Raw genomic sequence first — 72,089 nt, forward strand, 5'->3', positions numbered from 1 at the left:
GGATGTGCGGATACTATAAACCACCTGTGATTCCCATACCTTCCAACTTTTTGAGATGGCAATGAGGGACACCTATCAGCAAAAGTATACAGACATAGGACACACCCCTTGCCACGCCCCCTTAAAGGAGAATTGTACAGAAAAAACAAGATTGGTTAAACCCAAAAGTGCTTTTTTTACCACTATTATTCCTTTATTTTGGCTTTTTGAATTTACAGATATAATAATTAAAAAAATCAGATGAAAGGTTTAGCACTGGGAAACATTTTTTGATAGATAAAAAGTGCATTTTATATACAACTATATAGATCAGACCAAAATGAGGGACAAATGAGGAGGAATGAGGGACATTGCTCCAAATCAGGGACAGTCCCTCGAAATCAGGGAACAGTTGGGAGCTATGGATTCCTACTGCAAGAATCAGCTGATTCTTTCTGCAGACATCAGCTTTCCAGACCCTATAGGACAAGAGCCTTATGTCGCGTACACACGAGCGGCTTTTCCGTCTGAAAAAAATTGGATGGTTTTTCCGACGGAATTACGGGCAAGCTTGCCTTGCATACACACGGTCACACAAAAGTTCGCTGAACTTTCGACCGTCAAGAACGCGGTGACGTACAACACTATGATGATCCGAGAAAATGTAGTTCAATGCTTCCAAGCATGCGTCAAATTGTTTCCGAGCATGCATAGGAATTTTGCACGTCGGAATTTGCACAGACGATCGCATTTTCGGATAGGAACTTTTTCCGACCGAAAAATTGAGAACCTGCTCTCAATCTTTTGCTGGCGGGAATTCCGCCAGCAAAAGTCCGATGGAGCCTACACACAGTCGCATTTTCCGACCAAAAGCTCTCTTCTGTCTTTTGCTGGCCGAATTTCCGATCGTGTGTACACGACATAAGCCTTATCTTTGAGCTTCTAAACCATTGATTTAATTTCAGAGTTGCACCTTCCAAATTTCAGGCTCACTAACTTTGGTAAGTTCCCAGGTATGTCTATAACACTCTTCATAACACACTCATAAAAATATGGATCAGCAAATAAGTAAAACTGTTAAAAAAGGAAGAAAGCAAACGATAGAGAATAATAGAAAAAAAAATGATCTACTATATCCACATTTACAATTATTATGCTACTCCTTTAGCAACCATTGTGTTTCCACAATAAATACTGACCAGTAATACTGTAACAGAATATCACACATTGAAGGTTTGAGCCTGGGTGCTCCCAGATGAAATTACACAAGGAAACCCAATACAGAAAGGTCTAATAAAAGCAGAACTGAGAACGGATTGATGCTTAGAAAAGAACCGAAAAGAATCAGATCCAATTCTCCCTTCTTCCAGTCAGTGTTACTGATATCCTGACCTCAAGTGACATTCAGATTTAAAAATGAAAGTGCTCAAAATATCTCCATAACTTCAAAGAGCCTCCATCCTTGGGCAAGTCTTCAAAAATGAATATCACATGAATTTTCTCCAATAAGCTCTAGTAAAATCATTTTTGGAGGATACAGTACTAGTCAAATACTTTTCCTCTATTGAAGAGTGTCTTTTGTCCTTCTGGCTGTTGATTACTATACAAATTCTCCATTTAGTGATGCCAAATATTACACACAGTATTTCTGGAGCTATAAGAATGAAGAATTGCGGTTGTGATTTTGAAGGATCTTGTTGTTCGTTTTCCCTTTCCTCTCCCCTCATCCATTTACAAAACTCATTGTATTCTTTTCACAGAATGCAAGATGGTCTGTGAATGGATGAAGGGGGAGGATGGTTTAATGAATGGCAGGATCTCTTTGTCCATTTACAGAATGCCTAGTAAAAATAGCCAAAGTATTTGAGAAAATGAATGTTGAATTCAATTTTAAAGACTTGCCCAAAGATGGAGTTATCCCTTAAAAAATTTGGGGGATACTATTTGGAGCACTTTCATTTTCATATCTTATGGTCACATGAGGTCAGGATATCGGTAATGCCGCGTACACACGAGCAGAATTTCATCGTAAGCTTTTCATCGTATATTCTGACCGTGTGTATGCCCCATCGGACTTTTTCCTTCGAAAGTTCAGACGGACTTTGATAGAGAACATGTTCTATATTTTTTCCGACGGAACAAATTACTATCAGAAAAACTGCTCGTCTGTACACTGTTCCGACTCACCAAAAATGATGCATGCTCTGAAGCAAGTACGAGACGGAAGCTATAGGCTACTGGCTATTGAACTTCCGTTTTCTAGTCCCGTCGTACGTGTTGTACGTCGCCGCGTTCTGGGCGGTCGGAATTTGGTGTGACCGTGTGTATGCAAGACAGCTTGAGCGGAATTCCGTCAGAACCTTCAGTGTTTATTCCGACGGCAAAACCGGTCGTGTGTACAGGGCATAACACTAACTTTGCTGTCAGCCTAATGCATTAGGGAAGGGCATGGGGCACAGACTTCACATATTAGCTAGGAAAATAGGTAAATTTGTTAATTGGTATTTTTAACTACTGTATTTAACCACTTCAGCCCCCGAATATTTTACCCCCTTCCTGACCAGAGCACTTTTTGCGATTCGGCACTGCGTCGCTTTAACTGACAATTGCGCGGTCGTGCGACGATGCACCCAAACAAAATTGACGCACTTTTTGAATTTTGAAAAAAAATGTTTTGCTATAATAAAAATCCCCCAAAAATATATAAAAAAACATTTTTTTTCCTCAGTTTAGGCAGATATGTATTCTTCTACATATTTTTGGTAGAAAAAAAAAATCGCAAAAAGTGTATATTGATTGGTTTGCGCACAAGTTATAGCATCTTCGAAATAGGGGATAGTTTTATGGCATTTTTATTATTAATTTTTTTTAGTAGTAATTATTATTATTATTATACACGATTTATATAGCGCCAACAGTTTACACAGTGCTTTACAATGTAGAGGGGGGACAATGGCGTAGTAATGGCAGCGATCTGCGATTTTTATCAAGACTGTGACATTATGGCAGACACATCGGATACTTTTGACACTATTTTGGGACCATTGTCATTTATACAGCGATCAGTGCTATAAAAATGCACTGATTACTGTGTAAATGACACTGGCAGGGAATGGGTTAAACACTAGGGGGCGATTAAGGGGTTAGTGGTGCCCTAGGGGGTGATTCTAACTGTGGGGGGGGCTACAACTCACATGACAGCAATCACTGCTCCTGATGACAGGGAGCAGTGATCTCTGTCATGTCACAAGGCAGAGCGGGGAAATCCTTGTTTACATAGGCACCTCCCCGTTCTGCGACTCCGTGACACGATCGCCAGGAGACCGGCGGACATCGAGTCGGGTACGGTCAGGCTGTACACGGCGGGCGCGCACCCGCTAACCCCGCCAATTAAAGGGGACGTACAGGTAGGCCCATTTGCCCACCGCTGCCATTGTGCCGCCGTATATTGGCGTGCAGCGGTCGGCAAGTGGTTAAAAAAGGAAAAGAATTTTAAAAACTGAACCGTTACTAGATACGGTCTATAAGGGAAATGGTTAGTATATATCACTAAATCCTGAAAATGGAAGGAGATTTTTATTTATTTTTTTACAGAAAGTTTTATTTAACAACTTCAGCCCCAGAAGGATTTACCCACTTCCTGACCAGGCAATTTTTTGCGTTACGGCACTGCATCACATTAACTGACAATTGCGCGGTCGTGAAACGCTGTATCCCAAAAAAAATTGATGTCCTTTTTTTCCCACAAATAGAGATTTCTTTTGGTGGTATTTGATCACCTCTGCAGTTTTTATTTTGCGCTATAAACAAAGAAAAAGCGACAATTTTGAACAAAATGTTTTACTTTCTGCTATAAAACATTTAAAAAAAAAATGGAAAAAAACAAATGTATTCTTCAGTTTAGCCCGATATGTATTCTGCTACATATTATTGGTAAGAAAAACACCAATAAGAGTATATTGATTGGTTTGCACTAAAGTCACCGCATCTTCCATATTGGGGATAGATTTATGGCATTTTTATTATTATTATTATTTTTTTTTTTTACTACTAATGGTGGCGATCAGTGATTTTAGCGAGACATTGCGCCGGACAGATTGGACACGTAACTGAGATTTTTGACACTTTTTGGGAACCAGTGACATTATTACAGTAATCAGTGCTAAAAATATGCACTGACACTGGCAGGGAGAGGGGTTAACATCAGGGGCGATCAAGGGGTTAAATGTGTTCCCTTCAGGTATTTTCTAACTGTATGGGGGACTGTGTGACTGGGGAAACACACAGATCTTTCTTCCTGCTTAGCAGAAAGACAGGATCTTTGTGATCTTGTTTACACAGGCAGATCCCCGTTCTGTCACTACAGGGAATGATTGTACACTAATTGGCTCCCCCGCTGGCCAATGGGAGTGTGCGCGCGCCCACAAAAGCGAGTTCCCGTGCCAAAAGTACACCTACAGCGTTTTGTGGGATTGTGCCACATTGCTGCAGTATAATGACGGCGGCTGGTCGGCAAGTTGTTAATTCAAACAGAAAGGGAAGTCGCTACATTTATTTTGGACAGACAGGCACAATAGATGCAAAAAAGAGAGAGAAAGGAATTTAGGATTTTGGGGAGACAGGCACAAAAAAAAATGAGGGGAGTAAGACACAATGAAAACAAAAAAATAGAGGGAAAGGATTTCCATTGTTTGACAGAGACAAGGACAATGAAAGAAAAATAGAAGAAAAGAAGCTATTTTTTTTTTTTGACGGCATCAATTATAAAAAGGGGCAAAGACAAATAAAAAAGAAGAGCAAAACAATAAAAAGAGGAAAAGGTGAAGAAAGATTTTGTTTAGTGAGAAGAAACCAGAAGAGATTAGGGAAAATTGTACATTAAAACCATTTATTTCTTGGGAACCCAGGTAGAAAGAACTCTACTGTTCAGTTCCAGGGTCTAAATACCCGCCACAGTTACTACAAAAGTCTCCCACCTTAACAGCTGGAACTTTAGCTTATATTATACTGTAGGTAGGAGATCCATAGGTGGATGGGTACACTCAGAACTCCAAGGTGAATCAAACTTTTGATAAGGGACCCTACCACTCAGTGGCAGCTGGTGCTCAAAATTCTTGGAAGGGGGGCAAACAAACTGAAAAATTAAACTGTTAGTAATGCAGGCCTGGTCTGTACATCTGCTGTGCCCATTATGAGGGGTTAATTTTGTTTATTGAAAAATCTTACAAACAACTTATATACAATAAAACCATAATAAATAAATAAGACATATTTACAAAATAATTGAATATGACTATACAAAACAAGAACATAATAAATGGTGCAAACCAAATTGCTCACAACACAATCCCTACAAGAGAGCCAGACTAAGGAACATCACCGTCACCATGCATGTAGCCTTTTATCAAAAATATATTTGATCTTGAAAATCTAGGGGAGTAAAACAAGAATACAAAGAAAAGCCGCACACCCCGAGATCAACAGGCAGCAGCTACAGAGTCCTGATATTCCTCCATACCCTTATCCAGGCCTCCTGCTGCCACCTGCCTTTCTCAAGACCCTGAATCTTCCCAACCTCACCCAGAATGTCCTGCACCACCACTTCGACAGGGAGGATTTTACTCCATAAGGATACCTGATACCGTGCACTCCACTAGACTAAAAAAAGTGTTTCCAAATCATAATCCCGACGAGTCTGGAATGCCCCATACACAAACTCTGCATAACTCATATGGGGGAGGTAGGGTATACTCAGAGCCCTCCCCACCCTCTTGTAAGCCTCTATATTAAAAGGGCACTGAAGTAGAAGGTGATCCATGGACTCTACCACTCCTCCACACTCCACTCCTGGGCAGCCCCAATCACTCATGGAAAGAAACTTCAAGTTGCCCTTCACATATAGTTTTCCATGAAAGGCAAGCCAAGCCTGATCCCTAAACTTCATTGGGATTCTCTCCAAATTAATCAATTGCAAACCCACCCCCAAAACCAGGCTTGGGCAATCCCTCAAGGCCAGTGGCTCGCAAAAAGCAGAGCTCATGATCCGCTTCGCAAGAAGTTTCCTTGGAAGAGATCTGATTTCTCCTGCTGTTACTTGCCACTGCCGAAGCATTTTCAAACACAGGGCAACATAAGCCGGGAGCTTATCATGCCTGACCCTCAGGCTTTTCACTAGCCCACCATTTTCCCAGTCTCGCAGAAAGAGCCTAAACCAGGACTGGAAAATACCAACCCACCCAGGCGGTCTCTCTGCCAACACCAAGATTATACTTCACAAACATCAGAGAGAAAAAGACTACAGGGTTGATCTTCCCTAGACCACCCTCCCACCTAGGAAGGTAAGTCACATTCCTTTTGACAAGGTTCATTCTGTTCCCCCATAACACCTGGAAGAAACAACTATAGACCCCGGTATACAGAGAAACTTGCAAAATGCAAACAAAACTGACATACAGAAAAATCGGAATCAGGTATGTCTTGATCAGATCAAACTTTTCCCTCAAGGAAAGCTGCCAACCTTTCCAGCTTGCCACCTTGGCATCGGCATTCTCCAGCCTGTTCATCCAATTTGCATGACCATAGTCACCTGGGCCGAAATCAATGCCTAGAACTCAAATTCTCCGGGACGTCATCCGGGAGAACAAAGCTCTCATCTTCCACTGCCATCAAGAAAGCTTCACACTTGTCCTGATTGATCTTTGAACCTGATGCCTCTGCATACTGCCTTATCACTGAGACCACACCTGCGCCTCCCCAGTCCCAGAGATAAAAACAGAAACATAATCAGCATAGGCCACAACCTTCAAAGGAGGCTCACCAGCAATGCCCAAAGGTACCCCACACAACTGTCCACTCTCTAGCCTTCTAATGAAGGGGTCGATTGCAAACACATATAGCAGAGGACTCAGTGGACACCCCTGACGCACACCCGAGCCGACCGCAAAGGGCTGCCCGACCCAACCATTAACCAGAGGAAAGCTTTCAGCCCCTTTGTACAAAATCTTGAGCCAATCAATGAAACCCCCCTCCAGGCCATATTTGTCAAGAAAGAGCCACTAGTACGCATGATTAACCCGATCAAAGCTCTACAACGCTCCAAGTCCTCCCGGACAGCTAACACCGATGAGAAAGTGCTTCTATCTTGGACCGAACAGTGCTGGTGGCGGGATAACAAACTGCCTGCAACTGGTGATAATTGCCAGAAGAAAATCTTTGCCAGTATCTTTCTATCGACATTAAGAAGGCTAATGGGGCGCCAATTCACAATCATCGAAGGATCTTTACCCTTTGACAGAAGGATCACTGCAGATTGCCTCATGGAGGGAGGGAGAGAACCCTCATTCAAACAGCCATTAAAAACCTCCGCAAGGTAGGGAGCCAGGATTGTCTTAAAACATTTATAAAATTCGGCTGTCAAACCATCTGGCCCTGGCGTTTTCTTGATGGCCAGTTTATCAATAGCCTGGATTACCTCATCTGCAGTGATTTCATCTGTCAAATTCATCAAAGGAACATTACTTCCCAGTCCCGGTGTAGAGCCCAAAAAACCCAACATCCTTGTCCGATCAAGGTTCCTTCCTCCCAGGAGATTGGCATAGTATGACCTGACAACCTCCAGGATCCCTGACCTAGACTTCGTCAGAGAGCCCGTACTGTCCCTCAGGCCATTGACCGTCTTAACTGCTATGTTCTGTTTACAATTCTGGTAAGGGTCAGGTTAATGGTATTTCCCGTAATCCCTCTCCTGAACCAAAGAGGTGTGCCGGTCATATTGATGTCTCCTAAGGAGGAGCTTCACCTCAGAGATCGCCCCAGAATCTCCTCCATTCGAAACAAGGCGGTCAAGTTTCCTCCGCAAACGCTGGTAGGTGATATACTTATCTTGCTGCTTCTTTCTTCCTATGGCCTTGAAAAGCCCAACAGTCCACTGTTTAACAAGCTCCCACCATTCTGACTTACTGCTGCAAAAGTCTAGGATTGTTACCTGTGCTTGAAAAAAATCCACAAAGGATTGTCTTACTCTCTCGTCTTCCAGGAGGGCCGAATTCAATCTCCAGATACCCCTCCCCCTAGGTGGCATGTCTGGGGCATTCAGAGTCACAGATAGAATACAGTGATCAGAAAACTCCACTGCCCGACAAACAGGCACCGAAAAAACAGAGTCTCCCTTTAAAAAAAAACCTATCTATCCTACTCTGACTACTACTTCGCTGAAAAGTGAACCCCGTGCTGTCTGGGCAGCGCTTAATGTGCACATCTACCAGACCTGCTTCCCTAACTATCGCATTGAGAAAAAGGGTGTCATAGCCCAGCTTATCTCTGAAACCTCTCCTGTCTTTAGACCTAGTAATGGTATTGAAATCACCTCCAAAGATAACCTGCTGGGCTGTAAAAAGAAAAGGCTTAATCTTTGTAAAGAGGCATTTCCTGTCCCACTTCGTCTGGGGACCATAGATGTTAATCAGGCGCAAGTCCTGCCCCTTCACAGACCATGCATCTCCCTATCTCTACCTCAATTACCCGCCGGCACATTACCATACCAGTAAAAAGGACTGCAACCCCGCTGTAAGGCTCAGCTGAAGAGACCAAAATGAGGGACCACGTCTCCACTCCTTCTTTGCCAGATATATATCGGCCAGACTACTCAGATGGGTCTCTTGCAAAAACAAAATGTCAGCATCAAACTCGCTGAGCAAATATAAGGCCATATGATGAGCACTTACTGATCTTAAGCTGGCAACATTTATGGTTGCCACTTTTAACGGAGTGGGAACTGCCATTAGGGTAGTTGAGGCAGCCGTTTCTTAGCCTGACTACTCCCTCTTCCTTGAGAACCAGCGCGCTTCGTTGCACCCTGGCACTCATCCTCCATAGAGGATGCAGAACTCAATGAGTCCCATTCATCCTCATCATCTGACAGGACCTTAAACTTATTTTCCAAAGGCAAAACCTTAGGACTTAAGGTAACTGTACCTCTTTTTTTTTCTTCCTTTTGCCCATCCTCTTTTTATCTTCCAACCACTCTATATCATCCTTGGACAAACCAGAGTCAACAGCCTCCCCACACCTATCCTCCCCATTCACCCCCCCACTCTCCCTTCCCTTATCCACCACCAGGCCAGCCTCTCCACCATCCTCCCCACTCCTCTGCACCCCACGATCCCTAACAGGAACCCTGCAGCGTCGAGGGAGGGGGACTGGCACCGCACCAGACGTACCAGCCCCAGCACCTCTCGCTGCCTCTGCAATTTTAGAAGACACAGAAGGATTGGACACATTCTCAGTAACTGAAACCTTACATACAGACTGGGAAGACACTGGCACACTAGGTAAATGCACAGACTGGGGCACCACAGACTGGGGAGACAGACACATTGGGTGTTAGCACAGACTCAGATGGATTCACAGGCACCCCAGCTGCTGAGCTCTGAGCATCCTCCATGTCCAGGCGGGAGAACTCTCTCATGAGCTCAGGCTTGTTGTGCATTGCCTCAGGACACTGACTGTAAGGATGTCCCACCGCATTGCACAGATTGCACCTTATAATATTACAGTCCTTCACCAAATGTTCTATACCCTGACACAGAGAGCACTTCATTACTGGACAGGAGGATGCAAGATGCCCTTTATCTCAACATTTGTTGCAGAGCTTTGGCTGGCCTGGATAGAAGATGGTCAGCCTGTCCCTCCCCAGGAAAGCTGAGGATGACAGATGCTGGACGACATTGTCAACGACCTTTAATTTTAACTGCACAAACCATCCCCCCGTCCATATTCCCCGATCGTCCACAATCTTTTTTAGGGATCTCAGGACGTCTCCATACCTCCTCAACCATACAGTTAAATCCCCTTGTGGTATGGATTCATTGCGGACCAAAATTGTGACCATTTTAATGAGGGGCTGGCGTGATATAAGCTTTGGGATTAGCCCTTTCCAGTCCGGCAGGCCCCTACACACGTGTTCATACTTCAACCAAAATATGTCCAAAGACTCCGGACGGATAAAGGACAAATCATACTCATAGGAACCTGCCGGACTGATCAGGGCGAAGATATCTGTGGGTGTAAACCCCATCTGCAGGATTTTATCCACCACTGCCCTCCTATGTGGTGGGATTCCACCGCCCTCCCATTTTAACTGAACAACATTCCTCCTTTTAAACAGGGAGGAAGATAAAACATTCCCATGTTCCTTCCCTGCTTGCTCTCCCCTCCCAGATCCTGTAGCAGCAACACCAGCATAAGTTTTTCTTACACCAGCAGCATTTGCAGTCTTGTCCTTAGACACATTCAAACCTGCTGGCAGAGAGTCTGAATCAGCTGTGATAGCAGTCTTCTGATTAGCAGAGGCAGGACCCTTCCCCTCCCCCTGCTCTGAACACACAGCTTCACTCCTGGGATCAATCAAAGTCTTAAATGCTGCAGACTCTTGGAGAGTTGTAGCACTACTGCACCCAGCATCTCCTCCACCATTTAGAGGAACAGCCGCTGTGCCTGGTCCAGGCAAAGTCACTGTATTGTCCATGGACCTATCTGCAGACTGAAGCTGACAGTTATTATCATGTTGTTTTATGTTGGACATTGTCTATGGGTCTGGGCTGACTGCCTGTAGCACTGTAACCCTCAGTAATAAAGTTCGCACCACCATCCTGCACACACATTGTACCTGCTTGCTGTGTTGTCACCTCTGCGATTTCATGGCTGACGGTGGGATCAGACTTCCGCTCAGCTGCTGCAGACTTTATGGTGGATCTTGTTCTCTCCACAGGTCTCTCTTCCATAGGGTAAGGAACGGTGTCCATCTCCTCATCACCATCCTGAGAAGCAGCATGCGGAGGGGATTCCAGTTTAGTGATGAACTCCAGCATGCCAGAACCTTCAACCTCCTGCTCAGATGTTCCACATTGCTGGGGAGGGAGGGGGACAGAGGCCTCCGCCAATGAGGGCTCAGCAGATGTCTGAGGTGTTGAAGAGCTGGGCTCATCCTCCGGGTCCACTTTCTCACTCTCTGCTGACTCTGTCGGTACCTGCATCTCCTCGCTGAGTGGGTCACCTTCCATGCAGGGAGCGGCTCCTCTTCTCATGCAATTAAATCGCTCCTCATTCCTATATTTTTCTTTAAATATACCACTATTCTCCTTCAGAGAACTCACCAGTTCCTTCTGCTTCCTCACAGCTTGTTCCAAGTCCTTCAACTCAGGCCTCAGAGCCGGTCTCTTCTTACTGTATAGTTTGGCACAAATTGCCGGTGGCACCTGATGCAAGGACAGACTCTGCCGGGGGCACCTGATGCAAGGGCAGACTCTGCCGGGGGCACCTGATGCAAGGACATACTCTGCAGGGGGCACCTGATGCAAGGACAGACTCTGCCGGGGGCACCTGATGCAAGGACAGACTCTGCCGGGGGCACCTGATGCAAGGACAGACTCTGCCGGGGGAACCTGATGCAAGGACAGACTCTGCCAGGTGTACCTGATGCAAGGACAGACTCTGCTGGTGGCAGGCGACGTGGCTAGTGATACGCTCAGGGATCCCACTGATTCGACATTATGGTGAGTTGAATGATTTTGTTTTATATTACAATGTAATAATAGAAATAATGCACTTCAATCATCCTGACACCATAACAACCATGGTGCCGGGATGATTGAAGCGTTAACACTTGGTGTTTGGAGTATCTTTATCTGCTGATTGTTAAACTTTCTAGAATACACATATTTCTATTGTGTAGGATCTGGGGCTGCTGTCCCGTCATTCCCCTCTCCCCCTTTCCTTCTCCCCCTTTCCCTCTCCATCCCTCATTCATCTCAGACTCTAACCACACCCTCTTGAGGCACGCCCATTTAAGCCACACCCACTTTTTACATAAGCCACGCCCAATTTTTCGCTGCAGCGCGCTTCGCGCGCCGCACTTGTATATTTGTGCTAGGCCACGCCTACAAATGAATGCCCTGCCCCCTAATTATTGTACGGCTCCACCTACAGCCAAAAAAGTGTCCCACGTATTTTTTTTGCAATGTTGGCAACTATGCACACCTCACTGTCAAAGAGCAGAATGGCAGTTTCCCACCATCCCTGTGCTGAGTTCCTGGGTCTGTGCACCTGCTATGCCCATTATGAGGGGTTCCTACCATCCCTGTAATGAGTTCCCGGGTCTGTGTACCTGCTGTGCCCATTTTGAGGGGTTCCCACCAATCCTGTGCTGAGTTCCTGTGTCTGTACACCTGCTGTGCCCTGTGGTGGCTGGTGTTCAAAAAATGTGGAGGCTGCTATTGGTCATCCGTTATTTATGAAAAATGCTAGTTGCCTGGCTGTTGTTGATCCAAAACCTTCAATAGAGTCAGTGACTCTGGATTTACTTGGATTTTTCTTTCTGCATACTTATTTCTGGTCAGTGTCAGAGAGAGACAGGCTCCTAGCATTTTCTGAGGTTTATAAGAAATTACCAAAGTATTTTCCCAGTACAGGTTTCCTTGTTGGTGGTGACACACTGTATGATATGCCTCTTTAGAGTGATAACATTTGTGTCTTGCAGCTTTACATTTCCAGGGTAAAGCAGGAATAGTTGTTTGCCTGAGACCTTATTGACATCTGTATTGGGCAGTAGCCAGTGAATGGATGACATAAAACATTGCATATCACAAAGGATACCTGACATGACTGCTGACTGCTGAGGCTTAGGTCCCACTTAACATAACACAAAGGGATCAAATCCCCAACCACCCTTGCCCTTTACCCCATTAAATAAGACACTTACAACCATTAGGTTGGAAAGGGCGAGGCCACAGCTTTATTAAATCGACTCTTCCGAAAGACCCAGAATTCCCTGGGGCACACGATTTCCTGAGCTCAGAGCCATCCTATCCCACATGTCCCAACCAGTCGTTCCCCTTGTCATGCACCTAGTCATGCCCCCATCAGTCAAGGCTCTCTTCCCCCAGGGTGGGGCTCAAGAGGCCTTCATATTCACTCTGTAGTTGCCAGCCTGCCTCTGCTGGTGAGGAGGACATATTTTATTTTCACAATTTCACACTTGTAGGTTCTTCTACTGTATGTTACCAGTAGTCTGTACATGAAACATAAAGTTACCAACCAGGGGAAGAGGATGGTAGAGGCACACTCATCATCCTTCTAGCATCAGTGCACACTCCAGCTCATACACCTCTATTTGCCTGGTATACATTAACAGATAACAAAGCTTTATCTCTCCTTGCCCACAGGGCCATCTTTAATATTGATTGGACCCTGGGAAAAACTTTTCTTGGGGCCCCCCCATGCAGTTTCGCTCTCCGCCTGCTCTGAGACATACAATAAATAGCAGCTAGACTCAAAATCAGTTTACTGAATCAGATCAGACAGCTGTTGTGATTGGTTGCCAGAGGTTACAGTGTATCATCATTACCACTCACTGACTGGTTGCTAGAGGTTACAGCACACATTACGGCTCACTGCTTAGTTGCTAGAGGTTACAGCACATGATTTCTGCTTGTTGATTGGTTGCTAGAGATTACTGTGGATATGACCTCAGGGGAGCATGATATACATATCAATGCCGCTGGCCGCTGCTATTTACATATAAATGGCACCACTATTTACATATGAATGCCGGTAATTTACATGTAAACACAGGGTCTGCAGGTGAGTCGTCTGTACACAACAATAGGGCAGAGCTAGGCAGCATTAGTAGCAGCATTTCACACTGAGATATTGGGACACAGCACAGGACTAAAACCTCAAGGGATGAGGGAATTTAAATCAGGATATTTGGCAAGTATGAGGCAGCTGCTTTGGGCCCCACAACAATGACAGGGCCCAGGGCAGCTGCACCTTTTGCCCTGCCTTAAAAACGGCCCTGCTTGCCCATCAGATAACAAGGTCTCATTTATTCCAGTACTCAAGGCTTCCTGTTTTTTTACATCAAGGTTAGTGAGTTTCAACATCCTGTGGCAGGGTTGTGATTCCATCCCAGAGATGAATGACAGCGATAACCCGCCACTCCCCCTGCGCGGGAGACAATCGGTGGCAATAACAAGCCACACCCCTCCCCCCACCCAGCAGTGGGAGGCATACGGCGGTGATAACCCGCCATGGGAGACAAACAGTGGCGATTAACCGCCACTTCCCCCGCCAGGGTGGGAGACACTAGACACTGACAATGAGCCATATGAGCCATGACAATACTTACTGCCTTACCTTATTATGGAGTAAGGTGAAGGCAAAACCGGGGCCGCTCCGGCGAGCACATAGTGGGACATTCTTCTCCCAGCCGCACAGGAACAGGAAGTGTGTCCTGAGATACGATTGGCCAGGGAGTTCTCCCTGGTCAATAGGGGCTTCCTGATTGGCTGGGAGAAGAATGAGGAAGGCAATAGCGTATATTCAGGGCCCAGTGCCTTGCGTACTGAGCCCACCGTTTTTTGAAGCCTATTAGAGCCTCAGGCTCTAATCACATGCTTAAGAAAAAAAAACCCATTGAAATCCATGCGTCTGTCACTCTGCGTGTAGATTAGGGGGCCAGACGCATAGATGGGGGACGGCGCCCCTGCACCCCTTATGGAGCGGCCGCCACTGCTCCCACCATAGTACTCATGAAGTGGTGACCATTTATTTTAGTTTTTACCTGCAGTACTTAACAAACCTAAACAATATTTTTGGATGGACTGTTTTTTAATTAAGTCAAGTTCTAGGAACCACTTCTCATTGTTCTAACACTGGCAGAGCAGTAATTCCTGTTTCTCTGGTCTAAAGGCTCTCTCCGTATAATTACTTCAGGCCTGTATTTATTGTAATAGAAACATATGTTGCATTTCCCCTTTCAGCTCTGATAAAACTTCTGGACAAACTGCATCTGGCTTTTATTGCGACTGCAGACTTTTCCCATCGGAGGAATAAAGGGACAGAACAAAAAATCCTGTAAAGTGAGACTGTGAACGGTGAAGTCTGGAATCTCTGCTGTCAGTGTGGCTGGGAACGTTACAAGGAGATACGGTCACTTCTTATGGTATTATTTTCCATATATATATATATATATATATATATATATATATAGCAAGTGGGACAGGGTATTGGCAATAAACAGTTAACTCTGCACATGACAGGGACACACTGGACCAGTCCAAGCAGGTTTGTTCTGCACCTTTATTCTGTAAGGCATCAACAAACTTTCTCATCAACTAAACTGGAGAAATTTCCTGACTAACAGGGTGCCCCCTATTGGGTTACCCAAAACAAGCAGGCAGCACATGTGCCTTTTTAGTGTCCTATTACCGCTCATCCTTTTCACGGCGCAGCAGGATCATAAAGCAGAATGCAAGAGAGAGAGCAGCATCAGTCAGCTCACATTTATAAAGGTCAGTGTACAGTTGAGACTAGTAAGTCTGGCTGCCTGTAAAGACCCCTTTCACACTGAGGCACTTTTCAGGCGTTTTAGTGCCAAAAATAGCACATGAAAAGGGCTTCCTATTCATCTCAATGGATGCTTTCACACTAGGGTAGTGCGCTGGTGGGGCATTGAGAAAAGTTCTGCAAGCAGCATTTTTGGAGCATGTTTGAGGCACTTTAAAAAGCACTTCAAAAATGCCCATCTCCATTAAAATGAATGGGAAGCACTGTAAAAGCACCTGGAAAGCTCCCTAAAGCTTTGAGAAGGTCACACGACCGCAGTGCAGTGTAGGATACTGGGATATCAGAGAAGGAAAGCAGACAAGACAGCATGGAGGCAGACAACCAGCAGGGAATGCAGGAAATGGAGGCCAGAGCAGAGGTTGCTGACTAGGAATGAGCTTCGTGTTCGAGTCGAACCCATGTTCGACTCGAACATCGGCTGTTCGATCGTTCGCCGAATTGCGAACGATATGGGCCGTTCGCGCCAAATTCGTGTGGCGCGTCACGGCCCATAATTCACTGCGGCATTGCAGTGCATTGCTTGCTGATGATTGGCCAAGCATGCACTATGACCCGCATGCTTGGCCAATCACAGCGCCGCCTTAACAGAGAGCCATAATTGGCCAAAGCCAAGGAGGCTTTGGCCAATTATGGCTCAGGGGATTTAGTACACGCCCCACACTATATAAGGCCGCCTGCACGGCAGCCCTGTGCAGTGTGTTCCGGTGTGCTTAGAGAGAGAGAGAGAGACAGTGTCATTTCATTTGAGTTAGCTAGATTAGGCAGGACAGTCAGTCAGTTAGCTGCACTTAAAGTGTATTGTGTATATATATGCATCCCAGGTGTTGCATATATATATATATATACACTGTATTCAGTTTAGCTAGATCCGTTCCTGTTATCTTCTAGACTATTTACATTTAGTGCAGTGCGTCCTGCTCACAGTGTTCAGCTAGATCCGTTCCTGTTATATTCCTACTGACAGGCAGGCTTGTCTTGTTACAGTATTTTGAAGAAAATTACTGGTGTTCTTTTGATCCTATTAGTACCACAGTCAGGCAGCTAGACTATTTACATTTAGTGCAGTGCGTCCTGCTCACAGTGTTCAGCTAGATCCGTTCCTGTTATCTTCTTACTGACAGGCATGCTTGTCTTGTTACAGTATTTTAAAGAAAATTACTGGTGTTCTTTTGATCCTATTAGTACCACAGTCAGGCAGCTAGACTATTTACAGTTAGTGCAGTGCGTCCTGCCCACAGTGTTCTGCTAAACCTACAAGTAAGTGGGGTGCGTCCTGCTCACAGTGTTCAGCTAAACCTACAAGTTAGTGGGGTGCGTCCACCTCACAGTGTTCAGCTAAACCTACAAGCTAGTGGGGTGTGTCCTGCTCACAGTGTTCAGCTAGATCCGTTTCTGTTATCTTCTTACTAACAGGCAGGCTTGTCTTGTTACAGTAAATACAGCTACCTGAAGAAAATTGCTGGTGTTCTTTTGATCCTATTAGTACCACAGTCAGGCAGCTAGACTATTTACAGTTAGTGCAGTGCATCCTGCTCACAGTGTTCTGCTAAACCTACAAGTTAGTGGGGTGCGTCCTGCTCACAGTGTTCAGCTAAACCTACAAGTTAGTGGGGTGCGTCCACCTCACAGTGTTCAGCTAAACCTACAAGCTAGTGGGGTGCGTCCTGCTCACAGTGTTCAGCTAGATCCGTTTCTATTATCTTCTTACTGACAGGCAGGCTTGTCTTGTTACAGTAAATACAGCTACCTGAAGAAAATTGCTGGTGTTCTTTTGATCCTATTAGTACCACAGTCAGGCAGCTAGACTATTTACAGTTAGTGCAGTGCGTCCTGCTCACAGTGTTCTGCTAAACCTACAAGTTAGTGGGGTGCGTCCTGCTCACAGTGTTCAGCTAAACCTACAAGTTAGTGGGGTGCGTCCACCTCACAGTGTTCAGCTAAACCTACAAGCTAGTGGGGTGCGTCCTGCTCACAGTGTTCAGCTAGATCCGTTCCTGTTATCTTCTTACTGACAGGCAGGCTTGTCTTGTTACAGTAAATACAGCTACCTGAAGAAAATTGCTGGTGTTCTTTTGATCCTATTAGTACCACAGTCAGGCAGCTAGACTATTTACAGTTAGTGCAGTGCGTCCTGCTCACAGTGTTCTGCTAAACCTACAAGTTAGTGGGGTGCGTCCTGCTCACAGTGTTCAGCTAAACCTACAAGTTAGTGGGGTGCGTCCACCTCACAGTGTTCAGCTAAACCTACAAGCTAGTGGGGTGCGTCCTGCTCACAGTGTTCAGCTAGATCCGTTCCTGTTATCTTCTTACTGACAGGCAGGCTTGTCTTGTTACAGTATTTTAAAGAAAATTGCTGGTGTTCTTTTGATCCTATTAGTACCACAGTCAGGCAGCTAGACTATTTACAGTTAGTGCAGTGCGTCCTGCTCACAGTGTTCTGCTAAACCTACAAGTTAGTGGGGTGCGCCCTGCTCACAGTGTTCAGCTAAACCTACAAGTTAGTGGGGTGCGTCCACCTCACAGTGTTCAGCTAAAGCTACCTGTAGAAGGTTGGTGGTGTTCTCATACTACAGGCAGGCAGTTGATTTTGCTAGCTGCAGTATCAGTACATATATATATATTAGGGGTGCAACGGATCAAAAATCTCACGGATCGGATCGATCCTCGGATCAGAGTCACGGATCGGATCGATCCTCGGATCAGCATAAAAAAAAAAACAAAAAAAAAAAAAAAACACACAAATCTTGTTACACCCACCGGAGTTTTAGATTTAAAAGCCATTTTCAACACAAAACCGAGCTTATATGCATAAATACAGTATTTGTGCATATAAGCTCAGTTTTGTGTTGTAAATGGCTTTTAAATTTAAAACTCCGGTGGGTGTAACAAGATGTCCGCTTGCCCCCTTCTCACTCTATCATTATTGTACTGTGCAGGAGTGTGGGGTGTAGCAAGATGGCGGCGACGAAATGTCACTTCCTGTCGAGACAGCGGCCACTTCCGGGTGTACCAAGATGGCCGCCGCTCCGGAGCTAGGCCGAAGCCGGGGCAGTTCGTTGGCAAGCGTATCTAAAAGACCCACACCAAAGAACAAAGAGGACCTCTGCTTGCTCCTCATCAGCTGAGATTTCCAACCCCACTAGACCTTCAGTCCTCTCTGAGACCTGCACTGAGAGGAATGAAGGTGTAGAATTAGGTGTGTCACAGCCACGTACTTGTGGGCAATCTGATTTTGGTACACCGACGTCAGATTGTACCAGGCAAATTTCCCTGCCCCAGCTGCTGCACCGCCGAAAGAAGTTTGCTCCCAGCCATCCACATGCCCAACGGTTGAATGCTAGCTTGGCAAAATTGCTAGCACTTCAACTGCTGCCTTTTCAGTTGGTAGACTCTGCCCCCTTCCGTGAGTTTGTGGAATGTGCGGTTCCTCAGTGGCAGGTACCCAAACGCCAGTTTTTCTCACGGAAGGCAATTCCGGCTCTCTACCAGCATGTGGAAGGCAATGTCCATGCCTCGCTGGACAGGGCGGTCAGCGGTAAGGTGCATATTACCGCTGACTCATGGTCCAGCAGGCATGGACAGGGACGTTACCTAAGTTTCACGGCACATTGGGTGACTCTGCTGGCAGCTGGGAAGGATGCAGGACAAGGTGCAGTAGTGTTGGAGGTTGTTCCGCCACCACGCCTCCAAAATGCTAATGATTGTGACACACCTCTCTCCTCCACCCCCTCCTCTTCTTCTTCCTCCATGGCCTCTTCCTCGGAACCAGCGGTGCTCCGTAGTCGTTCAAGGGGCTACGCAAGTACGCAGGCCAAAAGATGCCATGCGGTGCTTGAGCTGGTGTGCTTGGGGGACAGGAGCCACACTGGGGCAGAGGTTCTGTCAGCTCTGCAGGGGCAGGTTCAGAGGTGGTTGACGCCACGCCAACTTAAGGCAGGAATGGTGGTTTGCGACAATGGCACCAACCTCCTCTCTGCCCTCCGACAGGGACAAATGACCCATGTGCCCTGTTTGGCTCACGTCCTTAACTTGGTGGTGCAGCGGTTCTTGGGCAGGTACCCGGGCTTACAGGATGTCCTGAGGCAGGCCAGGAAAGTCTGTGTGCATTTCCGCCGGTCATATAATGCCAGTGCTCGGCTGACGGACCTCCAAAAGGAGTTTAACCTGCCCAAGAACCGCCTAATCTGTGACATGCCCACCAGGTGGAACTCAACGTTGGCCATGCTGCAGCGGCTGCACACGCAGCAGAGGGCCATCAATGAGTACCTGTGCGACTATGGCACCAGGACAGGGTCAGGGGAGCTTGTTTTTTTTTTCCCCACGCCAGTGGGCCATGATCAGGGATGCATGCACTGTCCTGTCACCATTTGAGGAGGCCACGAGGATGGTGAGCAGTGACAGTGCATGCATCAGTGACACTGTCCCCCTTGTCCACCTGTTGGAGCACACGCTGCGTGGAATAATGGACAGGGCACTTGAGGCAGAACAGAGGCAGGAAGAGGAGGACTTCCTTAGCTCTCAAGGCCCCCTTTATCCAGACAGTGTTCCTGCGTGCCCGCCGATCACACAGGAAGAGGACGAGGAGGAAGAGGAGGAGGAGGAGGAGGAAGATTGTGTCAGTATGGAGGTGGAGCCTGGCACTCAGCATCAGCAGCAGTCTTTAAGGGATCAGTCCCAAGAAACACATGGACTTGTACGTGGCTGGGAGGAGGTGGCTGCGGACCATGTCGTCCTTAGTGACCCAGAGGACTCCGGACCGAATGCCTCAGCAAACCTACGCTGCATGGCCTCCCTGATCCTGCAAAGCCTGCGTAAGGATCCTCGTATTCGTGGTATCAAGGAGAAGGACCAATACTGGCTGGCAACCCTCCTTGATCCACGTTACAAGGGTAAGGTTGCGGACCTTATCTTGCCATCGCAGAGGGAGCAGAGGATGAAACATCTTCGGGAGGCCTTGCAGAAAGGTCTGTGCAACGCGTTCCCAGAGACTGGGAGGTTACAAACTCCTGTTTCTGGACAACGTGTTGCTGAGGCTTCGGTCAGTCAAAGAAGGAGCGGTGGAGAAGGTGGCCGTCTGACTGATGCGTTCAGACAATTTTTTGGTCCGCAGCCCCAAGGTATGATCGGTTCCAGCAACCATCGCCAGCGTCTGTTTTACATGGTGCAGGAATACCTAGGGGCAAGATCAGACTTGGACACCTTTCCCACCGAAAATCCTCTGGGTTACTGGGTCTTGAGGATGGATCACTGGCCAGAGCTTGCACAGTATGCAATTGAGCTACTGGCCTGTCCTGCATCCAGCGTTCTTTCGGAACGCACATTCAGTGCTGCTGGAGGCGTGGTAACCGATCACAGGATGCGTCTGTCCACTGACTCGGTCGATCGACTGACCTTCATAAAAATGAATGAGTCTTGGATCACCACCAGCTACCAAGCACCTGATGCTGATGTAACCGAATAATTTTTTTTGAAATCTCAGATCCCTTCAAAGACTGCCTATGCTGATGCTGAGTGACTATCCCTGAGTAATTATCCTCTTCCTCCTCAATCATCACGCTGATAGCTTGTAAGAACATTTTTGGTTCTGGGTGCCACCACCAGTGCCTAAGGCACAATTTTTCAGCCCCTGTTTAACAGGGGCGTGTAATTACGATTTTTGATGTAATACTTTGCAGCAGGGCTCGTTCCTGCATTCCAACTAGAGTGTCTGTGAGGGGTTGCAGTGTTGTGGCACCAGCACCAGTGCCTAAGGCCCAATTTTTCAGCCCTTGTTTAACAGGGGCGTGTAATTACAATTTTTGATGCAATACTTTGCAGCAGGGCTCGTTCCTGCATTCCAACTAGAGTGTCTGTGAGGGGTTGCAGTGTTGTGGCACCAGCACCAGTGCCTAAGGCCTAATTTTTCAGCTCCTGTTCAACAGGGGCATGTAATTACAATTCTTGATCTAATATTTCACAGCAGAGCCCTGTGAGGGCTTACAGTGTTGTGGCCACGGCAACACCTAAGGCCCAAATTTCTGCTGAGTATATAGGGCAGGACCCTACTTTCAAACAACTAACTTACAAACGACTCCTACTTGCAAACGGAAGGAGACAACAGGAAGTGAAATCTACCCCTAGGAAGGGAAATTCTCTCCTGTAAGAGTTAATATGGGAAAAACATTTCTCCTTTCCACTGATGCTTTCCAATCCATTGGGACAAAAAGTGAGGTGAAATCTTCTGAAGAGGAGCAAAGACAGCAAAACAAATGTCACAGGGGTGATAACCCTTCCCTATGTTTTCCAAAAAGCTTAAAAAAGATTTTTTGGCTGGAGCTAAACACGTTAAAAATGTACCCGTTCAAAATTACAAAGAGATTCTACTTAACAACAAACCTACAGCCTGTATACTGCTGTTCAGAGTATATAGGGCCTGGTGGCCCCACACCTTTCCTTATTTTAATTTGGGTGCGGGGTTCCCCTTAATATCCATACAAGACCCAAAGGGCCTGGTAATGGACTGGGGGGTACCCATGCCGTTTGTCTCACTGATTTTCATCCATATTGCCAGGACCCGACATTACATTAAACCCGCAAGCAGTTTTAAATGAGATTTTTTCCTTTAAAAATGACATTTGGTGCAGGGACTGTTCTAAACACGGGAAACACGCGTCACTTTACAGGCATACTATAGACACCCCTCAGGTACGATATTTAAAGGAATATTTCACTTTTTTTTTTTTTACTTTAAGCATCATTAAAATCACTGCTCCCGAAAAAACGGCCGTTTTTAAAAGTTTTTTTTGCATTGATACATGTCCCCTGGGGTAGGACCCGGGTCCCCAAACCCTTTTTAGGACAATACCATGCAAATTAGCCTTTAAAATGAGCACTTTTGATTTCAAACGTTTGAGTCCCATAGACGTCAATGGGGTTCTAACGTTCGTGCGAACTTTCGGTCCGTTCGCAGGTTCTGGTGCGAACCGAACCGGGGGGTGTTCGGCTTATCCCTATTGCTGACAGACCGGCAAGAACCTCTACTTTTGAGCCATAAGAGTTCATACACTCGCTAAGGACCCCTCCGGAATTGTAGGATCTGAAACACCCCAATTATGCAAACAGAAACAGGAAGAATAAGGCGTACAATGGTATTGCTGCCTAACCTATCCAAAACTGGAGTGTCCTTCGACGACAGCAAAGAGCCAGTAAATGTGAGTGCAAGGGTGCGGGTATGGGATTAGTCCCTAACCTCTAATTCCTATCCCATAGCCCTAATCCCTGTCCCATTAGTCCCAATCCCCCAACCCTAACCCTAATCCCAGTCCCACTAGTCCCAATCCCCTAACCCTAACCATAACCCTAATCCCAGTCCCACTAGTCTCAATCCCCCAACCCTAACCCTAATCCCTGTCCCATTAGTCCCAATTTCCCAACCCTAACCCTAATCCCAGTCCCACTAGTCCCAATCCCTTAACCCTAATCACAGTCCAACTAGTCTCAATCCCCCAACTCTACCCCTAATCCCAGTCCCACTAGTCCCAATCCCCTAACCCTAATCCCAGTCCCACTAGTCCCAAGCCCCTACCCTAACCCTAATTCCAGTCCAACTACTCCCAATACCCTAACCCTAATCCCAGTCCCACTAGTCCCAATCCCCCAACACTAGCCCTAATACCAGTCCCACTACTCCCAATCCCCCAACCCTAACCCTAATCTCTATCCCATAGTCCTAATCCCCTAATCCCTATCCCATAGTCTAAATCCTCTCATCCTTATCCCATTGCCCTAATCCCCTAATCCCTATCCCATAGTCAGTCTGTCAGTGCTCAGACCATACGCTGCACACTCCATCAAATTGGGCTCCATGGCTGTCACTCCAGAAGCAGGCCTCTTTTAAAGATGATGCACAAGAAAGCCCGCAAACAGTTTGCTGAAGACAAGAATACTAAGGACATGGATTACTGGAACCATGTCCTGTTGTCTGATGAGACCTTAATTAATTTATTTGGTTCAGATGGTATCAAGCGTGAGGAGTACAAAGACAAGTGTGGGGTTGATTTACTAAAGGCAAAAAAACTGTGCACTTTGCAGAGTGCAATTGCCCTCTGCAAGTGCAATTGCTACAGGGCTTAGTAAATGAGGTAAGGCTTCACTTTGCAAAGAGTACCCAATCCTGTGCAAGGAAATTTAAAAAAAATGCATTTTTGCTTGCACATGATTGGATGATAGAAGTCAGCAGAGCTTCTACTCATTTACCAAGTTCTGGAGCAACTGTTCTTGAAGAGGGCAACTGCACTTTGCAAAGTGCACAGTCTTTTTATCTTTAGTAAATCAACCCCAGTGTCTTGCCTACAGACAAGCATAGTGGTGGGAGTGTCACAGTCTGGGGCTGTATGAGTGCTGCCGGCACTGGGGAGCTACAGTTCATTGAGGGAACCATGAATGCCAACATGTACTGTGACATACTGAAGCAGAGCATGATCCCCTCCCTTCGGAGACTGGGCCACAGGGCAGTATTCCAATATGATAACGACCCCAAACATACCTCCAAGACGACCAATGCCTTGCTAAAGAAGCTGAGGATAAAGGTGATGGACTGGCCAAGCATGTCTCCAGCCCTAAACCCTATTGAGCATCTGTGAGGCATCCTCAAACGGAAGGTGGAAGAGCGCAAGGTCTCTAACATCCACCAGCTCCGTCATGTCGTCATGGAGGAGTGGAAGAGGACTCCAGTGGCAACTTGTGAAGCTCTGGTGAACTCCATGCCCAAGAGGGTTAAGGCAGTGCTGGAAAATAATGGTGGCCACACAAAATATTTACATTTTGGGCCCAATTTGGATATTTCCACTTAGGGGTGTACTCACTTTTGTTGCCAGCAGTTTAGACATTAATGGCTGTGTGTTGAGTTAGTTTGAGGGGACAGCAAATTTACAGGGTTATACAAGCTGTACACTCACTATTTTACATTGTAGCAAAGTGTAATTTCTTCAGTGTTGTCACATAAAAAGATATAATAAGATATTTACAGAAATGTGAGGGTTTCTTTTTTTGTGAAAAAGAAGAGTGGTGAACTGAGACCTTGTATTGATTATAGGGGTCTCAATCGTTTCATGGTTAAGAATGTCTATCCGATTCAGTTGATTATGGAGATATTTGACCACCTCAAGGAAGCAACGGTTTTCACAAAGCTTGATTTGAGAGGGGCAAACAATCTCCTAAGCATTAAGGAGGGCGTTGAGTGGAAAACTATGTTTAATACCAGAACAGGCCATTATGAGTACCTCGTTATGCCTTTTGGCCTTTGTAATGCCCCGGCAGTTTTCCAGGAATTTATTAACGATTTGTTGCAGTTATGTGTGGTGGTTTATCTCGACGATATCCTCATATTTTCCAAGTCCTTGGAGAGCCACCACACAGATGTCTGTCGTGTGCTTCAGAAACTAAGAGACAAAGGGGAGCCAAAAGGGGAAAGAAACTATAATATTAATATTTCTGTCAGTAGATGCCGCAAAGGCCTTTGACAGATTAGACTGAGAGTATATGCTTGTGACCTTGAGACATGCTGGCATAGGTTCACATATGTATAATTGGATAGAGGCATTATACTCCAGACCAACGGCTCAGGTACGAGTTAATGGGACCCTTTCAGGTACCTTTACGCTTTATAATGGTACACGTCAGGGATGCCCACTTTTGCCTTTACTTTTTGTCCTATCTCTGGAACCCTTGCTAGCAACTATACGGGCAAATCAGGAAATTAGGGGTGTGGAGGTGCCTGGACAAGAACATAAGGTTTCTGCATTTGCACACGATATGATTTTATATGTCTTCAACCCGGGACAGACACTCCCAAATATTTTAGCGGAATTTGAAAAGTATGGAGAAATTTCAAATTTAGAGATTAACCAAGAGAAGACGGAGATATTGAACGTCTCCGTTCCCTTAGCAGAATGTAGAGATCTTAGATTTCTATATCCATTTGCTTGGAAGCAGAAGGGCTTAAAGTATCTTGGTGTTTTTCTATCTACTTCAGAAGCAGATTTATACCAAGATAATTTCTTATCTTTGTTAAATAAAATTAAGCAAGACTTGAGGGGATATCCGGCGGATTAGCTGTCTTGGTTTGACAGGAAAAATGTGATCAAGATGGTGACTCTTCCGAAAGCCCTGTATGTTTTTCAAACCCTCCCAATAAACATCCCAAAAGCCTACTTTCAAACTCTTAGAATTTTGATAAGGAGATTTATATGGAAAAACAGGAATCCCTGTATTTCCATTTGGATTTTGGTTAGACCGAGGTCGGGGGGGGTGGGGGTGGGGGGGGTTATACCTCCCAGATTTTGAGAGGTATCATGAGGCAACGGTGTTACGGAGGACAATTGACTGGATTCATGGTACCTCTCAAAAAAAATCGGTATCATTGGAAGAAAATCTAAGCAGAATATGCCTGAGTCAAATAATTTGGGTACCAAAGCAATATTAACCTCCCTGGCGGTTTTCCCGAGTGTGGCTCGGGGTTAAATTTCAGTACCATTAGCGGTAACCCCGAGCCACACTCGGGATCGCATTGCAGGATCCTGGGGCAGCGTTACTTACCTTGTCCCCGGGATTCTGCGATGTCCCCCGCAGTGTCCGAGGGCTCCGTCCTCCTCCGAAGCCTCTCCGTGCCAGGCTCTGTTCCCTGCGAGCGGCGCGACGCACGGGGGCGGAGCCTGGTGGCAAATTCAAAAAAATGTCAAAATCATAACACATACTGTACTGTAATCTTACAGATTACAGTACTGTATGAAATGATTTCACATCCCTTTTGTCCCCAGTGCTCTGGCCCATGCCCTGCATGCAGTTTTACATGATATACACTGTTCTTTCTGCCTGGAAACTGGAGATTGTCCATAGCAACCAAAAAGTGTCCCTTTACGTCAAAAGTGGCTTTAGACCAGCTAGAAAACAGCGATAGTAAATTAGAACACTTGCAGAATTGAGCGATAGTGAATTGTGGGGAAATTTATTTTATTACTATTTTTTTTAATTTTTTTAATTATTTATTTTTATTTATTATATTATAATTTATGTTTTTGTGTTTCAAACTTTATCATACCCGGCATATCTACTAGACTCTGGTTTGGACAGATTTAAGTGTGTTATTGTTAAGATTTACAGACCTACAATATAAAACGCCAAATTTCCATGCAAAATAATTGTACCGCTTTCAGCACCTAAAATCCGAAATAATCATACCGCCAGGGGGGTTAAGGACCTTCCTGGGGACGTAGCTCCAATAACAAAGGAAACTTTTAGAGCATGGGATAGCCTGTTTAAAAACAGGCTAAGGCAATATAACAGTCCGTTGATGCCCCTTTCGGGTACGGGCTACTTCCCACCAGGGAAAGGGAATAAGTTATACCTGAGGTGGACATTTTCGGACAATTTAACATTAAAAGATGTTCTGAATGGAAATCCCCTCTGTTCAATATTTGAGTTATGAGAAAGATATGGTGTCTCACCCTGGGATGTTTGGAGATGTAGGCAACTCCAGCATTTTGTGGATGCCCTCCCAAAACCCCTTCATTCTGTCAGGGAGCTTAGCCCATGGGAAAAACTCACGGACCAGGGGAGGATAAATGATCATGGGATATGAAACATATATGGGATGTTCATTTCTCCCCCCCGGGACCAGGGCCACCATGCCTTCTGGAGAGTTGGGAACTTGAACTAAACCAAACTATATCAGAGCTAATTAAATGTAAAGTTATAGATTATGTACACTCTACATCAATAGATGCGAGAATAAAATAAATAAATTATAAATTGTTAACTAAATGGTATTATGTCCCAGCAAAACTTCATAAGATCAACCCAGAGGTATCACCGCTGTGTTGGAGGCAGTGCGGGTTGGAGGGTACACATGCCCATATTTGGTGGCATTGCCCCCCGATTCAACCATTTTGGAGAGAAATATTGAAAATGATTAAGAAGATTAGTGTGGTTGTGATCAGACAAGATGCCTGGCAATGTTTGTTCCACACCACAGGGGAGTCAAGGAAAAAATATAGAGCAGCACTGGTTCCGTTTTTGTTGAATACAGCGAAAGCCTCAATTCTGTGGCAATGGCAACTAAAGACAACCCTGTCAATAAAGGATTGGTTTAGGGAAGTAGATAAAACTAGATTGATGGAAGAACTAATATCTTGGCAAAATGACTGTAGACAGAGATTCTATGGAACTTGGAGAGGTTGGCTTGAGTTTAAACAATCAAGGACTTACTTAAGCTATATGAGAGATTAAAGTATCGCTCGGGGGGGGGGGGGGGTTCTCCACATGGAGGGAGAGGGGGTTAAAAGGAAGGGGGTATAAATAGAATTGCGGAAGGGACAGAGGGGGTTAAAGGTGCACGGAATTAGGGTGGAACTAGGACGGGGGCCTTTTGTGCGACCATCTCTAGACCCACCCCTTAATCTAATTTAATTGAATACTAAATAACACTTTAGGTTCACTTGGTTTGAAGGATTGGGGTTAGTGGGATTGGGGTGTTTTTTTTTCTCTCTCATGGTACTGGGGGAATGGAGTTTAAAGGAAGGGAAAGAAGGGGGGGGGATAGGTAGATTTAGGGCAATGAGAGAGGGGGGGAAGGGGGAGCATGGAATCAGGGTGGAACGGGAGGGAGGCCTTTGTGCAACTAGATCCACTAGATCCACCCCTTAATTTAATAATGAATTATCAACTTGTTTAGGTTTTTAGTGATAAAAAGATTGGAATATGGTAGGTGATATGTGTTGGGGTGTTTTTTTTTCTCTCTCCCACCCCCCTTATAAAGGTTGAATCGAAGGGGGAACCTTAGAATCAGGGCTTTTTTTCTGCCGAAACTCGGCAGAACGCAGTTCCGGCACCTCTGACAGGCAGCCCTCTCTGCTCTGACCTATCCCACACTAGCGCTGAGCACACAGGGCTGCTGCCTTTTGAGATTTTCGGGTCCCAGCATGGCAACATACAGCTGCCTGTGTTGATTCAAGCAGCAGTTTCTGTCCCCGCCTCTTCTCACACTGTAGCACGGAGCAGGGAGCAGAGAAGCCCTGAAACTCCACCCCAGCTACAGTTCTCAATCGTCTGAGGCATAACACATGGACTGGAGCACTGGATCATCAGTGGAAGAGGTGAGGGAGTTCTGAATGAGAAACGGGGGGGGGGGGGGGGAGAGAGCCCTCCAGAGACTGAGTTCACAGTGAGCGGATAACTGTGAAAAAAGGGGGGGGGTGATTGTGCAGTAAGGAGGGGGGTGGGGGGGTGGAAATTTGTCCAGAGAGGAGAACTGGGAAGAGAGCTTTGTACAGAACTAAGACCTGCAGAGGGCAGAAGGCAGGTTGTGTAAAATGAGAGCTGTGGAGGGTGGGGGAGGTTGTGTAGAGGTGAGAGCTGTAGAGAAAGCTGGGGGTGCAGAGGTGGGTGGCAAAGGTGAGAGCTGTGGACTGGGGCGAGCTTTAGGCCTCTTTCACATATGTGGACCGTTCAGATCCGCCTGTCAGTTTTTTAGGTGGATCTGAACGGTCGCTCCATACAGCTCTATGGAGTGACGGATGTCAGCGGTGACATGTCCGCTGAAATCCGATCCGCCCCGATCGGAAAAATCCAGCGGATCGGATGAAAACGGATAGGCGGTCCGTAATTATCCGATCCCCCCCCCATAGGGGAGAGCGGACTCTCTGACAGGTCCATCCCTGCACAAAGTGCAGAGATGAACTTGTTATCCGCCGGGTCAGCGGACAGCGTGAGGAGGAAAAAAAAGCTGATCACCGGCGGCTGTGAGAGGGACATCAGTGCCGATCACAGGGAGCTCCTGCAGTCCCTCTGTGCCCCCTGCCAGTGCCACCTAGCAGTAGGCAACAGTGCCGCCTACCAGTGCCCACAGTGCCACCCATCAGTGCCCAAAATGCCACCCATCAGTGCCACCTATAAGTGCCCACAGTGCCACCTATCAGTGCCCACAATCAGTGCCTCAACAACAGTGCTGCACATCAGTGCCCATCAGTGTCACCTACCAGTGCCCATCAGTGCCACCTATCAGTGCCCATCAGTGCCATCTATCAGTGGTACCTATTAGGGCCCATCATTGCCACCCATCAGAGCCCATCAGTGTCATCTTATCAGTGGCCACAGTGCCGCCTTATCTGTGCCCATCAGTACTGCCTTATGTGTCCCCATCAGTGCCGCCTTATCAGTGCCGACTTAACTCTGCCTATCCATGCCCATCAGTGCAGCCCATCAGTGCAGCCTATCAGTGCCCACCAATGCCGCCTCATCAGCGCATATCAATGAAGGAGAAAAATTACCTGTTTGCAAACTATGAAACATGATTTTTTTTCAAAATTTTCCATCTTTTTTTGTTTGTTTAGCAAAAAATAAAAATCCCAGCTGTGATTAAATACCACCAAAAGAAAGCTCTATTTGTGGGAAAATTTTTTATAAAAATTGGTCTGGGGAGGAGGGTGGTTTAAGTTCCCAGTAAGCAAGTGGTTAAAGGCCTCTGGATGGTACTCCTGAATGCTGTATAATGGGTTTTGCATTACATACCCCTGAGCCCTGCACTCTGTATGCTGGACTGCATATTACATAGCTTTACCACTGTTCTCTGTGTGCTGGGCTCTATGTTACATATTCCTGACCCCTGCACTCTGTACACAGGGATATATGCTCCATATTTCTGAGAACAAGGGACGCTTCGCATTGAATGTAAGTACTATCCTGTTTGCTGTTTTTTTTTTTTCTGCACCCTGTGTGATATGCACCGCTCACAATTGCACAACACACACTCCTGAGTCCTGTGTGTTATAAAGTCCTGAGTCCTGTACTTTGTGTGTTACACATTCCTGAACCATGTGTGATACGCAGTTCTAAGGCCTCACTTATTACAGTTATTTGACGCCACTGTACTTCTCTCCTCTAAGGAAGGTGTGTCTGGGGGTGGAGTTTGGGCGTGGTTTGGGGGTGGGGTTTGGGCGTGGTTGTGGGCTGGGATTTGGGCTGGAAGGGTGAGTTCCTGCACCTATTTTCTGAGAAAAAAAGCATTATATGTTCATCAATAGGAGGTGGCAATGCTGTATGATTTATATACTTTAGGAATGTTATGTACCATGTTTACTGTAATGTAAAGGTTTTGTATTTTTTGTATGTCGAGATTTTTGATTGTTATGTATTATGTTTGTCTTTTTCTAAAAATTCATAAAAATAATCCAAAACAGAAATTAAGAGAGAACAATCTCTATTGTAAATTGGAGAAGTGCAAATTCCATCGTGAACAGGTTAAATTCCTGGGTTATGTCATTTTCACTGCTTCGATAGACCCAGAGAAACTTTCAGCATTCCTACAGTGGCCCAGACGCATGGTTTACGTCCTCTTCAGCGTTTTCTTGGCTTTGCCAACTATTATCGGAAGTTTATTCGTAACTTCTCGTCTCTGGTCAATCCCCTGACTGATATGACCAGAAAGAACGGTAACCTACAGAGTTGGTCTCTGGAGTCCATTAAGGCCTTTGAGAGTCTCAAGCTGCCTTTGTTTCTTCTCCTGTGTTGGCACATCCTGATCCTACGTTACCTTTTATCCTTGAGGTTGATGCTTCTGAGATTGGAGTTGGCGCCCTTCTGTCTCAACGTCCTACCTCTGAGAGCACTATGCATCCTTGTGGCTACTTTTCCAAGAAATTGTCACCTGCGGAGTGCAATTACGAGATTGGTGACAGAGAGCTGTTAGCAATCATTTTAGCCCTGAAAGAATGGAGACATCTCCTCAAAGGTACCACTGTGCGGCACTCTCTCACTCACCCACATTCTCGCAGGGGGCAATTGCCCCGTTGCCCCCCCTGGATTTGCCCCTAACTGTGCCGTTTCTCATTCTCAGGCTTGATTCACACCTATGCATTTTTAGTGCTTTTTGCATTTTGCAGATTGGCACTACAGAACATGTTCCATAGGAAACTATGTTAAATGTGCTGTAGTGCAAATCTGCAAAATGCAAAAAGCACTAAAAATGCATGGATGTGAATCAAGCCTTACTGACCATAAGAATCTCACATTCTTCTCTGAGGCTATACGCCTCTCTCCCAGAAGGGAGCAATAGGCTCTTTTCTTGTCTAGTTTCAATTACATTGTCTCATTCTTACCCAGTACTAAGAATGAAAGGGCTGACGCTTTGTCATGACACTTTTCCTCCACTTCCAAGATGGAGTCAGTTCCGGTACCTGTGATTCCTCCTGATCGTATTCTGGCTACGTTTTCCACCAGTCTCACTTCTTCCTTTGGGTGACAAAATTCTTGCCGCTCAGGTCCATGCTCCTCTTGAGAAACCTTGTGACCGCTGCTTTGTCCCAGAGAGTCTCCGTACAGCCATGCTCCAGACTTACCATTCTCCCAAGGCTGCTGGCCACCCTGGGAAGAATCAACTCGTTTGGGCCATTTCCCAACAATTCTGGTGGCCTAGTCTACGTGCTGATGTAACCGCCTTCGTAGCTGCCTGTTCCGTGTGTGCTCAGGGTAAGACTTCACGACACCTTCCAGTGGGCCTCCTATAATCCATACCCAATAGAAAGAGGCCCTGGACCCACCTGTCTATGGATTTCATTGTTGAGTTACCCAACTCCCAGGGCAACACAGTTATCCTTATGGTGGTTGAATGGTTCTTGAAAATGTCCCATTGTGTTCCACTTAAGAAGTTACCCACTTCTAAGGAACTGGCTTGCATTTTTGCTCGGGAGATCTTTCGCTTACATAGGCTACCCAAAGTGATTGTCCCGGACAGGGTTAGTCAGTTTGTGTCCCGGTTCTGGCGAGCCTTTTGTGCACAGTTGGGAATTCAGCTTGCTTTCTCCTCTGCGTATCACCTGCAGTCTAATGGGGTCGCAGAACGAGCCAATCAGTCCTTGGAGCAATTCCTACGTTGCTATATTTCTGACCATCATAATAACTGGTCAGATCTCTTACAGTGGGTGGAGTTTCAGTTTGCTCACAATAGTACCTTGAATTCTGCTTCCCGATTGTCCCCGTTTATGGTGAACTATGTTCCATGTTGCCTGACTCGTTTGTTACGCAGAGTATTCCTGCGTTAGAGGAGCATTTCTGTGGCCTTCATTCCACTTGGGCACAAGTCCAGGAGGCTTTACGACATGCTAAAGATAGGTACAGACTCCATGCTGACCACAGACACCTGCCTGCGCCTTCCTACCAAGTTATAAACAGGGTCTGGCTCTCATCTCGCAACCTCCGACTTCGTGTTCCCTCTCTGAGGTTCGCACCTCGGTTTATTCGGCCTTTCCATATTCTTCGCAGGATTAACCCAGTGGCTTATGCATTAGACCTTCCTTATAATAAGCGTATCTCAAATATATTTCACATCTCCTTATTTAAGCCTTTGGTCTGCAACTGCTTTACCACCTCGGTGCCTTGTCCTCACCCTGTACAGGTTGAGAACCTTGAGGAGTATGAAATACAGTCAATTGTTGACTCCCGTAGGTTCCGTGGGCTCATACAGTACCTGGTGCATTGGAAAGGGTATTTTTAAAGCTGGCTGCTCAGCTGTCGGCTAATTGCCAGCTCCTTCCTCACCACAGTGAGTCACCTGAGGATGATATCCTGCTCATCAGTCCTGCCTACTTAAGCCGTTCAGCCAGTGGAGGAACAATCAGGGTTGCAGAAGTCGCTGAAGGCTCTAGGCTGCATTCAGCCTGGATGATCTCTGCCTTCGCCTTGGTCACATCTCTAGAGACGCTCTCCTGTGTTCCTGTTAAAGACTTGCTTTACTGGCATTCCTTCTGGCTCCAGATCCTGCTTGCTGTTCTACTACGCTCATCTTTGGCTCCCTGACGTTTTGGCTTGTCTGACTATCCGTTCTGATTCCTGAACTCTGGCTATGTTTTGACTATGTTTACTCTGTTTACCCTATTATTATTTTTATTATTAAACAAGTGTGATTTAAGTGTACTTCTGTCTCAGTCTGATTCATGGTTTCTGACACTACCACTCTATAATGGTAGTATAATGGTACACAGAAACAGGCCACAAGCAACTGGTGATAGATTTATTGGGTGTATTAAAGCAATACAATTAAACAGGGAATAAATCATTCAATCATTCAAGGCAAATAAAACAGGTTCAGGGATGCTGTACTAGGTAAAGTCAACTAATTCAAGAAAACAAAGGTCCTCATGTGCCCACTACACATATGGCCCCAATAGCGGATGGGTGTATGCATTCCTGAATAAGAGTAGTGACTGCAAAGTACCTGGTGCCTAATTGTCTATGTTGACCAGCTTCCTCTGTGGCCTTTCTGTAGTTATGGCACATGTAGCAGTTCCTTTAACGGTGTGCAGCGAATGGCTAGTGGACTGCTTAATAAGGGGGACTCTCTCTTGCATTAACTGTGTCAGTGTTCAAAAAAGCAACCCTCCTGGTACACAGGGATCCAATCCAGATCACTTAGTAGTCTGCAATCCTATGAAGACAGGTCTCTCTCTGCTTGGATTCTCCGCAAGGCTCAGTCTTTCAGCTCTGGGTAGGCACTCATGGCAGTGGGTCTCTCAGATCTGGTGTAGGCACTTCAAATAATTCCTCTGGGGTTCAGTCATCAGGCTCTTATGGACTCAGCAAGAGCACCCAGTTTTTGTGCAGGCTCAGCAAAGCCAACATGTTCGTGCAGCTCAGCTTCCTCTCAGCAAAGACCCTGTGTTTTCCATATTTGCCTGGGAAAGCTCAGTTCTCTCCTCCTTTTTGTGTGTGGGGAATCCTGGCTATTGTATTTGCATAGCCTTCACAGTGCAATGCTTCTCCAGAACTACAGTTCCCAGTGTCCTTAACGGATCCTGATCTGCATGTACTCTCGCTTTGCTTGGATCCGATCCTGAGCAAGACTACTGCACAGAGCAGGTAAGTATAACATGTTTGTTATTTTTTTTTAAATAAAATGTTTTCTTTTACAATCACTTTAAGTTTCTTGAAGAATTTGAAGTGTAGATGATTTATAATAGATGGTTATCAGCAGGGCCATCTTTAGCGCAGGGCAAACGGGGCACTTGCCCTGGGCCCAATCTTTGTTGGGGGGCCCGCGCTAGCCGTGACTTGGGGCCCCGATCACAGCTTTGCACAGCGCACAGAGGACACGGGAGAATGTATTCCTCACTAGCCAGCTGAGAGGGGGTGGGGAGCTCCACTGACGCTCTGACCCCGCCCACGTGCAGCCTGTGTACTCGGAAAAGAGCTTCTGTAGTGAGAGCCAGTGATCGGAGTGGGAGTGTCAGTGGAGCTTCCGGTCCCGCCCCCTCTATACTGGCTGGTGAATACAGAGGTCTGGGGGCGGGGCCGGGAGCTCCAATGACACTCCCACTCCGATCACTGGCTCTCACTACAGGCGCTCTATCCCCAGTACACAGGCTGCACGTGGGCGGGTCAGAGCGTCAGTGGAGCACCCGGCCCCGCCCCTCTCAGCTGGCTAGCGCGGAATACATCCTCCCATGTCCTCTGTGCGCTCTGCAAAGCTGTCATCGGGCCCCAATTCACGGGTGATGTGGGCCCAGGGCCCCCCAACAAAGCATCAGTGAAGCTCCCAGCTGCTTTAGTGAGAGCAGAGAGTGGAAGCCCCGCCCACACACCTGAATGTATGTAGTGAGTTTGGCTGGCCAGGTATGTCCTTACAACCATAGAATGCCTGAATGTTTAAACCCTGAGCTGTGTTATTTAACTGTAAAGCTGTGCATTGCTGAAAGTTCTCTGACCATCCTCTGTATAATGTCTGCAGTCTCTGATTGTCTCCTGCAGTATGTCCGCAGTCTCTGATTGTCTCCTGCAGTATGTCCGCAGTCTCTGATTGTCTCCTGCAGTATGTCCGCAGTCTCTGATTGTCTCCTGCAGTATGTCCGCAGTCTCTGGTAATCTCCTGCAGTATATCCGCAGTCTCTGATTGTCTCCTGCAGTATGTCTGCAGTCTTTGATTGTCTCCTGCAGTATGTCTGCAGTCTCTGATTGTCTCCTGCAGTATGTCTGCAGTCTCTGATTGTCTCCTGCAGTATGTCTGCAGTCTCTGATTGTCTCCTGCAGTATGTCTGCAGTCTCTGATTGTCTCCTGCAGTATGTCCGCAGTCTCTGATTGTCTCCTGCAGTATGTCCGCAGTCTCTGATTGTCTCCTGCCGTATGTCCGCAGTCTCTGATTGTCTCCTGCAGTATGTCCGCAGTCTCTGATTGTCGCCTGCCGTATGTCCGCAGTCCCTGGTAATCTCCTGCAGTATGTCCGCAGCCTTTGATTGTCTCCTGAAGTATGTCCGCAGTCTCTGATTGTCTCCTGCAGTATGTCCGCAGTCTCTGAATTGTCTCTGGCAGTATGTCCGCAGCCTCTGAGTGTCTCCTGCAGTATGTCCACAGTCTCTGATTGTCTCCTGCAGTATGTCCGCAGCCTCTAAGTGTCTCCTGCAGTATGTCCGCAGTCTCTGGTAATCTCCTGCAGTATGTCCGCAGTCTCTGGTAATCTCCTGCAGTATGTCCGCAGTCTCTGATTGTCTCCTGCAGTATGTACGCAGTCTCTGATTGTCTCCTGCAGTATGTCCGCAGTCTCTGATTGTCTCCTGGAGTATGTCTGAAGTCTCTGATTGTCTCCTGCAGTATGTCCGCAGTCTCTAAACCTCTCCTGTAGTATGTGTATTAATATGCCCCTTTACTTGCTCAATTATTTGGGATTGCTCCACTGCTCAGTGAGAGGTAATGATGTGCATGAACCTCTAGCAACCAATCAGCAAACAGTAGTGATCTGCTTTAATCTCTAGCAACCAATCAGTAAGTGCTAATGATGTGCTGTAACCCCTAGCAACCAATTAGTGAGCGCTAATAATGTACATCAACCTCTAGCAACCAAACGGCAAGCAGAAATTATGTGTTGTAACCTCTAGAAACCAGCCATTGAGCAGTAATGATAGGCTGTAACCTCTGGCAAACAATTGCAATCGCTGCGTGCTCTGCTGCAGTAAACTGATTTTGAGTCTACCTGCTATTTTTTGTATATCTCAGAATGGAGGGAGGGCCCCAAGAAAATGTTTGCCCAGGGCCCAATCAAAATTAAAGACGGCCCTGGTTATCAGACTGAAACTTTCAAACCATATTTTCACCAGACCAATCAGATTCAAGGACACTTAACTATACACACAATTCACGAAGTCTGCTGGGCAGTTTGATTCTTTCTCTAATACTACTATTAGAGTAAATTGATAAAAGGGTCCTTTGGACACTATACTGATTCACCAACATGGTCTAAAACCACACCTATGCGCTCTTGGAACAGAAGACACCCCCTTACACTGCATACATATTGGGCAAATAACATTGTACAAATTGTGGTAATTGATGTCATTACATCATGCAACTCCAGTACATCCAATGTATGCCTTTAGAAGTTCACATCACATGTTGGTGAATCAAAAACATCTGATTGCTGTGAAAGTGATCACAAGACTGCTTTCTGTGGATCAGCAGTGCAGCACATTTTGAACAATTCTCTCATCGTTATTCTTTATTTTCATTAATAGATTAGATTAGTAGAGTTACAAACCTTCTTAATAAAAGGGTCAGAGTTTGGGTTTCGAGAGTCAGGAGCTTCCATTTAGCCTAGCCATGAACTTCAAATGGCAGTCGGAAGATCCAACAACCAAAAAGATGACAGCACAGTAGCTGTATAGCAGTACTTGGGTTATTTTTTAAAATCCCAACCCTAACACTACCTGCACAGTGAGGTGGGGACTTAAGACTGAAAGCACCTTGAGGGCAGAGACTATTGTGCATGTATAATATTTATATGTAAAGTGCTGCATAAAATAGTGTCTGGGCTAAAAAAAAATACCTATTATAAATAAAGAAGCCTGATCATTTTGGCTAAATGTGCATATTTATGCTCTGACCAGACATCCTGGACACTTTCTCCGCCTCAGGGAAACAGTTGGAATTGTCTGGGCTTTTCCATTCTGAATGACTGACTTAACCACACAGATTAGTTGTCCGCGAGGCATCTGCTGAGTTTGCAGTGTGTTCATAGACATTTAAAGTTTATCTAAAAAAATTAATATATTGCAGCTTACCGGTTCTTAGATGTGGTGGCTGCATTCGTTTCAGCCTTATTTTTTAATTTTTTTTCCTTATTTTTCCCTGAAGATCTCGCAATTCCTCCCCTACAGGTAACCACGCTAACTCACTGAACTGTGTCTATGGAGGAACAGCACTGTCACCCTAGGATGCATTTGTGATTTGGATTACAAAAAACTCTTCCCTAAGAACGCTGATAAAATTATTTGATACATCTGATCTGAATTTCTGAAAAACTTAAAGGTCTTTTTCTATGCTTGCAGAAAATGTAATTGGCCTGAAAAAAGAAAACAAGTGCAGCTGCCACATCTAAGGACTGGTAAGCTGCAATATATGAAATAGTTTTCTAAGATTTAGATATCATTTAGAGTATGTCCATTACAGGCCAAAGCAGGTGATAATGACCTTAAGTCTGTGGTAGACTCAAAATAGAACTCTGGGCAAATATAATAATCACTCTTTCTGATATACGAACATTACATGCATTTTAGAAATCTAGTTAGTATACTTTTCTAAAATGTACCTTTAAAATAACCCATATCATATCACTCCTTGCACAATAAATAAGTCCGAGAGTTGAGTGGAGTGCAGGTGCTGTAGGCCAATAAGTTCCTACTGCAGGCTGTCTCACTTGCCAATGGGAATACATAGGAGGTCAAAAGCAGAAGACAGGCATCAACACTATCAGGAAATACTAGGGCTTTGCCCAATTAAAAAGGCCTGGCATTTGGGTTACGTAACAATAGTGTAAACTGAAGCACCACACCACTTCTAAAATGTCCAGATATGACTTTATTCCAATAAAGGTCAGGGGGGCAATCAAAAGGTTATCAAATGCATGTGGTGGTCCAAAACTGTCACCTTATTCAAGGCTTATTCCCATTGACTGATCTCATTGGACAATGGGAATAAAAAGAAGGCTGAAAGCTGAAGACAGATATCAACACTATCAAGAAGTGCTGGGGCTTTACCGAATGAAAAAGGCCTGACATTTGGGTTATGTAACAAAAATGTATACTGAAGCACCACACCACTGCTAAAATGTCCAGATATGACTTTATTCCAATAAAGGTCAGGGGGACAATCAAAAGATTATCAAAAGCATTTGGTGGTCCAAAATTGCCCCTTTCATCAGGGCTTGAGATTAAAAACAAACCAGCTGATAACAGCCATTAAAGGTTGTGACAGAGGTTCAGAGATATCATTTCTGAGTGGAGAAAGCTGTGTTTTTTGTCTTTCTCCAGATTCTGTAGCTTTGGATCAGAACATTTAATCCTGTGTCCGGGTTTTGCTAGGTTTGCTTTCTGCAACCTGGCTGACTACACAGGTGTGCAGGGTCATTATATACTCAGGTCTAAGGATAGCTCAGAGCTCCCCGTTTGGGAACAGCTTCCAGTTTGGAGACCGCTCCCAATGTGGGAGACTGAAGGTCTCATCGAGGGATCAGAGGGCCAAGCCAAAAGCCAAGAGACAGAGGGTCTCATCGAGAAGTCAGAGGGCCCGGCCAGGTGACAGCAGGTCTCAATTTCAGGAGTCAGGTCAGCTCCTATCGGGGATGTCAGGAGAACCCCAATATATAGGCCAGAGAGAGCCAAGTGTTCCAGGAGAGCCACGTTTGGCATGTCATTTTTTTTTTCGGGGGGAGAGTGGGTGCCTACTTTAGAGAGGGACTTCCTGTCCCACTTCCTTCTTCTGCTTCTCGGCCGCCTAGGCGACTCCACCTCTCCACTTAGGCGGTCCCTCCATCTAGGCAATCTTCTGGGACAGTCCCAGAAGATTGCCTGTCCACTCGGAAAGCGCAGCGCGACTCGCACATGTGCAGTGCGCGTCCGGCCGTGAAGCCACAAGCTGCCCACAGTTCCAATGACGACGCAGACAGAGAAAAGGGGGGAGAGGAGCAGGGCTTCGGGTACCCGCATCGCTGGGCCGTGGGACAGGTAAGTGTCTGTTTATTAAAATTCAGCAGCTACACTTTTTGTACCTTTGGAATAAAGTCATATCTGGACCTTTTTGCAGTGGTGTGGTGCTTCAATTCACATTTTCGTTACAGCACACTACAAGCCAAGGAGACCATGGAGATCCTCTGGGGTGTAGAAGCTGCCTGTCTGGGATCACCTACATCTACATTAACATCAGTACTTTAAAATAGCAATACCAATAAGATAACCGTACAGGTCCAGCTCTATTTTTCCACTTTCCTTAAAGTGGAACTTTAGTCAGAAAGTGAAGCCCAGTTAAATCATTTCAGGCTGGCCCCTTTTGCAGGTATAGCTATGTAAAACATTCACAATAAGTGATATTGTTTAAAATCCAGTAATACACTGGGGTTGATTAACCAGTTAAAGATCGCCACAGCATATATACTGCAGCAGGGCGGCTCTATTGTGCGAAACAATGTACCTATATGTCATTTCGTACAATAGATACTGTGGGCACGCACGCGCCAGCTACACGGAACGCTACACAGACCCCGATGTCCGCCGGCCACCCACGATCGCTCCACAGAGAGGCAGAACGGGGATGTAAACAAGGCAGATCCCCTTTCTGACAGGGGAGTACACAGAGATCTTTTGTTCCTTGTAAGCAGAAACATCAATGTCTGTGTTATTCCTGTCAGTCCATTCACCACACAGTTATAAAACACTCTCAGGGAACACACTTAACCCTTTGATCGGCCCTGATTTTAACCCCTTCCCTGCCAGTGTCATTTATACAGTGTCAGAGCATTTTTTTTTAGCACTGATCACTGTATCCCCAAAAAGTGTCACTTGGTGTCAGATTTATCCGCCGTAATGTCGCAGTCCCACTAAAAATCCACCATTACCTAGTAAAAACAATTAAAAATATTAAAATTCCATAAATCTATCCCATAGTTTGTAGAGGCTATATCTTTTACGCAAACCAATCAATATACGCTTATTGGAATTTTTTTTACCAAAAATATGTGGAAGAATACATATTGGCCTAAACTGATGAAGAAATTCGATTTTTTTGCATTTTTTTTTTTTTGGGAGATGTATTATAGGAGAAAATAATATATATATATATATATATATATATATATATATATATATATATATATATATATATATATATATATATATATATATATATATATATAAAATTGTCATTTTTTTTGTTTATAGCACAAAAAATAAAAACTGCAGAGGTGATCAAATACCCCAAAAGAAAGCTCTATTTGTGGGGAAGAAAAGGACATCAATTTTATTTGGGTACAGCGTCACACGACCGCGCAATTTTCAGTTAAAATAACTCAGTGGCGTATCGTAAAAAATGGCCTGGTCATTAAGGGGGTAAAACCTTCCAGGGCTGAAGTGGTTAATTAAAACTGGAGAGCGCAAAATCTGGTGCAGCTCTGCATAGAAACCATTCAATTTCCAGGTTTTTTTTTTGTCACAGCCTAACTGAACAAGCTGAAGTTAAAAGCTGATTGGCTACCATGCACAGCTGCACCAGATTTTGCACTCTCCAGTTTAAGTAAATCAATCCCACAGTCTCACCCTGCTATGCACATGCTCAGTTACACTCCCTATTTGGCATTTTTTGACATTGTGCTGAAAATCAGAGCCACTAGAGGCCAATCTGTTGACAGCCTAAAGATTTACTGCTGTTCAGGGGCTCTGGGCTTCAGCAAAATGGCAGCCTCTGGCAAGAAGAAACAGGAGAAATGCCGGTGGCAATTTACAGCACACACTAATTTTGGTAGCATAATTAATAATGTGGAATGTATGTTCCTTGCTAAAGAACATAAGTTGTTATGGGTAAAGTTCAGCTTTATCTGGCATTTGGATGGAGCATGTGAACAGGCACCCCTAATGTCGCATACACACGGTTGAAATTTCCGTCAGAAAAAACTTGGATGGTTTTTCTGATGGAATTCCGCTCAAGCTTGCCTTGCATACACACGGTCACACAAAAGTTCTCTGAACTTTCGACCGCCAAGAACGCGCCAAGGTGACATACAACACTACAATGAGGCGAGAACATGAAGTTCAATACTTCTGAGCATGCGTCAAATTGTTTCTGAGCATGCGTGATTTTTTGCGCGTCCGAATTGCATACAGATGAACACATTTTTGGATAGGAACTTTTCCCGACCGAAAAAAAGAGAACATGCTCTCAATCTTTTGCTTAAAAATAAATAAAAGTGTAGCGCTAAATACATTAAACAGGAAGTTTTATGCGCGTAGAAGCAGTGAATAAAACTTAATCACCCCTTGTAGAACAAAGGTATGAAATGCATAGTAAAGTGACGCTGTGATTCAAAAACAGCAACTGGAATACAATATTGGTGATCAATTACAAAAATTAATGCATAATATATTATATATCCAAAAAAACATGAAAGTTCGGCAAATCAACCACTCAAATTCATATAGAAAGTCCAAATATAAATTAATAATAAATTGTGAAGAAGAAACCACCACCAAAAGTCTATGGGGGTTGTGCGTTAAAAATGATGGAAATATGACTCCCAAGTTCACGCGTAGATGGAATTTGTCACATCTGGCAAGTTGGTAAACAATGAAGAAACCACAGGTGAACAGAGGGTCTAGATGGGTGGCAGTACTATCACCAGAACATCGAGAGGCTTACCGGAACTTAATGACTTGAGAAGACCTACGTCTTACAAGTCAAAAAGGCTTGTTGACCAACCGGTCTGGACAGAGTGATTCGTCAAATTTCCTCAGCTTGCAATGGGGAGGGAAGTATCAACACAGCTTTCCACATCCACAAACGATCCAGTAAGGCCAAGAGAAAGTTTCATATGCCATGCGAGAAATAAAACTCACATAGCGTGATAACGGTTAAAACATCGATTTATTAAAATAAAGTAAAAAATAAACTCACATATTTTGGAGATCAAAAAACAGCTCAAAAGGTCAAATAGCGGTAATCGTGAGGGATCCACCCAATCTTTTGCTGGCTGGACCGATGGAGCATACACACGGTCCCATTTTCCGACAAAAAGCTCTCATCGGAGTTTTGCTGGCGGCATTTCCGATCGTGTGTACGCGGCATAAGAGCTTTAAACATATATTTTTGGGGGTAAAGTGACATTGTGTGTGTTTAATCAAGGTAAATCTCAAACCTCTTCTAAATAAAATGACATAGTAAGTGCATTTACTTTCAGAGCAGTGGCTGTTTTTTGTTTTAAAAAATGTAATAGAATCTTGCTATGTTCCCATTTTTAGATGCAGATAATGATTAATGGAGTTCTAATTTAAAACGTTATCTTGCACTGCAGTGCTTCTGTCATTTTAATATTTAAAGACAATTGATTGCTGCTGGATGGCCGGTGCTGCCGTCTTGCTGCTTATCAATGGCTCTGTCATCGGATGCCATCAGCACAGCACAAGGTTCTTGCCCTTCTTCCTGCCCAGTCAGGGAGGAAATGTGAGGCGTCGGACTGCTTGGAAAGGAACCAACTCCGCAGGCTGACTGAACTGTGGCCCTTCCTGTCCTGCTGCCCTCCCAAATTGTACTGTGTACAAAAAAAATAAAGAGCAGGGCATCCAACCACAAAGCAATCAGGCAAGGCCCCCTCAAACAGTCAAAGTGCCTGATAGTGGCTCGCAGGAAGGTGTGGTAAGAAATACAGAGGAAGGGACACGTGGAAAAGAATGATTGAAGGCATCCAGCTCAGTAATCATTTCTTTCCTAATGAGGGGAGAGATTAATTAAGGGTGGAGAATATGGATGGCGTCCAAATAATAAGAATGACTGCTTTCTAAGCACATCACACCAGGGCATTAAGTACACAATAGGAAACACTAGTAGTAGAGTAGCTTTGCTGAAATACAAAGTCCGTACACAGCTTGATAATAAAAGCATTGTTCCAACATGAAACTAACACGGTGAACAATCTTTTAAAGTGGGCCTGTCATTGTTGAGTTTGCAATTCACAATTTCCTAATGGATTAACCATTTCTGAATCACACTAGGCTTTAGAACCACTTAACAGTGAAGTCTACTCAAAAATATACAGTAGATTTTGGTTTATGATGGACAGTTTCTCACCTAAAGGAAGACCTCCTTGTCGGTCTGTCATTGCAGTTCATAATGAAACAATAAGGTGCTGCTTTTGGGTTATGTTTAATGTATATCAGTGAGGGGTTTGTTTTTTGATGTTGGTTTCTTCTGGCTTGAAACTGGATAAGCTGTGATCCTAAATATTGCAATGCTATGAATAATGTCAATGTACTTGTTGCCACTTTGCTGTTGCTGATTTCCTGATTTTTGGAATAATAATGGAGCTGTTATTTACCATTGAAATAAAGTTCCTATCTCTCTTTAAGACTTATTTTTTATTTTAAGATGGATCCCTGAAAGATTCATTTTTTTGCTATCAGGAAATTGGTGGCAGAATCTGTCCAGATTTGATTTGCCGAGGGTTTTGTGAATTTTGTTAATGATTTGACAAACCCAAACTTGGAGGTGAATGCCATTAAAGTCTTTGAGGGGCAAATCTTGTTAAATTCTGGTAATTTTTAAGGCTAATAGGCAAACTAATAAGCAAACTAAAAACTAAAAAGGCAAGGGAAGTTATGTTTTTCCATAGGGGATACAAACCAATGAAACAAATAAAGAAAAATGTGTAGTGGGGAGGTCTTTTTATTCATTAACATTCAGCAGCTTGGTTTGAAGCCACCTGCTGAAGGCTGCAGAGTTCATTTTGACAGCATTATCATATACAAATTATAAATCACAGCACTATAATATACAAATGGGTAACAGATCACTAACTTGCACTTAAATAAACTACTGCACTCTTAATGTGAATCTTAAATATTTTACTAGAGTCTCTAAACAATATCAACGAGTTCAGAGGAAAAGAAAGGGTCCTATTGTACACCTTATGCATACAACTTCAGTAACAAGTTGGCATATGCTTTCCTAGTGGGAGGTACCCCTGGAGGTGGAAGAAAGTACCTGGTGCCTAGTAATTAACATTGGCCGGCTTTCAGTGGGGCCCTTCTTTAGACGATGCACTATCCCTTTAGGAGTGTTAGTAGATAACAGGGGCTAAGGTGCTAAGAGGGAGCAGTCTCCATTTGGACTAACACAGTGTGGTGGGTGTTTAGGACAAGTGGATCAGCACACCCCTTCCTGGTAGGTGGCTATTCAGGTCCCAATGGCTTGGCGATCAGCAAGTAGGCTCTGGATCCTCACACAGGCTGCGTTCTCTCAGCTCAGGCCTTGAAGATGCAGTGAATCTCTCTCTCTCTACTTTCTGAAGGCAGCTCCAGCAGGCTTATATGCGGGTCCATCCCCTCTCCCTGACATGGGGGAACAGGCTCAGCAACGGGTCCTTTTAGCTCCTCTCTAGTGGCTCCGGTCCCTCAGATGTGAGACACAGACCCTGACAGCAGGTCTCTCCTCGTCAATCTTTCCCGGGACTGCCCCGATTACTCTCCGCTACAATTAAAACCTTACTCTGGACTTTAAAACTTTGGAGTTTTAGATTCAAATATGGTCTTCGCATCCAAAGTTTCCTGTGTTAGTCCATCTGTGCATGGAAGCAGCATACATATCATCCAGGGCAGACCAGGACAAGGTGTTAACCTAATTGCCTTTCTAAACTGCAGCAGTGAATAAAATAGGTCATCAACTGTCTCTACTGTCTGATAGTTTTGTGTTTAGTTTAGGACTGGATAAAATATAAATCACTCTACAGGTAAAACAAATCTCATATATTAATTTCATTGCTATACTGTATTTAACTATTTGTCTAGGGTTCAGCTTAAAGAAAGACTTGAAATTAGCTATCATTATAATTTTCTGTGGCTCCTTAATCACAATTCAAGATAATACTGCACAGAATGACCCGGAAGAGAAAATAGCTGATAGATGGAAACATTAATCAGATAAAAAAAGATTTTAAGATGTCCTGCTGTCCACCACAGTTAGAAGACACAAATTGTTTAGAGAACTTTACCACAATAAAACAGCAATAACAATGTTGGCCGTTTATTTTTGACTCAGCTATGTAATGCCCCAGAGATGGCCTTGTTGTAATGCATTACCTCTGGACATTACTACTAATTCCTCTGTCATCAGTCATAGCATTGTTGGAGACAGGAACACAGCTTTAATGGAAAACATATGACCATACTTTCTTTAGTTGTATTTTTAATAAGTCCCAGCAGCAATCAGAAAGTGAATACATAATGAGGAACAAGAGATGGGTCAGCATCGTGTTGCCTGCATAGACATATTGCACATGTCCTTCTTGAGAGAAGGGGTTACAGTTTCAGGCATCAGTATGTATATGTTATGGCCCTTTAGGGTTTTGTGGACACTATTTACAGAACAATTTTGACCCTTTATACCCTTATTCTTTGGGATACATTATATATAGGGGTAACATGGAACCACCTCCATTCCTTCTCCTCATGTGGTCTTCCTGAATCACCATCCCTTTTTACTTTTTTCCAACTTCCCTCTCTTTTCTGAGCTCTACCTGTGAGCTCTACCCGTGGGCAAGGCCAATCGCCCTGCATGTGGGGGTACCTTTCGCTGTGGATGTGTTCATCAATGCCTGGGACTAGGCGGGGGCTGCAGTCATGTGAGAATTCAACATTAAAGCAATTCCCCAAGGGATGAGCCGTGTCACTGTGTGCAGTAATAAGAGTTCCTCTGAAAAGTGCTGTCCCAAGTCACTACACACTTTAACTTGAAGTATGTTGCATTTAGGAGGGAAACTGCTGAGCCCTTACCCTCTCCACCAGTCCAGTGTACCTCTACCACCTAACTCCCAGTGACAGAATGGGGACCCACCATGCATCTAGCGCACACCTCATTGGCATGCGTTCAATCGCTACCAGGTTTGCTAAGCTGACAGAACACCTGCAGTCAGAAGAAGGCGGCAGCGGACATCTTACTACACCCAGCTACGTCTTGAATTTCAGAGTAATTTTAGCAATAAAGTGAGCTCATATAAATATATATAATATATTGACATCTGTGATGGTGTTTGGATGTTACATTTTGAAAGAAACTGGACGCCAGTAGTAAGAAGGTGGCGGAGACTATGTTGGTACACCCTGCACTGCTCAGCACTAAAACTTTAGGCTTTCAAAATGTCAACATACTATATTTATTTATATACGCTCACTTTATTGCTAAAATTACTCTGAAATTCAAGACGTAGTTGGATGTAGTAAGATATCCGCTGCCGCCTTCTTCTGATTGCAAGTGTTCTGTCAGATTGGCAAACCTGGTAGTGGTGGAACGCATGTGCAGCTGACGGAAGGTCACTTCCTTTACATAATCTGACGGGTTGCCGATTCTGATGGAACACCGGCAGAGGACCTGAAAAGAAGATGATTGGGGCTGCTCTGTGCAAAACCATTGCAAAGAGCAGGTAAGTATTACGCTTGTTATTTAAACAAAATTAAAAAAAAAATGAAGCTTTAGCATTTCTTTAAGCAAAGGATTCTTGCCAAAAAAATTGATCCATGTACTGTATGTATGTCCTTGTTGCTGTATTACATAACTTTCTTACGTTCCTTCTCACAATCTCGGCAACTAACAAAAAAGGAAACATATTTCATGGTATGGTTTCATTATAGTTTGCCTTACAGACACCTAGGCTGTAGAAACAGTCCATTCTACAACAAAACAGGTAATTCCACCTCTGTCTTTGTTTGTATGAATCTTAATTGAAATAAAACCCTATTTATGTCATACAGATGGCCGTTGTTCCTTTCTAGGTGAAGTATTGATTTACAAGTAAGGAGCAGATTTTGGAGAGGGAAGGTAAGAAAGGAAAGAGCAACAGACAAACGGGGCCCAGAACATAGAACAGGTTTGTTTCTGGACACATGTTCCTCTGTTTACTCCGTTTGGCCTGGCTTCAGCGGGTTACAAAGGAGGCCTCTGCCATTGTGGGCCTTTTAGTGTTGCACCTTTAGCTGAATGTTTCCTGGGACTGGTCACAGGGTGTTGTGTTCCCAAGCGCCTCCGGGCAGCCTTATTCTCTGCCTGTCTCTGCACCATCTGCTACTGGAAATTCCATCAAACCTGCTTCTCTTTGACACTCGGAGATAAGGTTTCCTTCCATTGTAGATGGCAACGTGAGAGAAACACAAGCTATGATCAGGAAAGCAGGGTGGAACTGGGAGACAATGGGAGAAGACTGAAGCGTTACTGTACCAATTGGTCTCATTATGTTCCAACGTATTACGAGAGGAAGGAGGGATTGGAGGTATATCCTGAGGCACAAGGGATAGACTGTCACAGCTGGATGTATGCAAATGTTTTTCCACCCCTTGTGAGATCACATATTTGTTGATTTTCTAAGTTAAGCAAAGATAAAGCAGTATTAAACCCAAAACCGAAAATGTTATATTTTGCAGCTTACCAATCATTAGATGCGGTGGCTGTATTCGTTTTCCCTTTTTTCAGCTTTTTTCCCCCGTTGTGTTTACCTGGTGATCTGGTCGGTAACACACCTCCTGAATGCCTCCACTCTGAATGAAGGAGCACAGAGGGCACATTTGAACAGCAGCATTGTTGATTTGGGCAGAGGAGAGTGTTATGCTGTGTACACACGACCGGTTTTGCTGTCAGGTTAAACTCAGAAGGTTTCTCAGACGGAACTCCGATGGAATTCCATTCAAGCGGTCTTGCCTACACATGGTCAAACCAAAGTCCGACCAAAGTCCAACCGTCCAGAATGCGGTGACGTACAACACTTACGCCGGGACTAGTAAAAGGAAGTTCAATAGCCAGTAGCCAATAGCTTCCATCTCGTACTTGCTTCAGAGCATGCATCGTTTTTGGTTCGTCGGAACAGCATACAGACGAGCGGTTTTCGCGTTAGGAATTGGTTCCATCGGAAATATTTAGCACATGTTCCATTTCTAAGTCCGTCAGAATTTTCGAAAATAAGAGTCTGATGAGGCCTACACACGATTGGAATAGACGATGAAAAGATTCCATCTGACTTTTTCTGTCGGACATTCCGCTCGTGTGTACGCGGCTTTAGATGTGCAAGCAGATTTGAATACACTAACAAGTTGAAGCTAAACTCTAACTAATACTTTATTCACAATAGAGGTGGTCATAGCTTAGATGTCCTGTTGGTCCGGAGATCTGCCATGAGCTCCCATAGGGTGCCCTGTGCATGGTTATCCAGCCCCTGTGACAACCTGGGATTCTGCTTGCAGGAGTGGTGGAGACAGAATGAGTGAGGCCGGGTGGGTTGATGCTGCCGCGGGGTCCTCTGTTGCAGGTACCACCGCCTGCATAGCCCATTTGGTGGCAGCGGGCCAGCAGAGTTGGAGGAGGAGGCTGCGGGTGAGGGAGCGGAGTGCTGGCAGAGAAAATAATGAGCAATGTTGGCCCCCCAAGCTAGCGGCAGGTGTCTCCAGTCCATGAGAGGAAAGATGAGCTGTGTGATATAGTTGCCTGTGACCAGACCTGGCCCATACAGAGCTCCAGAAAGAGCATCCTCACACCGCCATTGCTAAGCCACGCCCCCAGCTAATATTTTATAAGCAGTTACAGAAAGCAGTTTTTTTCCATTTTGGGATAAAGGTTTTACATAAATAAATAAATATTAATCACTGTAAGCACCCCTGTCAGTGGTATATGGTTTGTCTCAGCCCTCTAACTGCTACATCTGCAGGACAGCTGGTTGTACCCAAGTTGATCGACCGATCAACTTGGTACATTTAGCTTGCCCGTTAATGGTTAATCTCGGCTGTATCCTGCTGAACCGTGAATGGCCGACCCAAGAGTAAGCACCTAGATGAGCCCTCAAATACCTTCAGTAACCTTCAGTCCTGCCGCTATGTTTGGTTTTTCTGGGCCATTGTGATCATATATAGGAACAATAAAGTTTGGAAACCACATTCTGTCTCATGCAAATTCATGTTTGCCAATGAGGTAGTCTATTATGTTGATGGGTCAATAGGAAAGAGTGGGAGGTAGGTGGAAGTGAGTATCCTTTGAAAACTAATGTATATGTACAAACATACACAAAGACACCAGCACAGTAACGGCTTCAGCCTCGGAAGATTTGGCTGCTGAATGACCAGGCCATTTTTTGTGATTCATCACTGCGTCGATTTAACTGACAATTGCACAGTCGTGCGGCGCTGCACCCAAACAAAATTGATGTCCTTTTTTCCCCCACAAAAAGAGCGACAATTTTGAAAAAAACACAATATTTTGTACTTTTTGCTATAATAAATACCCCTCCTTTTTTTTTAAAAAAATAAAAAAGCTAATTTTTTCTCAGTTTAGTCCGATGTGTATTCTTCTACATATTTTTGGTAATAAAAACCGCAATAAGCGTATATTAATTGGTTTGCATAAAAGTTAAAGCTTCTACAAAATAGGGGATAGATTTATGGCATTTTTTTTATTATTTTTTACTAGTAATGGTGGCGATCTGCGATTTTTATCAGTACTGCGACATTATGGCGGACACATCGGAAAATTTTTGGGACCATTGGCATTTATACAGTGATCAGTGCTATAAAAATGCACTGATTACTGTAAAAATGTCACTGGCAGGGAAGGTTAACACTAGGGGGCTATCAAGAGGTTAATTGTGTTCCCCAGTGTGTGTTCTAACTGAAGGGGGGGATGGGACTGTCTAGGTGAGATGACAGATCGCTGTTCATACTTTGTATGAACAGACAATCAGTCTCTTCTCCCCTCAGAGAACCGGGATCTGTGTGTTACACACAGATCCCGGTTCTCGGTGTGTCACGAGTGATCGTGGGAGCCCGGTGGTCATCGAGACCACCGGGCACTCGCATCGGCTCCGGGGGGGCGAGCAGCAGGTGCATGCATGCCCCTAGTGGCCACAGGGCAAAGCGACATTACATAACATCGTTTCGCCCAGCTGTGCCAATCTGCCGCAGTGAAACTGCTGTGGCTGGTCAGCAAGTGGTTAAACAACACAAGTCCCAAAGGAAAGACTATATTGTTTTCAAAGGTAAAGGATAAGTTCACCTTCGGAACAAGTTACATGTTCCACCCGTATTTAAGGTGGAATATGTAACATGTTTCGGCTCCTGCTGCCTCCCTCCTGAACCCCTTTCCTCCTTGACAGCGGGCAGGGTTTCTTCTTCCTGCACACGCTGCCACTTTTTGAAAAGAGCGTGGATCCGCCACAACAGCTGCCTCAGTCATTCACAGTTTTTTGTGAATTAACAAACTACAAGTACTGCATGCCACCGTGACAGATGGACTTGTAGTTTTAATGGGCTGTGAGGGTGGTGATGAGCGCTTTTGTAGTCCACCAACATGTCCTCCAGCTTTCAAACAGAAAGCCCATATAGAGGTACAGATAGAAAGCCACAGGACATGTCTGCAAGAGCCCATATTGCACACATGATCCACTGATCACAGCTGCAATGTTTTCCAGGCTGTTGCAGAAAAAAATAAATACACTTTTTTTCTGCAAAAATATGTCCATTTATTATTTTTTCCATAAAGTTAGACTTATCCTTTAAAGCAGAACTACACTGCATCTGAGCACCACAAACCATAAATACAATTGAATTCATTTTTAATATTCAAAGTAAACTTCTCCATCCATCCATGGCTCCATGTTTTATTTTGTTGAGAAATCACTTTGAAAATCACCCTCTTAGCATTTCCGGCCATGGCCATCTTGAGTAAGGGCAGATTCATGTAGCATTTCCTTCCTGGAATCCATCTGCTCTTAGCTCCTGCATGCATTTCCTATCTATTTATTAATGCTAGCAGCTTAAGGATTAAGAATAATACAAGTAGATTGAGAGAGTGAAGCTTCACTTTAACAACTGGTCAAGTGCAGGCTAAAAGAACACTTCCGTCTTTTGCTACTGGCTGCTGCTCTTCAACAGATAAGGGATGTCTCTAAAGAAAAATAGAAGAAATAAGGACGGTGTAAGGATATTTTAGCTTGCTGTCCACCATTTTAGCTATAAAAATATGTATCCATCTTAGAATAATATGCATATGTGACGTCTATCAAAAGTTAGTTTCAAATTCTTGTAAATCATATGATTTCCCCGAAATGACGCATGAAGTTCTTTCTTGTTGACAGTTTCTGTATGAAGAAATTATGTTCTATTTTTGGTTAGTTATATGTCTGTATGTCTGTAAATTTAGCATATATTAATGAAGGGGTTGGACTTTTGTTGTGATGTCATGTTGGTTATATAAGTGAAAATGCGGAAGTAAAAGATTGGATCATTCTGAATTGCATACCTTGTGTGTGTCATAATTTTTTGTCGGAATGATCTCCAGATCTGAATGGGTTTTTGGGGAACACTCTAATCAGGATATCATACGGGGGTTCACTTGCTTTTAGAACATACATACACTACCAACAGACGGTGCAGCTAAGTACAGTATTCAAACTTTAATCAATATCAAAGCATAAAAATGGTCACTCACATGATTGCAGTCAAAGCAAGACACATCAAGATTGTCAGCAGGGCATCACCGAACCAAAAACATCCAGCTCAGAGACCACTATGCAGGGAAACAGGACGATAGTCTCTGACAGGCGGCCCCTGCCAATTGCTATACTCTTGTGTGTGCTCCAGGACTTCCTGTTCCCCAACTCTATCCAGTCCAATGCACCCCATGACTTCTAGTGCTTTCCAGAAGTTCTGCTACCTAGGGACTTGAGTGCTCCCTGTGGACTTTGCTGTCTCTGATGCACTCCTGTGCCTTTGTGCACCACCAATCTCCAAGTGTACCCCCATATCTCCAGGTCACTTCTGTGCACCTCCATGTCTCTAAGTGTATCCTTGTATTTCCAGTGTGCCTCTGAGCACCACTGTGTCTTTAAGTGCCCCAAGGTGTCTCCAGCATACCTCTGTGCATCACCATGTCTCCAAGTGTACCCCCGTGTCTCCAGGGCACTTTGGTGCACCTCTGGGTCTACAGGTGCATCCTTGTATTTCCAGTGTGTCTCTGAGCACCACCATGTCTTCAAGTGCCCCAAGGTGTCTCCAGCATACCTCTGTGCACCACCATGTGTCCATGATATCCTGTGTCTACAGTGAGCATCTTAGTACTTCTGTGACTCCTGGGTCTCTTCACCAGAACCAGAGGTTCACTCTGCATTTCTATGCCCTGCTATCCTCATCCACCAGTACCTTTACTGACTTTATCCTCATGTAAGCTCTTGCAATCTCCGAATTCATTCTATACCTACACTCCTGCAATCTCCTGATTTGTCCTTCTCTCAGTGAATATGGACTCCTATAACATAGTCTCTTCAGTCCAGCTTAAAATAGACGCTAAAAGGATTTATAACAGACAAAAATGTGTTTGCAGACTATCGCAGCCATTGTTGGGAGGCCTGCTTCTCCTGTGACTGTTAGGGAAAACTGTACAGGCCCGTAATCCAGACAAAAATACCCACAACTGAGGTTTCTGTCAGGTGTTTTCTCTAAAGAGAGTTTGGGGAGGGCAATTGTGGTTATAATCTTCAGTGTAAAATTTTGCAATTAATATACTGTACATCATAGACCTATTGTACATTTTATTACTATCATGTGCCCAATAATTTTCATAATCCTCAAAGGCTCTACATTTATATTCACTTTATGTCTATTTTTTATTATTGCCATAGGCCCCACATTAATTAGAACTTGGGCCTTTGTTTTATAACCACATTTAATGTGGTTATAACAGCAATTTACCATTTCCATAGGCCCCACATTTTATATTCACCTTAGAACGAAAATATTATCTCATCATAGGCCCCATATTTATTCACCTTAGAGCTATATTTTAGATGAGGGATACCTCTAGCACAATGGAACAACAATAATTAATACACAAGAAATGATTAAAGAAACATCTACTACTTAAAGAGGAACTTCACTTTTGTTGAGAAAAAACATTCACATCTGGATGATCTGTTGTATATACATTGTAGGGATTTTAACAAACTTTGTTGCAGATTCATACCTTTTCTTATTCTGATGGAAAAGCTGTTTGTTTGTCTGTGTCCATGTGTTCAGTGAATCTAATGGGGGTGGTTTTAGAATGATCAATTAGCTGCTGCACCTGCAGGGCTCCAATGGGGAAAATTGCAGTGTCTGCATCCCTTGAGAGTATCTCACCAAAAAAGAGTGTTTCTAATCACTAGGAACAGCAGATCTGTCTATCCTCCACTGACAGAACGGGGCTCTGTCTGTTCACATTGACAGATCCCTGTCATGTTTCTCTCAGGAGCGATCGTAGGTGGCTGGCGGACATCGCGGCCGCTGGCCCGTGCATTGGCTCCGGTGCGCCCCCTAGTGGTCTTAAAGCGGCCGATGTACCATGACGGCGATTCGCCCAGGAGAGCCAACATGACGCAGTACAACTGCGGCGGCTGGTCTTTAAGTGGTTAAAGGGGGTGATTCTTTTTTATACCCACTGTAGGTTTTGTATTTAAAGTGGAGTTCCAGTCATAAAACAATAATATTATTCAGCTGCATTCAATAAAAAGAACAACCTTTGGAAAAAAAAATTTTTTTTTTTTACTCACCTTTTCAGGTCTGTTGCTAGGGGGTCACTCGTAATCTGCCTCTTCCTTTCCAAGGCTCCTGACGTCATTTTCCTTCGTTGCCATCACAACGGGGGTGGGCACTTCCGAAGACGTCGCCTGTTGTGATGGCAACGTCAGAAGTGTACGGCGCTGCGCCGTACATACGGCGCATGCGCGAGAACAGGTGGTGCATGCTGGACGCTCAGCTGAACCAGAGCCCGGAAGATAGTGCTTGCGGGCTTCGCATGCCCACAAGCACTATGGAAACTGCCTGGAAAGAGGAATATAAAGTATATTCCTCTATGAAATCGTAAATCAAGGACCGATTTAGCACAGAAACGTGAGTGCTATAAATAAGCATTTCATACAAACGATATTCCTCCTAAAAAAAAACAAAAAAAACAACAGAATAAAAGAAACAGTGTCTCGGATGTCCATAACAACCACATGTTAAAGTACTAAACTAGTATCTAAACTCAAAAATAAAAATGCAATAAATTGCGGCCTAAATATGGAAAGTAAGACTGAACTATGTAAAGCAAACTTATCAGTCCTTAAATGAGATGGCTGCATTTGTTTCCCCTTTATTTCCAATTGGTGATCCTGCCACTAGCATACTCCCTGTTCTAGGATGACAACATTCACTCATTGTAAATATGGAGGAATGGCATTGTCACATTAGGACAGAAAATATTCTAGGACAACAGAAGCTTACAATACTACTAACACTATTTAACCGCTTGCCGACCAGTTTACGCTGATATACGCCGGCAGAAGGGCACGTACAGGCATACTAACGTACCTGTACGTTGCCCTTTAAGAAGCCGCTTGCGGGCGCGCGCCGCGTGCTCCATGAGTGTGATCGCGGGTCCCGCGGACTCGATGTCCGCGGGGATACCCGTGATCGTCTCACGGAGAGGAAGAACGAGGAAATGCTGATGTAAACAAGCATTTCCCTGTTCTGCCTAGTGACAGGACACTGATCACAGCTCCCTGTAATTGGGAGCAGTGATCAGTGTCGTGTCACACATAGCCACGCCCCCCACAGTTAGAATCACTCCTTAGGACACACTTAACCCCTTCACTGCCCCCTAGTGGTTAACTCCTTCACTGCCAGTCACATATACACAATAATCAATGCATTTTTAATCACACTGATTGCTGTATAAATGTGAATGGTCCAAAAATAGTGCCAAAATTGTCCGATCTGTTCGCCATAATGTCGCAGTCATGATAAAAATCGCTGATCGCCGCCATTACTAGTAAAAAAAAAAAATATTAATAAAAATGCCATAAAACATCCCCTATTTTATAGACGCTATAACTTTTTCGCAAACCAATCAATAAACGCTTATTTTTTTTACCAAAAATATGTAGAAGAATACGTATTGGCCTAAACTGGGGGGGGGGGGGGGATTTTTTTTTTATATATTTACCGTGCAATTGTCAGTTAAAGCAACGCAGTGCCGAATTGCAAAAAGTGCTCTGGTCAGGAAGGGGGTAAATTCTTCTGGGGCTGAAGTGGTTAAGAGACGATCAGTGTTCTATTTCTACTTTAATTGTACTGGAGATATGATGTCTGGAATCTTATTGCTTTTTATGGACAATACTTCCACCTTTCCTTAAGTTATATTACTCGGGGCTCTTTGTCATTATAGAACCTTCATTGGGTGGCTGTTATTGGTATTGTATGTTGTTTTCATCTACTTAACATCCTACGGACAGGGCTCATTGGGTGGGATTCCAGACACCTGGACTGGGGGCCTCTATTGTAGGAAAGGCACCTGTGTGTCCGCACACCTGTAACAATACACATAAACAAGGTGTCACATCAATTTCATTGTCCTTAAATCACTCCGGTAACCTTTAAATAAATATCAACTTGTTTATCAAGTCTAGAGTGCATGGCTGAAATTTTTGGCCCTCTCCCTATGAAAAAGGTTATATGTTTTTCCCACTGGAATAAATAATGTGTTTCTATTATACTCAAATCTTTTGTGGTAATTGAAAACAATTCAACGTGTAGAAATACAGGTCTCCAGTCTATGTTAGTAACAGTTTAACAAAGTCATATATTATTGCAGCTTTTCTTCTGTGGCTTGGGGTCATTTTTAAAATTGGAAAAGGCAAAAAAAAGATAAGAAGTTGCCTACTGTGACCAATCAGTATCATTGATTTATTTAATTATTTAAATTATTTAAAATGAATTTATTTAAAAGATGAAATTTGGTTGGTCCTTATCAGCAACTTCTCAAGCTGGCTATAAACTAGTAGACTCTTGTTTGAAAATTTTCATTTAATGCCCCGTACACACGGTCGGAATTTCCGACGGAAAATGTTCGATGGGAGCTTGTTGTTGGAAATTCCGACCGTGTGTAGGCTCCATCGGACATTTTCCATCGGAATTTCCGTCACGCAAAATTTAAGATCTGGATCTCAAATTTTCCGATAACAAAATCCGTTCTCGTAAATTCCGATGGTGTGTACACAATTCCGACGCACAAAGTTCCACGCATCCTCGGAATCAAGCAGAAGAGCCGCACTGGCTATTGAACTTCATTTTTCTCGGCTCGTCGTACGTGTTGTACGTCACCGCGTTCTTGACATTCGGAATTTCCTACAGGATTTGTGTGACGGTGTGTATGCAAGACAAATTTGAGCCAACATCCATGGAAAAGGATGGAATTTTTTTCTTTAACCAACAACTTTCCAATGGTGAATGTGTTTTTTTTTCAAGAATGTTCAATCAGTTCAAAATTAAGAAAAAAAAAAGATACTGTATATATTGGAGCTCACCAAGAATTTCCTTCTGGGATAAAATTTTTACATAAATGAATAAAGTCTGACCATTGTAAGCACCCCTGTCAGTGTTGAATAGTTTATCACAACCCTCTAATATATATAATATATATTTTCTGAAAGCAGACACCCTAGAGAATAAAACAGAGGCAGTTCCAATTTTTAATGTCACACGATATTACTACAAAGGTCTTGGAAATGCAAAAAATACACTACAAGTAGTTTTAGGTCACACATGCAATACAAATGCAATAAATTACCCAATATTTTGGTAAAATATAAAAGATGAAGTTACGCTGAGTAAATAGATACCCAATATGTCAAACCTTAAATTTGCGTGCGCCTGTGAAATGGTGACAAATTTCAGTACCCTATATTTTCCATTTCCGCTTTAACAGCCCCCCTATAGGTAATCAGTTTAGTGTTACGGAGGAGGTCTGGTGCTAGAAAGATTGCTTTCTCTCTGGCGTGCATGGTGATATGTAACATGTGTATAGCAATCAAAGTTTTCATGCATAGGCGCCCCTGACGCGTGTGTTTGCGTTTGTATGTGTGCAAACTCCCTCATCCATGTCTTTATGGACCTAACTTTGTGCACTGCTCCAAATCATTTGGTGGAGGGGGAATTATGGTGTGGGATGTTTTTCAGGGGTTGGGTTGGCCCCTTAGTTCCAGTGAAGGGAACACTTAAGGTGTCAGCATACCAAGACATTTTGGACAATTTTATGCTCCCAACTTTGTAGGAACAGTTTGAGATGGGCTCTTCCTGTTCCAACATGATTGTGCACCAGTGGAAAGGTCCATAAAGACATGGATGAGCGAGTTTGGGATGGAAGAATTTGACTGGCCTGCACAGAGTTCTGACCTCAACCTGATAGAACACCTTTGGGTTGAATCATGCCACGTACACACGAGTGGACTTTTCGACGGACTAGGTCCGACAGTTACTCCACCGGACTTTGCCTGGAGTTCAACTCTGAACTAAGAAAATAATTTGTTTTCTGGGCCATACTTACAAGTATTAGAACATGTTACAAAAGAACTGGAAATGTGGTAGATGGACTTGTAACCAGGTTCATGGTGGTGGAGAACCTAGGGATTTCTCAAGCTATAATGTTTAAGCATACAGATGACAAGATTTAGTGTGATGAAATCAGAGTGCACATCTTCAGGGGTACCACAGATACAGATTCAGCAGGAACCGACTGAAATTCGAACAATGTATGGGCTGTACCCAGCCTGCCGGATTTTACATGCGATTATTGCTAGCGGCTATTATAGCCTTTAGCAATAATCACTGTATTCTCCCCGCCGGGAGAACACATTGGCTCCGTGGGAGGGATTTATTTATTTATTCTGGTAGCACCTTCAATTTAGACAGCACTTTACATATATATTGTACATTCACATCAGTCCCTGCCCACAAGGAGCTTACAATCTAAGGTTCCTAACTCACATTCATACATACACATACTAGGCCCAATTTAGACAGGAGACAATTTACCTACGAGCATGTCTTTGGAGTGTAGGAGGAAACCGATTCCCCTGTCAAAACTGACTGTGTTGATGGGTAAATTGAGCGAATTTCTTTCCTGCAACCTGTGGCTGCAGGAAATAAATTTGCTCCGTCTATGACTGGCCTTAGACTAGACATACATGGCTGAAACTTTGACGTGGTGAATAGCCATCAGTACAGATTTCTCCATCCATGCTAAACCCTAAAATATTCTGATTTCCCTAAGGACTGAAAGAATTCTAACAGTGTATGGTCAGCCTCGTACACACGATCAGATTGTTGGCCAACAAAACCATGGAATTTTGTCCGAAGGGTGTTGGCAACTTGTCTTGCATACACACAGTCACACAAATGTTGGCCAACAATTACGACCGTAGTGACGTACAAGATGTACTACGTGGTTTTTCAGCTCTTTAGCGCCACCCTTTGGGCTCCTTCTGCTAATTTTGTGTTAGTAGAAGATTGATGAGTATTGATTTGCGCTTTTCTTTTTGCATTTTTCATTTAGCGCTTTTCAGTTTGCGCTTTTCATTTTGTGCTTTTCACTTTGTTTCTGAACGGCCATTCGTCAACCAGACATGTTGCAGAATCGGAGGAGATAACGTGTTATTTATTATTGGCCTTGGAGTTATTGCTTTGACAATTTTTTTTGGTTGAATAATGATTTGATTTGGTATGTTTTCTATATTTTTGGATGCATAGAATGCACTTTTTGGTTAAGTTCTATTGGCAGATAGCATGTTTATTTATTTTTTTTTTTTAATGCACAATAAAAAAAATTGTGTAGAATAATACTTGGCTATGTGTTTTACTTCAAATGACAGTTTGGGAGTAGGCAGTTACATTTAAAAAAATACAATGTAAAATTGACAAGGGACACCAACATAGTTGTATCTTTGATCTTATAAACTACGGGATAATGGTGTTGTGGTAACTTGCCCCCCCAAAAAAAGCATAATAATATTATTCTTGATATCACTGAAAAAAAAAGCCTTTGAAAATTAGTTTGCAATAACTCCATCAGTATCACCAGCAAAGCAGCTTCATTATTATCCCATTAAAGAAGAAGAGAATGGAAAATTTGGAGATTTCATAATTTGCTTTGTTAATTCTCCATTACAAACGCTAGTTTACAAGACCGACCGCTTCTGCTTCCGAGCATGCGTGTTTGTACTTTGGACTTTTGTCCAACAGACTTGTGTACACACGCTCGGAAAATCCGACAACACACATTTGTTGGCGTAAAATTTGAAATTGTGCTAGCCAACATTTGTTGGTGGAAAGTTTGACAACAATTGTCCGATGGAGCATACACACAGTCGGATTTTCCGCCAACAGCCTGACATCCAACATTTCCCGTCGGAAAGTCCGATCATGATCGTGTGTACGGGGCTTTAGGGAAAATATTTTGTGATTATGAAATAATTCTGGTATTTTCAAAATAGTTTTTGTGAATACTATATACAATAGGTAGAAATGTGTCTTACAAAATATCTTGTATACAAATGGCACTCCATACTGGAGATGTAATTTGCTTCTGCAATGTAGGACATTAAGGTACCCTCTGTGATGACTCCATCATGCTAACTATCCCACGTGATAGGTGGGAAGATCTTATGATTCTCATTTAGCATTGGGTATGAGATATATGAGTCAGGCTACAGGTAGTAGATGATTTGGCTCTAATGAAAAGGGGACTGCCCTTGAAATGCATCTGCTGCAGTAGACCTGGTTGGCTTCTTCTCATAATGAAGAGTATGTGCAGCAGATCTTCTGTTCCTGACTTTGGAATATATTGATGCGCTTTTTAACACATTTGTTTGTGAATAATATTGGCTTTCAATTTATTAATAAATGGTATATAAAGGTAATCCACTAGCCTGGTGAGCCTCTATTTTTGTTCTTTCAGAACTATCCCAATGGGTTTGTCTTGCACTTACAAGTTCTTACATCTTACTTACAAGTTCTAATCATTAGCTGCTGCTATCCTGCTGGGATAAACAAATAAGTCATGGACACCTGAAACGCATGTTTATTTTCCTAATGGTCCATTCTCCCTGTCTCGTTCCATGACAAAAAACGTTTTTTCCTTTACACAACGGCAGCATAACAAAGAAGATCCTGGAAACTGCTTCAGTCCAAACACCTGTTGGCAGAAGGGCAAACACTGGCCTATTTGTTCTGACAACTAACAAATAAGTTTGTCTACATGTGCTGGGTGGTTCCCTGACCAGATAACATAGGATCCCAGTAAACAAGAGAACCTGTTCTTTAAATCCACCATCATGTCCATTTACTTGCTTGAAGAGTGAGAGAATGGCTTGTTTAGAAAGGACCATTGCAGAATATAAATCCCCCTAAAACACAATAGTAACTTGACATTTCTGAGGATGCATTAGGTTAATGTGTGTATGTTTGGTGAGTAAGAGTCACAATGGAGGTCAATAAAAAAGGGGAACAAACACATACCACCAAAGAAGGTGTTTGCAGAGATTACCTTAGGGCCTAATGAACAAATACATGACTTATTTGACCAGAAAAAAGAGTTGACATATTTGAAAGATTTTCTGTGTTTACAGTAGTAAACGCAATGATCTATCCACTTCAGCAACACTTTTCACATGCACCAAAAAGTGCAAGATATCGTTTCAAGAAGTAATTTTTCAAGGGGTACATGGTTTTTAGGTAGTTTCCAGCTGAAAGCTTGTAATTGATACCTTCTTGACATAAGGATTAAAGTGGGATCCATTAATTTGGTATCATCCACTATAACTATTTTGCAGGATTATGGCAGTTACATATAGCCAGAATGATCTCACTTGGGAGAAAGATGACCAGTAATAATACCTTAGCCCTTCCAGCACAGGTATTCTATACTGAATTAATAATTAGTCAATTTGTCCTTATACCTTATATCTATTCTCTTATATCTTCAGGGTTTTCAGTTTATAGATCTCTTCTTCATTGGAGGGCTTATTGTTAGAAAGTCTGTAAATAGCCCTACAGAACAAACAATGCACAGTCCATATGGGTTTTGCTGCTTAACTGCAGACAGGAAACAGGAAAGTTTATTCAGGGAAAAGACAGTGCATACCATGGATGCAGCTACAATTTTATAAACACGGCCATCTACTGGTTGAAGAACATATCTCTACTAAATTCTAATACACAGTAGATGTTGCACAAAATACAATTCTGTAGTCCAACACTTACGTACAGTCTTTTTTGGACTAAAGGCCATCTCTCCTCCTTCTCTATTATCTCTGTAAACTACAAAATGTATGAAAGCGAGAATCAAACAACATAAGTGAAACTTATCTGTAATGCAATCAGCAGCAAAGTGAAAATTGTGGGTGATTTTTTAATCACTTATTTGAAAGAGGCAACAATTGGTAATTACACATTTCTAAGTGGGAAATTCTGTGTAAGTCATGTTAGTACTTTCTGGTTTCCATGAAAAATATAGACATAGGTGGAACTTCAAAACTCTGTACACAAAGAGCTTAGAGATTTGCTCACCAGTGCCCCAGGTTGACTCTCTACTGTTAAAGCGGAGTTCTACTGACATATTCAATTTATTTTTTTTAAAGCTATCTGCTGTTATAATCCTAATGTAATGCAGCATACACTATTCTCATCAATCGCGCTGCTATCTTTATTATTTTATTTTAAAAACTAACCTTAGATTTCTGTCTTGAGCATTTCTGTCTTGCTAGTGGGCATGTGAAGCACACTAGGATAGTCTTCTGGTATATGGTGCTGCTGTATAACCAGCATGCACCGCCCATTCTCACGCATGCGCAGTAAGGACATCTAGCAGTGCAGGAAACTTCAGGTTGCCATCACAACGAGCATCGTCGTCAGAAGTGCCCGCCCTGTTGTGATGGCAAACAAGATAGGCTTTGTTACTTCTTTAAAAATGTTGCTGTGATCCGCCTTAAATCGCACCATTTCCTGTCGGGAAATAACGCGACTTTTGGACACACTCCTGCCCACTGACTCCTGGGAAATGATGGCTCACATTTCCCAGGAGCACAGGCAAGGGAGGAAGTGATGCGGAGTGCCGCAGAGCCGGAAGTGGCAGATTAGGAGCCACCACCTAGCAACAGGGCACTTCTGGTAAGTAAAACATTTTTTTCTATCCAAATATTTTTTATTATTAATAGAGGACTGTGAAAATGTAAAAATATTTTTCAGGGTGGAACTCCACTTTATTTGCCTGCAGGCATAATGTTGTGATGACCCTAGTCCGAGGACCCTGGTCTCGAGTCCAGGAATTTTAAATTGAAATCCAAAACTGTACACAGGAGTGATTGTGAACTAAAAGCACAATCATAAAAGACTTGGTAAACTCTTCTCCACCAATCCCCATGTAAATGAACCTGTAAGCAATATATACTTCCAGGTTCATGATTTAGTCTCATAAGCAAGAAAATCTCCAATTTTTCCATATGCATTACACAGAGAAGACATTAGAGTTGTTTTTAGACCAATTTTGTCTCAGCTGTGGTGACTTCTCGCCACCCATGGGGGTACCCTGCTGCATGGGGTTCAACCTCTTGCAATGGTCACTTCATAGGAGCATAGAGACAGTAATAATATATATATATAGTTACATACAAGAAATGCAGCTCCCGGTTGACATAAGGCAAAGAAACAGATCAATTTGACTTTTCTCCACCCTAATGCCGTGTACACATGGGCGGACTTTTCGACCGGACTGGTCCGACAGAACGAATCTATCGGACAATCCGACCGTGTGTGGGCTTCATCGGACCTTCAGCGAACTTTTTATGATGAAAATCAAACGGACTTTAGATTTGGAACATGTTTCAAATCTTTCCGACGGAGTCGAGTCCGGTCGAAAAATCAGTTCGCCTGTATGCTAGTCCGAAGGACAAAAAAGGACGCTAGGGCAGCTATTGGTTACTGGCTATGAACTTCCTTATCCTAGTCCCTTCGTACCTCATCACGTTCATACCAACGGACTTTAGTGTGTGGGCAAATCCGGTCCTCCGAAAGTCCATCGTAACTTCGTCGGAAAGACCGTCGGACGTTTGATGCTGAAAAGTCCGCCCGTGTGTACACGGCATAACAGCATATGCTAGCTTTCTATTTGCTCCTATGCTACTGAACCTATGCTACCGAATAAGTGAATAAGTGCCAAGTTGTGACTCTGCACTTGCAGAGGGCCAATGGCTAGTTTCCCTGAATCATGTGACAGCTCTGAGCCAATTACCAAGCATGAGTATTGTCACACAAACCAAATAGCGGGGGAGTCCAGGTAAGATAAGTATGTGCAGCTAGTGAAGTTAAATAAATCTGTTACTTTGCACTACATGAACAGAGAACTGGCTTACTTTAAGAAATAATGTTAGGAGCACCATTATAGCATAATTCAGATTTTCAGAGTTTGTTAATTGCAAATTTGCCTGGCTTCATCATGTTTTGCAAGAGCACACTATTTTAAGTGTAGACATATTTGTTATTTATTAACCTAACAGTTTTATTTTTTTAATTTAGTTGAATTTTAAATATTGTATTGTGGTTGTGTATGTGTGAATAGTAATTTTTATTGCAATTTGTAAGAACATTAGTAGGCAAATCACGGAATGTACTACATCAAGGATATTATCTTTTAATTTATCGCTTCTCTGCTTTCAGAAAATATGATTTGGCAGGGCTTCAGTCGGTAATGTGGTTTTCAATGGTGTGCTTGAAAAATTGAACAATTGGCTCAGCAATGGTGTAAAAAGTAATACCACTTATGGATTTTATAATGTCATGAAAATAAAGTTAGAATAACAGACACAAGATAAGCTAAAAAAAATAAAACATGAGATACAGTAAATTCCAGATGTGAGGTGACCTTCACATTACTGGTCTGCTGAGAAATGGGCAGTAAAGGTTCTTTCCAGCCATGTAATCTCATGATGATTAACACTCTCAGATTCATTTAGATCACTGACATCTCTTTTACAGAAATTAGATTCAGTTTCGCCTAACTCAGAATACAAAGACACAGAGCTTCATTACTCTTAATTATGAGTTAATTGTGTGTTTCTCTGGAGTTTCCCCGAAATAGTACTTCTCCTCTTGGTTCTTACATAGGCTAAATGTGTATATATGGATTAAGAGCAATTCTTAGGCCTTGTTCACACGTGTGTACTTAAGTATACACCAGTGTCAGGGCTGTGTTTTGCTTTCACAGAATGCACAGGTGTTCTGTGCATCCCCATGCAGGCAGTCCCATTCATGTCAATTTGGTCGCAGCAGCTGCACAGACACAGTCACTGCTTCCAACTTGACATCTGTGCAGGTGCATGTGCATGTTCCCAAGCACAGACAGTGTGCATTCGAGGACATGCACCTGCACAAACATGAATGGGACTTGACGTGAATGGGACTGCCTGCCCAGGGATGCACATAGCGGGATCGAGATCGGGCTCAGGTGAGTATAATGTGGGGGGCTGGGAGGGAAGCTGCACTCAGAAGGTGTTTTACCTTCATTCATAGAATGCTTGAAGGTTAAAAAAAAAACTTCTGCCTTTACAACCACTTTAAATGCAATATGAGTGATACTGATACTTCCCTAATTTAGAAGTTTAGAGTGTACTTTATGGGATTACAATCTTACCAGATTGGAATGGCTCCACTACGCCTGTTGTAAACACTTAGTGGCAATCCAGTTTGCATCACATGGTTGCAGCATATCGGACTGTCTCACTCTCCAAGGTGTATGAACTCAGTAGACACTGTATATTGCAGACATTCACATGGAATCAAAGTGAAAGAAACCACATAGTGTAAATCCGCTAAAATGCCCCAGATGGAGTCCTAGGGGACGAAACGCATTGGGGCGATCCTATGCACACGGCACTGTGACGCCATCTTAGACTTGGAATCTTTGCTGTATAGCCTGGAAATTGTGTTTTTATGCGCATATTTGTTTTTATCATATGAGTAGATCCTGTACTGTATATGTATATTAAAGCTTTTAGCAGATATACACTATGTGGTTTCCTTTGCTTTGATTCCACGTGGATGTCTGCAATACTGTATATGGTCCTTACTGAGTTCATACACCTTGGAGAGTGAGACAGTCCGATATACTGCAACCAAGTGATGCAAACTGGATTACCCCCTAAGTGTTTACAACAGACGAATTGGACTCTGTAGTGGAGTCATTCCAACCTGGTAAGATTGTGTTTTGCCTATTGGTGATGGTTCACGTGGTGATTACAGCAATGGATTAGCACTAGTGTCATTCAATCCCATCTGTGGTGTTTGTCGCCAAGGCAAACACTTTGAACTCTAAAGTCTTCACAAATTCATATCTTCTTCACTTTTGTAGCCAAGTCTCAGGCCTCTCCAGGCCTAATGGTGACCTCCAGAGTTAGGGACAGCTAACATCCTTCTTTGTAGAGTGGGTTACGAGGCAAGGTAGATTAATGGGCGCCAGACGCTTCTTGAATGCAAAGAGATTTATTGTTTCTTGAACAGAACTTTGGTAAAGGGTTTAGGGCCAGGACACCCTTAAGTGGTTGCAATGTTAATTAGCAGACTCCGAGACTTCTATAGGTAGACAGCCATGCAGGGAAAGGCACCCAGCCGAATGCCACATCTGCATGTGTAGACACGCTGTCTCCTATGGCAACAATCTTGAACAGTTTCTAACAAAGGTTGCAATGAACTCTTTTACTTCTTCCACAATCTCCTTTTTCTATCTTCAATCACCTTAGCTCCCAGTCTATCACTTAGACTTGCTGATCCACTGCCACTGGATCTCCTCGGCTCTTCCAATCCTCTCACTGAGTATCTTCCTCAAGCGCCACCCCCACGTCACTGCTGGATCCCTATCTTGGCACTCACATTTACTCCTCAAGCGTCACTCCACTGGCCTGCTCGGTCCCTGGCTTGACACACAAGACTGCTTTGCAAGCGTCACCTCAGCTGGCTGGGTCTCTGGCTTGACACCATTCCATGTTGCTGAGAATGCTGCTCTGGTACTTGCTTCAGCTACTCACAGTGGTCCCTGGTAATAAGGTGGATGGTTCCTTAGTGGCGACAGCTTCCCCTCTACCTCCGACCATGACAGGTTCTCCAGCCGGCAGAACCGTCACTTCTGGTTGGACTGCAAGCCGCAGTCCCAACCCTGCGCTGCTCTCTTGCTTCTGGATAGGCCCTCAGACAGCCTAGCAGCCAGATGTCCCTGGGATAGGTCTCAGGCTCTGGCCTAGCAGCCAGGGGCAACACAACACATTTCCACCCAGACAGCCATCCAGGTGGCACAGAACCCCGATCACCTGGCCTTACCCAAATAAATAGGCTCTCCCAGCAGGCCAAGGGACCCAAGAGGATCCCTGCCCATTGGCTGAGATACCCAATCTATTCCTAATCTGTCCTTGCAATGCCCTTGTCTTATCTAATGTCACCAGATACCTAGCCATCTAGTGACAGAAGAGAGAGGTGCAACAATTCCAGAATTAGGGTGGAATCAATCGATCTCCTATCAATTGGCCAAGGCAACTATAACTAGCAGGTAAATTTACTAGCAACCCTGCCTAAACATCAGGATGCTATACTTTATATTGGGACTTTTTGTTGATTTAGTATTTATTGTAGCGCCCTGGTGTTTAGTCAAGGAGCTCCTCACCAAATTCTTTGTCAGGAGTAGCTACTGTAGATAGTTGTTAGAGATCCATTGATTTCTCCCTAAGTTTGGCCTTGTTGTACTTTTCTCTTCTGCCACTAGGTGGCCGGGCACTTGGTGGCATTAGACGTGAGAAGAACATTTCAAGGTTAAGTTATGGGTATATGGGATATCTCAGCCAATGGGCAATCTATGTTCTGTGCCACCCGGACTGCCATCTGGGTGGACGTGTGTCATTTGCCCTGGGCTGCTAGGCCGGAGATAGGGCCTATCCTGGGGGCATCTGGCTGCCAGGCTGTGTGAGGGCCTATCCAGAAGTAGGAGGGCAGCGCAGGGTTGGGACTACGGCTTGCAGTCCAACCAGAAGTGACGGTTCTGCCGGCCGGAGAACCTGTTGTGGGAGGTAGAAGGGAAGCTGTTGCCACTAAAGGACCAACCACCTTTACCAGGGACCACAGTGAGTAACTGAAGCAAATCCTGGAGCAACATTCTCACCAAACGGGCACGGTGGAGAATCTGGAAACTTCAGGTGGTGATCAAGTCAGGGACTCAACCAGCGGATTTGATGCTTGCAGAGCAGCCTTGTGTGTTAAGCCAGGGACCGAGCCAGTTAGCAGGGGTGAAGCTTGAGGAGTATCTGGAGTGCCAAGCTAGAGACCAAGCAGGGAAGCATGGGTGACGCTTGAGGGAGATACCACCGCAAAAGCCTTGAGGAGCTCACGGAATTCAGAGTCAGTGAATCAGAGAGTCCACTGAGAGACTAGGAGCTCAAGAGGCTGAAGAACTACAAGTAGACATTGTAGTGAAGCTAAGAGAACTGTTGAACTTTGTGTTAGGAACTGTTAAGTATGGTTGCCATAGGAGACAGCAATGCTTTCCCTGTACGGCTGTCCTCCTATTGAAGCCTCAGAGTCTGCCTATTGAAATTGCAACTACTAAAGAGTGTCCTGGCCCTAACCCTCTTTCCCTTCAAAATATAAAAAGGACTGTTAAAAGAAATAAAACCTCTTTTGCATCCAAGAAGTGTCTGGCGCCCAATGACTTTTACCACCTTTGCACCCACTATGCCTCACAACCCACTACTTATTGAAGGATGTCAGCTGTCTGTGGCCTCAAAGGTTCTCATTAGACTGGAAGAGGTTAGAGATTCTGCTACATTATTATCACTGCTTTAGCATAGTTTTGTAGCATAGTTTTGTCTTACTATTTAGTTGTCAGCAGCTGTTTATTTCTACATGTGTTAACACCAGCGCGGTTTCTATTTGTTGTTCTACTTTATGGGATTGGCTGTGGTATGGTGCAGCGTCTTCTAATGCCGTGTACACACGGTCGGACTATTCAGCTACAAAAGTCCGACAGCCTGTCCGACAGACTTTCGACAGACTTTTGACGGACTTTTGGCGGACTTTCAACGGACTTTCTAACGACCGGACTTGCCTACACACGATCACACCAAAGTCCGACGGATTCGTACGTGATGACGTACACCGGACTAAAATAAGGAAGTTGATAGCCAGTAGCCAATAGCTGCCCTAGTGTCGGTTTTTGTCCGTCGGACTAGCATACAGACGAACGGATTTCTGGGTCCGGCGGAGTTACGACGTAAAGATTTGAAGCATGTTCCAAATCTAAAGTCCGTCAGATTTGCGACTGGAAAAGTCCGCTGAAGGTCCGGTGAAGCCCACACGCGATCGGATTGTTCGCCAGATTTGGTCCATCGGCATCCGTCAGACCAGCCCGGTCGAAAAGTTCGACCATGTGTACGCGACATAAGAGGAACTTCTTTAACTAAGCAAAGGGGAAAGCAAAGGGGTAGCAACTGTTGGGAGGGGGGGGGGGAGTCTTTAGTTTTGACTCTTCAGCTAGCTAAACGTTGGTGCCCGGCATACTTTAAGACAGTCAACAAGTACTAGAACTATAAGGTAGCTACTTAAGTAGTTCCCAAAGGCTCAGTCTCTAGCGGCGGTAGCAAGCAGAGGCCGCAAGGACCCAGTAGCTCTGATTAGGGGTTTTCTCGCTCTGGGCATTGTAGCAAGGTCTACAAGGCCTGGCAGTGGCTCTGACTCTCTACACTCAGGTCACAGCTGTGCTCTATCTGGCTTCCAATAGTACCATCCAGTCTCTTTTTCTCACTCTGGGTGGCACCCTGCAGCATGGGCCTCTCACTGCCCCTGTCTCCAATACATTGCACCTCTTGTAGGTCTAGCACCTTTTAGAGTGCTACTAGTGTCAGAGTAGGTAAAATATATTCTGACTTATGTCTAAACCCTGTGAGTCTTTGAATCTGGGTCAGGTTTATTAGAGTTCAGGGCAGGATGACTCATACAGACAGCTCTCTGGTGCCTCCCCCTGGTTTTGGAATGTTGGAGATTGTTCTGAAAGCTGGAGGGTAGAGGCTAGAAGGGTTGTTCTGAATATTAAGTGAAGCTTAGCCGATTCCCAGGTGGTGGGCCTGGCAGGGGACTAAGTGAGCCCTTAAATATGAACGAGTCATGCTGGCAGGGGAGCCGGATGAAAGATGGAGATGCAGTGCTAAGAAGGCTGTCAGGGGCCCTTGAGGTGAACCCCCTAGTCTGGAGAGGTGCTCTGCCTTGGGCCAGGGCTCAGGTTCTGGCCTTGGAGGATCCTGACAACAGGAGAAGCTTGGAGGGAGTCCTTCCTGAGAGGCAGCGGGAGCAAAGAGCACAGTGTGAGTACTACAGCACTGTGCAGGGACTTACAAGGGGAGAGACTGCCACATGTAGCAGGTCTCTCTTGAAGACAGCAGTGTCTTCTTTAAACCTTGCCCTGCAAGACCTCCAGAGAGTCAGTCGGGTAGACTGGTGAAGAGAGTCAGTCGGGTAGACTGGTGAAGAAGCAGCCAGGTGGGCTGGTGAAGAGGCAACCAGGTGGGCTAGCATTTCCTGCAGTGGTAGAGCTGGGACCAGTGTCTACAGGGGAGTTGGGCATACTCTAGGATGCAGTTCACAACACATTGTGCTACTTTCTAAGCTTGTAAGGGTTTCCTGCTGATCTACAGTAATGGAGACTGTTAGCTTGTACAGAGGAATCAACTGGAGCTATACAGAGGAATCAATCAGAGTTGTATATTGGGAGGAAGTTTTCCCTGGTTTTGTCACTTTCAAGTTGGGCATCCCAAAATTCCTATCCCCATCCAAGTTATTATCCCCCCCAATAAAACAACAAAACAAAGCTCAAGGACTGTTCACTGTGTTTGGATGAAAGCTGAAAATGCTATGTGCCTGACTGTGCAGCAGTGGGGAAACCTGGCACCTGCAATCCCTATGGGGGTAGTGCTACATAGGATTTGCCCAGGGCAAAAGATCCTTGCTCTCTCCTCCTCTGATCCCCAAAGCTACGTGAGGGCTTAAAGCGGGAGTCCGGCGACCAATCTTTTTTTTTTTTTTTTTAGGTCATTGAGACACTTTGCTAACCCCAAAATAATACTCACAGTTTGGGTGTAATATTTCCGCCTCTGTCTGTTTTCGTACTGAAGAATAACTTAAAAAATGTGATGCTGGCTGTTTCCATCTTGCTTGTGGGCATGTGAAGCCCACAAGCATTGATTTCCTGGATGCGGTGAATGCTGTTCATTCACAGCTTGTTCACACGCATGATCATTGTTTCCGCACTGAATCTTGGGAAGCCTGACACTAAGCTCCCAGGAGACAGTGTGGCACCGGGGAAAGGCAATAAACACGCCTACTCCCATGGGAGGAGAGACAGGAAGTGCCACAATAAAGTACAATATAAAGGTAATTACAGCAATAAAAAAATTTTTTGTGCGGCATTTGAACATCTATGAAATTAACTGAAGGGGGTAAGATTAAGTTAAAAATTTGAGTGGAACCCCTTTTTAAGTCCATGCCCCATTGACTTCAATGGGCAGTCCACTCTCTGGGACTACATGTCCTATTAGGCCTCTCTAGTATCTACTGATTGGATCTGCTGCTGTTTACTAGGAGGGAGGGAGGATCGGGCAGCCAGCAGGTACAATCCCCATTGACAGTGGCTCTGCCTCCAACTTCTGTAGGGGCGGAGGGGGGCCAGATTCACACACACAGGCAGCCCAGTCTGCTTCCCGCTGCTTTCCCAACTCTGTTCATAAGTGTGCCATCACTACACAGCGGAGGGGAGGTGAGAGGTAGCGAGCGGCAGGAGCACCTGGCTACATAAACATTACCTAGAGAGCATTTATAGTGCTAAAGCACTGTTTATGATAAACAATCGCCATTTTTTTTTATTCACCCCGGCTCTTTCACACCAGCCCTGTTGGACTGTGTTGGGCAATGTTGTCCAATTCAGTCCTAACACATAGACATAGCAATTTGCCTTTTATGTCATGCTGCGCTGGTGTGCAATGAAAAAAAAAGTAGAACAAGTTGCATTTTTTCGCAGCCTAGAACATTGTGACGCGCTACACCACATTGCAAAGCACTGCAGTACATAGAGTTGAACTTAATTTTGTGACACTTCATTGAGGTAAAAAAAAAAAGAAACAGCACCCCTACACAATGTACACCAGCAGGCCTAACTTTGTGCCTGCTGGTGTAAGTGAGGCCTACCTTACTTTAATCCTTTTTTAAATCTCTATGCAGCCTCTTTCAGCCACTTCCTGCGCTTGCTTTAGTTTCAGCTGCACACAATTGCTCTACACCAGTTTGGTGGTGGCCCATGACTGCACAGTATGTTTTGGCATGGCCACCAGTGGTCTCCACAGGAGACAGGAAGACAATGCAGGAGCATAACTGGAAGACAGTAGTCACCCCATAACAGGAAGAACCTGGACAAAGACCTTCATGGCAGATCCACAACTATTCTTTAAGGCTCCATTCACACCTAAGCATAGTGCAGCTGACAGCTGCTGCAGCGTGTTTTTTTAAGCTTTTATTGTTTTTTTTTTTAGTTGTGCATTTTTGGAGCAACACCATTCATTTAAATGGGCCTCACTCTGCTCCAAAAGAAGCTCATGTAGCAAATCTTGGCACAGAGCCTGGAGCGCAATTTGTCACTCAACAATCATGGCAAAATCACACTGGGTTTGGGGTGCCATTAAGAAATAATCAGTATTGTGGGCAGAATCCTGGTGATTCCGCCTGTGATCCAGAATGCTCAGGTGTAAATGGAGCCTTAAAGA

This window comes from Aquarana catesbeiana, linkage group LG06, assembly GCF_042186555.1.
Source record: "Aquarana catesbeiana isolate 2022-GZ linkage group LG06, ASM4218655v1, whole genome shotgun sequence".
In the NCBI taxonomy this organism is placed as follows: Eukaryota; Metazoa; Chordata; class Amphibia; order Anura; family Ranidae; genus Aquarana; species Aquarana catesbeiana.